The sequence below is a fragment of the Colossoma macropomum genome, unplaced genomic scaffold (assembly GCF_904425465.1).
Source record: "Colossoma macropomum unplaced genomic scaffold, Colossoma_macropomum, whole genome shotgun sequence".
In the NCBI taxonomy this organism is placed as follows: Eukaryota; Metazoa; Chordata; class Actinopteri; order Characiformes; family Serrasalmidae; genus Colossoma; species Colossoma macropomum.
In genome coordinates this window covers 4,733,177-4,805,265 of record NW_023494786.1, presented here as the reverse complement: position 1 = coordinate 4,805,265, position 72,089 = coordinate 4,733,177, and the positions used below count along the sequence as shown (strand labels likewise).

Genomic DNA, 72,089 nt, shown 5'->3' with positions numbered 1-72,089 from the left:
TAATAATAATAATAATAATAATAATATATATATATATATATATATATATATATATATATATATATATATATATATATATATATAGCCTGAAGCAAATCCCATTAATACGCTGAATCTACAGTGTACGATTTGTTGAGTTGTCAGAACCCGTTAGCCCACTTTGTCTTTCCCTCAGCCGTTACAAGCGTAAGCGGGTGTAGCTGTGGGACTTATGCGCCGCGCGGTCTCCGTAGTAACCGTCGATGAGTCATTGACTCGCGGCAGCAATTTGGAAACTAATGAGTTTTTTTAGCTCGCCTGCATGGCTGCGACCCGCGTGCTCCGTAAACACTCATCCAATAAGGTTTTCAACCGACTACAATCTAACGTATTTGGTTGGCTGTATAACATTGGATTCGAAATATAAATAAACACAAATACAAATAAAACTGCGTTGTTTGGAAATTGTTATTTATTATGTAGGTGAGATGAATACAGTTAAAAGATCGCAGATTTGGTTCCTGACTTCTTGCTGTACTCGTGGATTTTTTTCATTTCCATCAGCAGCGCCTGGTTTAAAGTAATGAAGAACTGCTTATTAAACTAGGTTTTGGGTGGTAACTGTAAAAATTGGACTTCCTCCAGGAGAGCTTTATAAAGTGGTTCAACTACTACATATTAAATCACAATGGATTCTTTAGTTGTTTATTTGTATTTATTCTAATGTTAATGTTTTTGGAACAAATAAACACTGACTACCTAAATAAACAGCTTCACATATCATTTTCAAAATGCTTGTTATTGTTTGTTTACAATATGAAGTGATTCCAGACTTTAAAATTGTATATCTTGTGACACTAAATATCCTTCATCCTTAATACCTATCCATGACGTACAACACTAGCATAATCAGCTCATTCACTTAAACAATAGTTCAAGTGTAAATAAATTAACAACTCCAGTGTAAATAAAGCTTCATTCTTTACAATATTTTAAATACTTGAACACTTGGAGTTAAAGCTCAGTGTTGCCTTCCATCCTTTAAATGTAGCTGTATTTTTGTTTTGTTCTGTAATTACTCTATAATGTTATTAAAATAAAAAACTTAAATCGGCCTTAGCTTAAACTACAAATGTCAGAAAGGTAAAATAAAAAAAAAAAATGTGTAAAATCAGTTGTAAGATGAATACACTAGGAAGCAGACCAGGACTATTTTTGTAAGCGAAGACTGAACTTGGAGAACATCCCGGTTGGTGGTGGATTAATGTGGTATTTCCTGATGGAGGGAAACAGTCTACAGCAGAAGCAGCTAGAAGAGGCTGAGTCCGACCTGCTGCTCTCTTGCTGAATTAATTATTCTAAGGAAGCTCTCTCGTTCCCTCTCAGCTCCACCTTTATCTCCTCCTCTTGTTCATTTTGCGAAGATGTGAACACGAACTGTGATGCTATAGTCTAGTTTACTGGCTAAGCTAACTAGCCAGCTAGTTGTACTTCACATCTCTGATTTAATTCCCTTTCCTGTGCGTAGACTGTGTATGTGCTTTCTTTCACATATTCATGAATGTGGCTGCGCTGTGCTCTAGTTTACCTTTGACAGGTCAAAATCAATTGACAGGTCAGGCTACCAATCAGAGAATCTTCTGACACTCCATATGGCTTTCTGAGCCTGGAAGGGCCAGTTAAAAAAATATTCTGGGCCCCTGCACTCCCTTTCAATTACACCACTGTTCTTAATAGTTTACAGGTACACCAATCAGGCATAACATTAAAATCTACACTCATTATCCATTTTATTAGCTCTGCTTACCATATAGGTGCACTTTGCAGTTCTACAATTGCAGAGTTTTTAAACACCTCAGTGTCACTGCTGGACTGAGCATAGTCCACCAACCACAAATATCCAGACTATGGGCAGCATCCTGTGACCACTGATGAAGGACTAGAGGGTGACTAACACACATTGTGCGGAAACAGTAGGTGTGTCTAATAGAGTGGACAGTGAGTGGACCCAATGTTTAATAACTCCAGCAGCACTGCTTTCTCTGGTCCACTCATACCAGCACAACACAAACTAACACACCACCACCACATCAGTGTCACTGCAGTGCTGAGAATGATCTACCACCCAAATAAATCTGTGGACCATTAAAGGACAGGGTGAAAGGGGACTAACAAAGTATGCAGAGAAACAGATGGATTACAGTATGTTATTGTAGAACTACAAGTGGAGGTGACAAAATGGACATTAAGTGTTGAAACAAGCAGCTGATTTTAATGTTATGACTGATCGGTGCATGTGTGTATAAGACAGAAAAAGGTGTAGGAAAACTATATCCATCAATTTACCTGTATAAACAACTCATATAAAGATCAAAACAGGACACTTCACAAGCACAATAGATGACTATAAAACAGTATTTCTGGAATGTTATATAAATTTGAAATTATTATAGAAGTATTCTACAGCACCGTAGAAATTGTAACATTTCATTTAGTAATACAAAACTTTAATTCACTCCTCTCAATCCCTCCTCTCTCTGTTTCACAGGTGAAACAATGCAGTCATTGCCACAACTGTGTGCTCCAGGCCTGTCTTTTGTTTTGTCACACTCCTTCCTCTTCCTGTTCCTATCTTTGAACACTGGGGTTCAGGGGGCAACACTGAGGGAGCCCCACCTGTGGGGCAATGAACTTGACACTTTCCGCCCCAGCTCTCAAGCCCCACCACCACCAAATGCTGCAATGCTACAAGCCTTGCAGTACATCCAGAGCCTTAATCAGCGAACACCTCATGACCCTGTCACCAACAATGATCTGAATGATGTACGCACCATGCTACAGCTAGCCATACCTGCAAAGACATCAACAGGAATGCACAATGGCAGAGGAGAGGAAGAGGAGAGGGATGGATTGGAGGAAAAAGAGGAAGATAAAGGTCAACAGTGGATCCAGGCAGTTCTCAGTACCCTACCACAGACTAATGACCAAAGGACCTCTCTGAAAACACCCTACAGAGCTACCAGCAATTTTTTAACACCCACTGATCCACTTTTTCCACTCTCACCTGCTTTTGAATCAAAACAACAGCAAGACAGGCAGAGTGATGTAATGAATTATGGGAGGAGCCTGTGGGCCAATCAAGGCATCCGCAGACGCCACAGAAAGTTTCCACTGATGTTCAAGGATGAGCAAGGCCAGGATCAGCCCCTTAAATGGAGCAACGAGAATGCAGAAGAACAGTACACACCTCAAAAACTGGCCACCCTCCAATCAGTGTTTGAGGAGCTCAGTCGAATCGTAAACTCTAAAGCTGACAGCAAACAGCAGGATAGTGAGGATGGTGAAGGTGACAACAGTAATGAAGATGATGATGAGTACAGGGAGAAAAAAATGGTGTTTGAGGATGTAGCAGGGGAAGAGGAAGAATTGATGCCAATAGAGCAAAAAACAGAACAAGAGAAAGAAGAAGCACAGAGACACGAGTTTAATGGTGGATTTGGTAATGAAGTTGAAGAAGAGCAGGATAAGGAGGGCAGTGATGCGGAAGGAGATGATGAGGACAAAAGATCAAACCAACCAGACTTGATTGAGATGGAAAAAGTGAAGGACCCAGATGACATTAACAGGTTGGTGAACTACTACTTGATGAAAGTTCTAGAAAACACAGGGCCAGAGAAGCAGAGGAGAGATCAAGAAAAGGAGAAAGAACAAGTAGAGGTGGAGGAAGAGAGTGACAGAGAGGAGGATAAAGGGGAACAAGAAGAGGAGGAAGATGAAAAGAGAGATAAGAATAGGGCAGCTCAGCTGCAATACAGCGTAGATCCCCAGTCTGTGTATCAGCTTATTCAGATCTCCAAAAAACGTCAGGTTCCATCAGAAGACATTCTAGACTTGTTAGAAGATGAAGAGACTAAGAAACCTGACAAGTCCTGGCAACACACACAAGCACAGTCAAAGACACCCTCAGTCAGTTACACTAGCTCATACAACACATACAAAAATCCAGCCACTACAATCTACCAACAGCCACTCAAAACACCAGAGAAAACCAGAGTTACTCAAAACATCCTAAGGATCCTTGGACTGGCAAATGCAGCACAGCCTAACAACAAATCCCTCCTGAGGCCAAATCAGTACAAGTCCGCACTAAATTATTATATGGCAAAGAGAGAGCTTCCCGATTACACATTCTCTGAGAGCAGCAGAGATCAGCATGAGGCTGACTATGATGACATGGTGGGTGAAGATGAGCTTGCCAGTTACCTTGCAGCAGAGATGCTTGCAGAAAGACAGAGGCGTGCTCCACTGGTCCTCGAGCACACTGTCCAGGATTACTTTGTACAAGATGGGAAAAGTATGCCAGAAGAAACACATGCAGAACATGAAGAAACTGCTGAGAATTCTGATGAGGAGACACTGCTGAGAATTATGGACTACCTGAATCCAGAGAGTGAAGACACAGATAAAATGCACATTAACGGGAAAAAAGGACCAGGAATGTAGATCTTTACACTTATACTATATTGTTTAAAACTGACTATAATTAAGTATAATAAAGTATTTTGACAAAAGGAGAACATGCAATCAAGTTTAGTCAATGTAATGTTTTAGTTTTTTTTCTCAGATGATGTTTTAGCAGGGCCACTAGCATCATAATCTTGGTAGCCTATGTGTTTCAGAGTCAGTTTATTGTTATCCTTACAATACTGTATTGGTTTAAACACTTTAAAAAGTCAAAGCCTCTGTCAATGTTTTAAACCTTCCCATTCACACTCACTTTCTCAGTAAAATATTGTCTACCTGTTGTTTCCATTAGTCACATCTGAAGCATTTGGCAATGTGTGAAGTGATAGAAGTAAATAAAGGCTTTGCTTGCATCTTGTTCATTTTAATTGTATAATGTCTTTAATTGCTGTGAAAACTCATAAATGGTTACAACAATCATGTCTCTAGAGATGAAGAAGTAGTTTTTGAAGCATCAAATTTATTGTAAAGGAATCCAAAGTCTTCAAGAAACCCAATTTAACAGACAATGAAGTAAGCAATATGATTTCATTACAGTGCTCTCAACAATACTGTTCTCAATATAGTGTATTGGTGGTGTAAGATCTAGTAATTAAAAAAGACCAAACATTAGTTTTTACATAATGTTGTCAACATGATCAGAACCAGTCCTATTATGCAAATCCACAATTCAACAAAAATGACCATTTATTCATTTTTAATGATCGGTCACTGACAGTAACCTCAATAGTTAGACGATAAGTATCAACAGAAAAGCAACTACTTTAATGTGAAACCACTGAAAATGACATTCACTCTCCTTCAAAATGCAGGCCAGAGTAAATATGATTTACCATATATTGTCAGGATGAGTAGCCTTGTGGTCAGAGCTGAATCAATAACAATGCACATTGTCTGTTGATATGTACAGAGCCAAGTCAAAGAACTCAGAAATCAATGGAAATGAGTTGAAAATGCTCAAAACAAATGGGAGGAAACTGGAGGAGCAGGTACAGTCATATGCAAAAGTTTGACACCTTGGGTCAAATGACATGCTTTGTTAATTTTCAAAGTGAAAATAAGCACACATCCTTTATAGAGAATAAATTTAAATGTGACATTTTTGTCCTGTAAATTTTAGTACACAATTTCTATTGCAGAAGTGTAAGAATTTACTCTGTCATATTATTGTTTATTAAATGGAGGAACATTTCCATTTCACACATACAAAGTTTCAAACATGCTTCATGCTGAAGCCAGAAAACACTGGAAACAAACAACAAATTACACTTCAATAGATGGGCTAGTACACCAGCACGGTGGAGCTAAAGGTGTTTCCAATAAAGTGTCCAGTGAGGGTTTACACAAAGCTTGGCACTCAGTGTCATATGAAAACAACATAACAAACCCTTTTTGCACACAATTTTGAAAACAATTATTATAATTAAAATATTGTTACATTAATGTGTATTGAATTGAAGAATTTCCATTTCAGAGATACAAAGTTTGATACATGTTTCAGGCTGAAGCCAGAAAACATCTTAATGAAGGGTTAAACTCACCAATGATGACATAACATTGTGCTTCAACAGATGGGCTAGTCTCTAACTGTACACTAGCAGTGTGGTAGGTGTTTCCAGCAAACTATCCAATGAGCCTATATACAAAGAGCTAGGTTCATGCACACATATGTATATATATATATATATATATATATATATATATATATATATATATATATATATATATATATATATATATATTTGTGGCCTTTACATTGTGTGAACATTTCATGAGTGGACCAATAGAAATGGTCTAAAATTATTATTAATAAAATCCTGTTACATTAATGTGTATTAAAGAACTTTTCTATTTTGGAGATACAAAGTTTGATACAACCTTAAAAAAAATTCACATGAACTTCACGCCAATAAACCATGTTTTTTGTGGAAAAAATGTATGACCACATGTGAAAACAAGTTAATATCAAAGAACGTGTGATTGGTGAAGCATCAGTTGAAGCAGTGTCTACAATTAAATAGTTCAAGTCTGTCCATTTGCAGCAGTATCATCAGAAGGGTCAATGGTATGCACGTGAGACTTTGTGCACAGCGTTGGATAGCAAGAAGCTCCATGGTGGTCAACTGGTGGTCAGCCAGACACAGCCCCAATGTCATCATCAAATTTGCTGATGACACCATGATTGTGGGCCTGATCTCCAATGACAACGAGGAGGCCTAGGGAGAGGAGGTCAGCTTCCTGACACACTGGTGCCAGGAGAACAACCTCTCTCTCAATGTTGACAAGACCAAAGAGCTCATAGTGGCCATGACATGGACCAAACACACCACATGGGTGGTAAAGAAGGCACAACAGCACCTCTTCTACCTCAGGTGGCTAAGGAGGCTTGGCATGAACCTCCACATCCTCAGAACATTTTGCACATGTACTGTGGAGAGCTTCTAAACAGGCTCCATCACCACCTGGTATGGGAACTGCATTGCCATTGAGTAGAAAGCTCTGCAGAGGGGTGTGTGGACAGCCCAGCAAATCACCAGGGTCCAGCTCCCAAACCTCCCGGATTTATACACCAGCCACTGCCTGAGGAAGACCAGGATGATTCTAAAGGATTCCACCCACCCAAGTCACTGTTTGTTTACACAGCTGCAGAGTGGGAGAAGATATAGAAGTTCAGAACCAGTTGGTTCCGATACAGTTTCATCCCCTGGGCCATCAGGCTGCTGGACAGCCAGTAGTGCTGGTGTTTCGGTCTATGAGACCGTCACTACACTTCTGAATCATCATCATGATGATCTTTATGGACAATCCACACTGCAACCACACCCCAAACAGACTCACTGTGATCTCACTGTAACTTCAGTCCAGCAAATCTATGCTTGCACATATAGATGGTCATCTTGCACATCTTTTATTCATATACTACATAAAGTGTATTCTATCCACTGTGTACACTGCATCTCATTTATCTACCTCAGACTCACAAACGGCAGACATTGATAATGTGTAAAACAGTAACAGGAGACAATGCGGTGGTGCCTGTCCCTCCAGTGAATGAAGTACTAGCTATGGACTGTAGTAATAAATGTTAACGGTTATACAGTTTACCTTTAACAATTTGACATTTATGGATGCATAAACAAAGTGACAGTGCAATGTGCAGTATCAGTTGACAAATAAACAAAATAAACAAAGTGACAGCGCAATATGAAATATGATACACAAAATAAACCAAGTGGCATTGCAATATGAGTGGCTCAGTGTACAATAATGTCCTGGCACAGTGACGAGGAGTTGTACAGTGCAATCGCTGTTGGTACAAACAATCTCCTATAATGTTCCTTGCTACAGCGGAGCTGAATGAGTCTGTTGCTGAAGGTGCTCCGCTGTCAAGTCAGGCTTTATTGTCATTTCATCTATATACAAGTACACAGTGAAATGAAACAACATTCCTCCAGGACCATGGTGCCACACAGGAACACAAGTGTGAGACAATACAATAAACACAGTGCCGACAATACAGTACAATAAATAAATATGAAGACTTACAATAAATACAAAACAAAACACAGGCAGTACACAGTACTGAGAGTATGAGAAACCAGAGCAGCAATATACAGTATACAATATTTGGCTGATACAGTAATTCTACCAGCTAACATTGTTAAAGTGAAGTAAACTGTGCAAAAATGCAAAGTCAGATAATGTTGTGGAAATAAAATATGCAAAATTGGAAGTATTCAGATCAAGGCAGTCATATCAAATGAAGTGTTTCAGTGAAATGCAGTAACTATATCTATACAGTGTTCCACAATTTGGAACTGCAGAAGTGAGGAGTGTGTTAGTCCCATATGGTTATGTATGTGTTATATGTGTGTGTGTGTGTGTGGGTCCATGTGGGTGTTATGTACATGTGTGTGGGTCCGTGCGGGTGTCCTTCAATTCAGTCCATGGGAATTGAGGAATCTGAAGGTTTGTGGAAAGAAACTGTTGCACACTCTGGCTGTGAGGGCTCGAATGCTGCGATACGTTCTTCCAAATGGCAGAAGAGAGAAATTTCGTGTGAGGGGTATGTGGGGTCAGTCACAATTTTAGTGGCTTTTCAGATGCAGCGTGTGGTGTAAATGTCCATGATGGAGGGAAGAGAGACCCACGATGATCTTTTCAGCTGTCTTCTGTAATCACTGTAGAGGCGGTGCAATTCCCAAACCATGCAGTAATGCAGCTGCTCAGGATGCTCTCTATAGTGCCTCTGTAGAAGGATGATGGGTAGGCGATGAGCTTTCCTTAGCTTCTGCAGGAAATAGAGACGCTGCTGGGCTTTCTTGGTTATGAAGCTGGTGTTCAGGGTGCAGGTGAAGTTCTCTGCTAGGTGAACACCAAGGAACTTGGTACTCGCAACAATCTCCACAGGGGAGTTGTTGATGGTGAGCAGAGAGTGGTCACTCTGTACTCTCCTGAAGTCAACAACCATCTGCTTTATTTTGTCCACATTCAGATATAGGTTGTTGACTTTACACCAGTCTGTCAGTCGCCGCAGTTCCTCTCTGTATGCTGACTCATTGTTCTTTCTGGTGAGACCAACCATAGTAGTGTCATCAGCAAACTTTATGATGTGGTTGGAACAGTGAGCTGCTGCACAGTCATGATTCAGCAAAGTGAACAGCAGTGGACTGAGCACACTGCCCTGGGGGGCTCCAGCGCTCATTGTGATGTCTGACCAGTAGGTCATGGAGGGGGTGTGATGTATTGTTCAGGATAGCGGTGAGTTTATTGAGTGATCTCCTTTCAACTACCACCTCAAAACCATCCAGTGTGCATCCCAAGACAGAACCAGTCTTCTTGATCAGTTTGTCGAGCCTTTTTGCATCTCCCCCTCTAATGCTGCCTCCCTAGCAGACTGCTGCAAAAAAAGACAGCACCCACAACAACAGACTGGTACAAGATCGCCAACATCTTGGTGCACACATTAAAGGACCTGAGCCTTCTCAGAAAATAGAGATTGCTCATCCCCTTCCTGTGCACATGATGGTAACGGGACTGATTGTAGTCCTCTTCCTCTTGAAGTCCACCACCATCACCTTGGTCTTGGTCACATTAAGGATCAGGTGGTTCCTTGTACATCACTCAACAAAGCCTTCCACAAGGTTCCTATGCTCTCCTTCCTGCCAATCTGTAATGCACCCAACCACCACAGAGTCATCAGAAAATTTCTGAAGGTGGCAGTGGTCTGACCTGTACTGGAAGTCAATTGTGTACAGCGTGAAGAGGAAGGGGGAGAGCACAGTTCCCTGAGGTGCTCCAATGCTGCTGACCAGGTGGTCTGACAGGCAGGTTCCCAACTGCACATACTGAAGTCTTCCAGAAAGGTAGTCCAAGACCCATGCAGTCATGTGCTTGTCCACCTGCATTTTCTCCATCTTCTCCCCCAGTATGAGTGGCTGGATGGTATTGAATGCACTTGAGAAGACAAAGAAAGTCATTCCTACTATGGTGTTGTTCTGGTCCAAATAATAATAATAATAATTTTATTTATATAGCACTTTTCGTGCCGGTGGCAGCTCAAAGTGCTTTACAGACAGGTGATAAAACATTTTTTATAGAAGAGATCATTAGTATTTAATTAGAATCAGAAGAAAATGAAGAAGATTTAATTACAAGATAAACACCACGAGACATTCAGTTCTAGTTAAATGCTAATTTAAAAAGATACGTTTTTAGGTGCTTCTTAAAAGTGAGCACTGAGCTTGACTGTCTAATGAAAGGTGGAATTGAGTTCCACAGTTTTGAAGCATAATAACAAAAGAGGCCTCTCCATGTTTTCTGTATTTTACAGAGGGGATCCTCTGGGGACTATCTGCAGATCTTAGATTATGTGCTGGAACATAAACAGACAGACACACTGTGATGTAAGCAGGTGCTAGGTTGTTTTGAGCTTTAAAGACTAGTAGCAGAACCTTGAAATCTATCCTGAATGATACAGGCAGCCAGTGCAGTTCTTTCAAAACGGGAGTGATGTGATCTCTCTTTTTTGTTTTTGTTCGGATGCGCACTGCTGCATTTTGTACGAGGCTGCAGTAAGATCTAATAAAACCAAAACAGAAGGATTTTGTGCATCAGCGCTGAGCCTGAGGTCATGTCTCTGTACTATGGTTAGAACGAAAAACCTGACTGAAACTTCTCATATAAATTGTTTGATATTAGATACGTATTTATTTGTTTGAAAACAATTTTTCTAGGGTTTTACTTAGAAAAGGTAGATTTGAAATTGGTCTAAAATTATTTAGTATGGAAGGATCCATGCTACTCTTTTTTAGCAGAGGCTTCACCAGGGCAGTTTTGAAAGCATCTGGAAAAACACCTGTTGACAGAGAACAATTTACAATAGTTAAAACATCATTGTGCACACAATCAAATAACCATCTTAAGGAACGAAGCAGGAACAGGGTCAAGATCACATGTGGATGAACTTAGTTTGTTTAAAATAGTTGTGAGCTCCTCATAGTTGATAACAGAAAAAGATGTCATTACTCATGTAGGTGGCTTATTTGGAACATTATAGGAGCTTGTTTGAGTCTGCTGAGCTACACCCTGTTGTATCAGGTCTATTTTATTTTGGAAATGAATTGCGAACTCTTCACAGATTTTAGAAGATAAATCATCATGAACGCACTAGCAGACAAGTTAGGGTTAATTAGTTGGTCTATGGTGGAAAAATTTTGGTATTATTTTTGTGTCTATTGATTACACTAGAGAGGTATGACTGTCTGGATATTTTCATAGCATTATTATAGACTGAGATCTGCTCTTTGAGAATATCATAGTGTACCTGCAGTTTAGTTTTCCTCCATAAGCGCTCTGATTTACGACAATTTCTCTTAAGCTGGCGTATTTCCACATTCAACCATGGAATTTTAAGAGTGCGCAAGCTTTTCTTCCATTTTATTGGGGCGAGAAGGTCAAGGCTTTCCCGTAATCTAGCACTTAGATCGGAGACTAGATCATTACAGGATGGAGTCGTATCTGTATTCGCTGTTATAAATAGTTTTAAACTTCTCAACTGTTTCTGAGTCAATGTAAAGTTTTTTAAAGCACCTTTCAGGTACTTTCTTCTTTACTTCTAAATTGATTTGAAAGAAAATACAGAAGTGATCTGAAAAGAAAACATCGGAGATTTGAGACACCTTTGTGTTTAAACCTTTAGTGATGACCAGATCCAGGATGTTACCACGCTTGTGGGTAGAGCTGCCCACATGCTGCTTCAAATCAAATGTCTCTAGAAGTCTAATTAATTCTAATGAATTACTATCTGAAGGACTATCGATATGTAAGTTAAAGTCCCCAGACAGAAGAACCTTATCGTAGTTTGTGGACGCTACTGAAAATAATTCAGCAATTTCTGACATAAGTTTAATATTTTGCTTTGGAGGTCTGTATATTACAATTATTAACACAGGCATATCATTAAAAAGGTTGATTGCAACATACTCAAAACACATGAATTCACCAATAGAGGTACTTTTGCAGATAAAGTCACTATTATAAATGCAGGCCACTCCTCCTCCTCGTCTGCCCTGTCTTACTACATGCATAAATCTGTACTTTTCAGGAGCAGCTTCAAGTAGAGTTGCTGTGCCATTATCACTGAGCCATGTTTCTGACAGAAACATAAAATCTAGCTTATGCTCCTTAATAAGATCTCGATTCAGCAGGGTTTTGTTATTTAGTGACCTTACATTGAGTAGAGCAAGTTTAATTTTCTGCTAGTTACTCTATGTGTTTGTCTTTTTAAGGTCTACGCAAATTAAATTATCAGGGTTTTGACCGCGCACGTTTTTCCAGGATTTTTTAAATTACACGGGGTTTGATGACTCTAATAACGTTTTTGGAGCAAAATCTCCCTACACAACTAGCTTTAGTGTTAAGACAGCAGAAACAGAGAAGAATGGTAGCAATAAGGAGACATTGTCTGTATCATTAAAGGCACTTACCTGTCTGCTGATGATACTACTTACCTGTCCGTTGTCAACTACAGTCCAGTCAGGCCTGGTGTAGTACTTTCTCGATATTCCCGGATAAGATAACAGGCCCGCGGCGGCTCGGGTGTAGTCCGTCCCTGCGGTAGAATGCCGCTCGCTCCCAGAAAACACTCCAGTTGCTCACGATGCTGACGCCGTTGTTCTTACACCAGCCTTGGAGCCAGCAGTGCAGCACGTAGAGCCTGCTGAACACCTCGCTTCCTCTCCGGTAAGTGGGCAACGGTCCTCAGATGACGACCCTGGCCTTGGTTCTCTTCTTAACGTTGTCTAGAAGTAATCTGAAATGCTCCTTGAGGACTTTGCTCTGACGGGATGAGATGTCATTCACCCCTGCGTGAATTACTACGGTGCCAACATCCCCGTGTTTGCTCAGAGTCACGGGAAACCACTTGGAAATATCCAAGACCCTGGCACCTGGAAAACAACAGACAGCTGAAATACTTCCAGAGCAAGTTACTTTAAGATGTCTCACTATTGAATCTCCAATTATAATAACACTCCCCTGACTCTTTCTCCGAGGCACTGAAACAGGCAACGAGCTGAGGGCTTCGAACTGGTTACTGGAGGTGAAACTCGGCGGGGGAGGAATTGGTGAAAACCTTCTCTTTCCTCGGCCACGCTGGCACTCCCAGCCCTGCTCCAGCGTGGGTATGAAGATGGGCAATCCTGGTGTTAAACGTGGTAGTAGCGCTCCTTCCGGCGGAGTAGAAGTCGCCACTGGGCTTGGTCTTGAAACAGCCGTGTAGGACGTGTCCCGGGCTGCTTCCAAACGGGGTTTCCGCTCGTGGAGCTTAGTCTGCCACTTCAGGAGAGCCCTGATCTGCTAAACCAACTACAGCAGCTCCCTGCCCAGCGTCCGGAGGTCACGTTCAGTGCCGGCCGCCATTTTGTCAGCGTCCAAACAGAGAAATAAGGGTTAGTTAAACCTGAAAACAAAAAACAACGTTGTAAGGGTAACGCAACAAGACACAAAATAAGTATTTAGTTAAAACAGGTAACCAGAAGCGTTAATAGCAAGATAAAAGAGCAAAAAATAACAACCAGTAAACAAGCAAACCCAAACGTGTGAAACGTGTGACCTGTTCAGTCAAAAATGGCGTCAGCCTTGCACCATGGGAATATGCCTTCTGCAGTAGACAAATAACAGCGTCGTCCACCCCAACCTGCTGTTGGTAAGCAAACTGCAGGGGGTCCAGGAAAGAGCTGACCTGAGTTCTTATATGTGACAACACTATGACTTCCACAGCACTGGCACACGCGCTTGTTTAAGGCTCTGGTCGAAGAGATGCTGAAAAATCCCACATAACTAAGAGGAACAAACCAGTATGTGAGAGTTAGTAGAACCAGATTGTGGTCCGATCTTCCAAGTGGAGGAACGGCAGATGAACTAGACATCCTTAACATTTGTATACAGAAGATCCAGCACTCTATTTTCCCTGGTTGCCCATTTAACAAACGGGTGGAGCTTTGGTAAAGTGGTAGACAGTGAAACATGATAAAAATCCACAGAAACAACAATGAAAGAGTTTGGGTACCAAGTCTAAAGTCTCACGATAGCCGAGAGTATGACGTCACATGCCACGTCCGCATCAGCCTCGCCTTGGTGGTCAGCGAGAACAGCCGGTTGCAGTTGGCAGAGGAGGATAGAAAAGAGCTGTCAAGTCAGTCACCACACGAAACCCACGCGAGCTGTCGGATCTTGCGGCGTTTGCATTCTTCGTAGCTGATGAAGTGGATGCAGTAGAAATCTCTGTTATTGCATGAAATCGAGTATGATGAGCAACGAAGGTGAAACACATTTATTTAACCGTCTGTAGGCCAAATAAAATATTCTTGATCGTTGTTGCAGGTTAAACCCAGCGTTTGCTTTCCAAATCCACAGTCGTGACTATAGGTCACCCCAAAACGTTAAACTAAGTTTCTTAACATCTGTAAACACAAGTGGTTTTATTCATCATTTAACATGTAGATTGATGAAAAAAAGTTTTAACAAACTGTTATCCATGTTTATGAATAGCCTTAATATGTGTCAATAAGAATTTAAATTAATAGACCTAAACTAAGTAGTCTGTTTTTAAGACTGTCTATTGAATCATTTCACATTAAATCGTTTGAATAAATAATTCCATTTTGTTCAAGGTAGAATGAGTGAATATTGATAAAGTGTATATACAAAATTCTAGAAATAATTAAATGGAAATGCTCAAGTGCACTCAGTCAGATCTTAATCATTAAGGTTGCGTTTATGGTAAATAGTCTCCAATTGTATTGTGTCAAAGTGGCTTTAAGTCCAAACTGTCTCAATAAGCATTTTGTCTATGTAAGGACTTAATCACATTTCCCCTTTTTAGGCTTGTATCCAAAAATACAACATTTAGAGGATGTTGTCCCAATCTAATAGCCTCTCAGAATGTAAACGTCATTTCAGACTCTCCTATGGACAAGTAGAGGTGTGTACAGTATGGAAACCACATTACCATCCAAATGGTTTTAATGTTATTATGATAACCTTTTTTTCTCTTGCTTACTATTTAAGATCTGATTAACACCATTGGCCCTGTTTATATGAATCCACAGCAGAAAAAAAAAACTGCCACTGACAAAGAGTGCCCTAGCCTGTCTATGGACACTGTCGAAGCAAGAGTCATACAGGGGTATACATACATACATCATCTAAACCGCTTATCCTTCTGGGTCGCGGTGGGGTGCTGGAGCCCATCCCCAGGCTCTCAAGCCTTCAGCCGCCTTGCACTTGCGAGATTATAACGCCCTATTTCATCGTGACGCGTCGATGGCGCCGACGCAAGTCGGACAAAAAAACTAACCGGCATGCACCGTACCGAGCCAGGCGGCGATCGGTCTGCGCAGCGCCGGGTTAAGTCGAACACGCCTATTGATGGCGACCGGGAGCTCTCTCGGCAGATAGTACGGACGTAAAGCAACAGCTAAAAGTTAAGCGTTTGAGCAGCAGTGACTCTCCTATATAGTAATATGTCCTGGATTTCACCATTTGTTATTCACTAACAGTGCAACCCCTCCGCCTTTCATCTTACTGCTAAGTTTAGCGTCTCTGTCCCACTCAGGATCTGAAAGCCGGTAACTGAAAGGCTAGAGTCCGGGATATTAGCATGAAGCCATGTCCCGGAGAAACACAGCACACTGCACTCCCGATACTCCTGCTGGGTCCCGATCAGCGCATTCAGTTCGTCCACCTTATTACCGAGAGACCTCACGTTCCCCATTATCATGGACGGGATGAAGGGCTTGTAACATCTCCTCTTTTTATTCGCTATAACTCCATCTGCATCTCCTGAACGGTCTCCGTAGTTCTCTAGGAATCTGATTTACAGAGCTCCGGAACCTGCTCACGCGAGTGGGTAAAGCAAGCTGCTTTCTCCCCACTGTTCACCATTCCGAGTCCGAAAGTACTTATAATTAAAAAAACAACGTGTCTGAACAAGATAAAACTAAGTAGACGTGAGAAAATAGAGACTAAGAAAGAAATAAACATAGTAAAAGAACTAAAAGAAAAGTAGTAGACCTAATACAATGATCAGGCATAACATTATGACTCCTTGTTTCTGCGCTCATTGTCCATTTTATCAGCTCCACTTACTATATAGGTGCACTTTATAGTTCTACAATTACAGACTGTTGTCCATCTGTTTCTCTGCATACTTTGTTAGCCCCCTTTTACCCTGTTCTTCAGTGGTCAGGACCCCCATGGACCCTCACAGAGCAGGTACTATTTGGGTGGTGGGTCATTCTCAGCACTGCAGTAACACTGACGTGGTGGTGGTGTGTTAGTGTGTGTTGTGCTGGTACGAATGGATCAGACGCAGCAGTGCTCCTGGGGTTTTTAAACACTGTGTCCGCTCACTGTCCACTCTATTAGACACTCCTACCTTGTCAGTCCACCTTGTAGATGTAAAGCCAGAGACGATAGCTCATCTGCTGCTGCACAGTTTGTGTTGGTCATCCTCTAGTCCTTCATCAGTGGTCACAGGACACTGCCCACAGGATGCTGTTGGCTGAATATTTTTGATTAATGGACTATTCTCAGTCCAGCAGTGACACTGAGGTGTTTAAAAAACTCCAATAGCACTGCTGTGTCTGATCCACTCAGAGCAGTGCAACACACACTAACACACCACCACCACGTCAGTGTTACTGCAGTGCTGAGAATGATCCACCACCCAAATAGTACCTGCTCTGTAAGGGCCCATGGGGGTCCTGACCACTGAAGAACAGGATAAAAGGGGGCTAACAAAGTATGCAGAGAAACAGATGGACTACAGTCTGTAATTGTAAAACTACAAAGTGCACCTATGTAGTAAGTGGAGCTAATAAAATGGACAATGAGCGTAGAAATGAGGTGGTCATAATGTTAAGCCTGATCAGTGTATAGGTTAGAAAAAACATCACTCAGGACGGATCTGCTGCAATCGGCTGCCGCTAGCACGGCGCCATCTTAGACATTATTCCAAGAGTGACCGAAAAAAAATATACAGTATTAACAGTACCGAGTGCAGCAGTGACTCTATTACAGCCTAACTGCAAAGAAGAGCCAGAAGGTAACAAAGACATGAGGGCTCCCTGAGACACTTCGCATGTGAAATACAAGTGTCTTTTCTGTAAGTGAAATCATTACAAATGAAAGCGACTTTACCAATCTTTAAAGAACAAGAGTTCGAATCTAGGATTTTTTATTTCTCTATGAATATGCTAGACAAATCAAAGATAATCTCAGAACAGCAACAGTCATTCAGAGAAAATGCATAGGTTAATGTGATAATTCTGAGCTCTCCACCAATGATAAACTCCAAGACGCATTTACGTTCCTGTTGAACAGACAGCTTGGGTACATAAAGATGAGCTCATATGGCAGTTTTACTAAGAGAGTCATCTACCAACACTGTGGGCCTTGGGGGTGCCAATTTAGCACTTTTATCTAATAAGAACTTCCACACAAAGCTCAAATCCTTCTATTGCTTGGGAGAGATATTGTAAGAGTACACAAAGTGAGGCAACAGGTCAATGGTTCCCACAATGCCCCTTTTGCCCAAAAGCAAAACTAGGCTCAGTTCTAATAGGTGAAGTCAGCCTTGGCAACGCACATAAGCCAAAGATCTAAGCATTTAAGACAAATATGCTAGAAAATGGATGTCTCACATTCTTTTCCCCATGTCAGAATCACATTCAGCTGAGAAAGAGCAGCTAGAAACAAACTATCTGATTTAACACTTAAACTTAATAGTTTTTCAGTTTCATCAGGTACATCTGTAAAAACCCTTGGTGTCACGATAGGTCCTCATCTGTCCTTCGATGCACATATAACAAATATTACAAGAATAGCTTTCCTGCATCTACACAATATTGCTAAATTAAGAAATGCATTGTCTCTACAGGATGCAGAACAATCACGCCTACTTAGATCACAAGGTGCTGGCTTACTATTAGTACCTGGAATTAATAAAGTTACATCAGGGGTAGAGCCTTCTCATGTAATGCCCCAACTTTGTAATAATTTTTCAGTCAGTGTTTGGGACTCAGTCTTGGCTAGTCTAGGCTAAAAACCCACTTGTTTAGTCAAGCATTTGGTAATTAGCTTTTCCTGTTAGATAAAATGTGTAGATCTGGGGGGGTTCATGGACACAGAGTATTATGGTAAACTATGAGTGTTGGTTCTGTTGTCCCGCTGCTCTCACACATTCACTCAGGTTTGCTGACGGTGGAGCAAAGGGGCGCTGACATCTTAGGGAGCCCTCATGTCCCTGTTGCCTTCTGGCTCCCTCTTTTAGTTAGGCTGTAATAGCTAGACCTGCCGGAGTCTCTGCTGCACTCTGTAACCTGTAATCAGTCACTCTTTGCAGAACAAATTCAGTGCGTGTTTTCTTTTTCTTTGCTGAGTCGAACAGCTGCCCATTGTGTGGTCTGTTGCTTCTTCTGCCTTGGTCGGGTGCCACCGTGACGCTTCTCGCTGTACAATGCTCTGCTATATATATATATATATATATATATATATATATATATATATATATATATATATATATATATATATATATCAGAGTCACAAGTTCTATAAAATTCTATAAAAATGTCTGCATAATTCTGTGGTTGTGATGTAAGTCATTCAGAGTGGTTTGATGTGAAATGGTTCATTTGTAGAGATTTCTTTTTTTCTTTAGGGGTGGTGATAAGAACCAGTTGTCTATCCAAAACCACCAGGGCTGTCGGTGTTCAAACAATTTGTCCTACCTATCGAGAGGTCCTACCGAGGCATTCTGCGCCTGCGCATATCACTATTACATCAAGATTCTGGTGCTTGGCAGCATGCCTATAAATTCATCCTACTCCAATTTTGACCTGTTTACAGTACAGTCAGGTAACTTGTTTTTTGTAACGTTTCACTGCTCATTCAATGTAACTAGGTAAACTTGCCTAGGTTTGAGACTTGTTTTAGCCTGATAAATTCATACAGAAGGTAGTTCATTTAAGTTAACCAGACGAGTATGCAGTGGTATGGTTGAAGTACCTAACTTAAACCCATTAAAACACTGTTGTCCATGACACACCTACAGTGATATAAAAAGCAGAGATGTTTGGTCTTAAGGGATAAGGGCTGAGCAATTGAGTGATTTTTAATCTTACCTTATTATTACTTATCTGTTTACCCTTTAAATTAATATATAAATATAGAGTAGCATTATTAGTTGTATTTTAATTATGTTTGCTCTAATTTACTTTTTTTGTTATATTTTTCCTGACAGCTATGGAAAAGAAGTGGAAGACTATATTTTCTTGCTCTTCATCATTTACACACAGCACTACTCCTACAGCCTAAATCAGCTCATTAAATGATACTCCCAGCATTAAAACTATTGGTAGGATAATCTGATAGCCTAAATCACCTCATAAAACCAAACTCATTAAACCATTGGTAGGATGATTTGATAGCTAAATCATCTCATGAAACGATACTCACAGCATTAACACTATTGGTAGGATGATCTGATAGCCTACATCAGCTCATAAAACGATACTCCCAACATTAAAACCATTGGATGGATAATCTGATAGCCTAAATCAGCTCATAAAACGATACTCCAGGCATTAAAACCATGGGTAGGATAATCTGATAGCCTTAATCAGCTCATAAAACAATGCTCTAGTCATTAAAACCAAAGTTAGGCTAATCTGATAGCCTAAATCAGCTCATAAAACAATACTCCAGGCATTAAAACTATTGGTAGGATAATCATCAGTCATTTTTATGGACTGTGTGCTCCTATGTCAGTAAAGATTCTGGCTGATTTTACCTACTATAAAATGAGCTCTAGAAATAACCCCATTATAAATTATTAGTTAATGGTTAATCTGTTTGAAATGTTTCATGTGCTATGGAAAAGGAGTTTTCACAGTTTTTCCTAATTATATACGCACTGAAAGAAGCATGTACTTGTATTCTCTGCTGCTCAAATCAGGTTATTTATTGTCCTCCCTAAAATGTATGACTGTCAATAAAATATGCAAAATGCAAAAAAAAACAAAACAAAAAACAAAACAAACAAAAAAAAACATTGTAATGATATTTACTGTTGACAGTAAATTACCTAGTTAACAACAATGCTAATAACACACTGCATTCAGCTAGATTATTAGTGTAAACTAAAAAAATATAATTAAATTAAATGCTTAGGTTTGTTTTCTACTTGGTGTATGGACCTTTTTTAGTGTGACAGCAAAGTGTAAATTGAGTACCTCCTCCCATCTCTGTAATTTATGAATCATGAAATGAAATCCTGTCCAGATAGCACTTGAGTTAGATCTGTCTGAATATATTCTGTGTAACTGCACCACTGTTAGATATATCCAACTGTTGAATATACACCAGTGGAGGTAAACTTAGGGTACATGTTTCTCTAAATGCCGATTATCTTGCAAACATCTCTTCCAGGTCTCTTTCACTAATCCTCAAGCCTTATTTTTTTAAATACTAAAAAAGAAGAGAAGAGTTATTAAAACCAAAGAGCCCTTTTTCTCCAATCGGTGGGCACTCAAGCATCATAAAAACATGGACAGCCATGTGTTCCAGATTTTTCTGGCATGGCATGTCAGCTGACATTGAAAATTGGGTATGTGGTTTTGTTGCTGCTGTGTTTTTTATTTTGTTTGCTTGTTTATTTCTTTGCAATTACTTTATTTTAAAATAACTGCAAGCTATTTTATCTTAAAGGTCTTGGAATGTGAGAAAATGTCAAATAGTTGGCAAACCTTTGACTACTGCGCAACCACTACAGTGCATTAAGGTAAATACATGCAGTAACATGTTAATGGTAAGCAAATTTGTTAAAAGTATACATTAAATATTCAGACTGCCATACGAATAAAATAATTAATCATGATTAATGACAGTATTTTGTTTAATTTATCAATTGTCTTAATTGACCAAATTTGATTGAGTGGACAAAATAAGCTTCATTTGACTAAGTTTATTACTTTGTGTCATTTAGTGACAATTTTTTTGTCATGTAAGGGCTCCACGATATGGACATGAAATGTGATGTTTGATAAAGCTGTTGGATATCACAGTGACGATATGAGAAGTGATATTGCCTCTGACTGGATGTTACACAATTGCAGACTTTTGTTGCCATATAAACAGAAATCTGAATAAGCTCCACTTTAATCAAATAGCAAAAAAGACATTAATATCTAATAATAAAATATATGACATACTAATAGCTTATTTGAACCTACAAGCACATGTTTTGTGGACTGTAATCTGAACAAGGACACAGTGTCACGGATGGAATCAAAAGCTGTTTGCCTGCTAAGGCCCCCTTGTCGAGAATTTGTAGGCTGCAAAATGTGAGTGAGTTTAATAAAAGACTAATATACATGTATATTTTTATTTCCTATAGAAGTCTGCACAAGCAAACAAATATGTTTAATTTCTTAAAAACCTCTGGAGCTGGAGCTTTCCACTTTGCTATTGCTTTTGTCTGTTTGCTGCTTGTTGATTTATTCTTTGGTCTCCCATGAGTACTGTCCAGTGTAGTGTGTAGAATGTGCCAAAGGTATCACTTTAAAAGCAGTTTAATTATTAAAATGACCTTACTAATTTATTGCAGTAACTATGACATTAATAGGTATGACAGCCTTATAAAATAAAACTGAACGACATGGTAAAAATGTAATGTCACAATATTTTTTTTCCTGACATTTGTTAAGTTGGAAAAAGATAAATAATTGCCTCATTTAAAAAACAAAACGCTGTTGAAACAGGGCTAATTATGCTGCACCTCCGCTCTGTATGCTGACTCATCAACCTAATTAGTTTTATTCAACCTAAATAAATACTTTGAATGAACGATTCTTTAGCTCAAAGTAATTTTTTAAGTTGAGTAAAACTAGTTAAATTGCTTGTTACCACTTGTAGTCATTTTTTTAGGTTAAGCTGACAAGGCATTTTTATACTGTACATTATTGTTTTTCCTTTGTAGGTGTCTAAAGTTTGATGGCTTCCAGTACATTTTGACAGTTACAGATTACTTCTCAAAATGGGTTGAGGCCTTTCCTTTGAGAAGTAGATCTGCAGTGGGAAGATGTATTTGTTCTATCATTTACAGACATGGCTGTCCTAAACGAATCCTTTCAGATCAGGGACAAGAATTTGTCAATGAAGTAAGTGCATTATTTTAAAGTTCATCTTAAAACTGGAAAGCTATTTTGAGCTCTCAGTTTTTTTGGGATTCATAATAGCTTACTTTGCATGTTTTTCCTTATTATTACTGGAGTGCTCATGATTGTTTTTAATGTGCATCCTAATCGAATGTTCTTTTTATAAATATGTTTGGTTACGACCCCATTTTCAAAAAAGTTGGAATGCTGTGCAAAATGTTAATGAAAACAAAATATATTTATTTGAAAATGGTACAAAGACAACATATCAAATGTTGAGACTGAGAAATTTGAACTGAGAAATTGTATTGTTTTTTGAAAAATATATAACCATTTTGAATTTGATGGCAGCAACACCTTCCAAAAAAATTGGGGCAGGGGTATGTTTACCACTGTGTTGCACCACCTCTTCTTTTAACAAAACTCTAAGTATTCGGGAACTGAGGAGACCAATTGCTGTAGTTTTGAAAGTGAAATGTTTTCTCATATTTGCTTGATATAGGATTTCAGCTGCTCAACAGTTCAGGGTTTCTTTTGTTGTACACTAAAAAAAATGTAGCTTGCACAACAAAAAAATAAACTTGGTACAGAATTTCCCCAAATTTCTTTTTGTTCACTCAACTTTTATAAATTACTTGTTATACTGACTGACATTTTTTTGTCAACACTAAAATAAATATTTAGTTGAGCTAAGATGAGAATATTTGTTGTATAAAGAAGTACAACTATTCTTGAGCAAAGCTCTTTGAGTTGTACTGACTTTTATTTTTTTGTTTAACAAACAAAGAAATATGAGTTGTACTCATTTTTATTTCTTTGTTTAACAAACAGAAAATGTAGTATATGTAACCATTATATTCTAGCTCATTGAACAAAGCTTTTTGAAGTTGAGTTAACTAAAAATATCCTTTGGAAATCAGTACTAAGGAATATTAAGTTGTGCCATCAAACTTAAAGAACACAGTTGGTGTTCAGCTCTACAGTAAAACTGTGAATGTGTAAAGAAATAAAAGAGGTAGTACAACACAGGTGAACACAGCTGAGCAATCAATAATCTGCCACAGTTCTAAGAAAATAATGTCAAACATTAAGCCACTATGTACTGCATCATGTCCTCTAACAATTATTAAAGCTCACCTGTGTTCACCAGTATGTGGACATGAACTGATTACACCAAAAAGCATTTTGAAGCAACTACTTTAATCAAAACAACTTATACAGAACTTACAATTCAGACAAAATGAGTGAAATAACAATTACATAAGTAAAGAAACAGTTACAAAGGTGTTTACCAAAAAATTACAAACTAAATTGGTTTTGGTGTACACACTCACTGGCCACTTAATTATGTACGGCTACCTTGTATCTATGCTCATTTCTAATTTAATCAGGTCAATTTAATGTATAAATGCGCTTTGTAGTTCTGCAATTGCAGATTGTAGTTGATCAGTTTCGTTTATCAATGATCAGGACCCCTACCTGGACCACCACTGAGCGGGTATTATTATTATTTCATTCTCAGTACTGCAGTAACACTGGCATAACAGTATGTGTGGTATTGGTACTACTGCATCAGATACAGCAATGCTTTAAACACCTCAGTGTCACTGCTGGAGTGAGAAGAAAAAAAAATACAACAACCAACAAGGTAGGAGTGTCTAATAGAGTGGACAGTGAGTCGCCACAGAGTTTAAAAACTCCAGCAGCACTGCTGTGTCCAATATACTACCCAAATAATACGTGCTCTTTGGTTGTCCTGTGGGGGGGTTCTGAACACTGAGGAACAGAGTGAAAGGGGGCTAAAAGGTATGCAAAGAAACAGACAGACTGCAATCTTTAAGTTAGGAATACCTTAAAAATGGCTGGTGAGTGTATGACAGAGAAACAGCAAGAAAATGAAATCTGAAGCCTACCCTACTGTGCTAAACATACTCGTCCCTTAACAGATGTGGACGTCTCTGGTCAATTTCTTTGTCACTTGCAGCTTGTGAGGGTAGATTCTTCATGGCTGTATCAAAAATGATGAAAAAGTAAGCAAAATTGGTAATAAACAGTCACCAGACGCAACATAAGGATGATAAAAACACCCAAAAAAAGAAAAGACATACAAGAGAATACAAGAAGGAGCATGTTATTGTGAATAACAATGTACAATGTTTTTCACATCACACAATCTTGAAAGCTCTTGCTTTCACGCAACAATTTTGCAAAGTAAAGAAAAAAAGCAAAGCATGTGAGCCATAGTTCTAAGTACATCTAAAAATTAATAACATTGGCAATATTTTGAGCTAAAAGATGTAGTAAAACGTATAATAAAATCTGTACTAATAATGTGAAGAGCAATACTATAAACAGTTCAAGTAAAAGAACGTGGGACAAGCCCAAATACAAACTTAAGTAAAAGCATAAATACTCTTGGTTAAATTTTACTTCTGTAGAGATAATCAGTCAATATTTGAGCTTGAGTACTTGCTTCTAAATTACATAAGTATCACAAGTAACGGTTATTATAGAAAATTTTAAATTTTATGAACACTTTCTGTGAAGAATACATTGCTATAGACACAATCAGTGAACTCCTTAACATAAATAAATATATCAAACTATAAGTCAAAACAATATAACTGCAACTGTTAATGTCCATGATCCTAATAAACACAATTCATTATACATAAAACACTAAATTCTTGTTTCACCATTATCTTCCATCTGCATTGACTTTCACAAAAAAAACATATACAAAATAAAATAAAAAATAACCAATAATAGTTTTATGCTTTATGACATCTGGTTGACACTGACTTTAAAACCAAGAAGCTCTGTAGGTAAAATCATAAGTAGAATACTTTTACTTTAACTCAAATCATATTTTATAAAGATAATTTCTACTTTTACTCTGGTTCAGAAGTCTCCTGGTGAGAAGCTCCTGTAGCTACAATGTGGTGGATGGGAGGGGTCTGGAAGTAATAGAAAAAGAGATACTGAAACAGGACTATAGTAAAATTCATATTTTAAACTTTGGTTGTACAAGACAGGGATCCACTCTGGAAGCAGATATATTAGTCATGAAAACTCGAGAGGAATAAAAAAAAAAAAGGACAAGTTGAGAAAACACAATCCGCTGTAGGCCGGATCAGAGGCATCCTCACCAGTCAGAGTTTTAGTGATTTTAAAATGAAAATGAAAAATTCTGGTGCACATTAGATTAAACTACAGGAAAGAAAAAAGAAACAAGTGGTTCAGTCAAACAAAAAAGTTTTATTACTTAGAAACAAGGCATGGGCACAATCTTTGTGGGCAACACCCCCCTCCCCACCTTAAGAGTATTTTCAAGTTTCAAAGAGGAAAGAAGCCCACCATCTTACAACGTCATCTCAATCCTTAAAAGTTGGCAGACTCTTGTCCACATTGTACTGAAGAATATTAGTTACCAGTTCTGAACAAAGAAGGCCATAGTTCTCTTATTTTTTTTAATTTTCCATTAAATCACCTTAAATCTCAATGTTTTCACAATTTGTGGTGGCACAGAAATATGAATAAAAGTCAACTTCGGCTTCATGCTGTAAAAAATGACTTGTCAGTTCAAGCAAACTTCATGTGGTAGCCAGTAAATTAACTAATTTTATTCAAGCTAAATAAATAATTTGAATGAACAGTTCTTTCAATCAATGTAACTTTTTGAGCTGAATAAAACAATCATTTGCTTGCTACCACATGAAGTAATTGTTTTAGGTTGAACTGACAAACCATTTTTTACAGTGTATGAGTGATGCAATATGTTTATTTTAAATGGTAAGAAACAGAAATACAATCTGTGCTACAGATAGGAGAACTGTTGAGTACTAAGAGAAACAAACCAGCAACATGTTAAAGAAAGAGCTAGCTAGCTAACTGACTGTTAGCAAACGACGCTCATGTTCATTTTAACATAATAAAGAGTTCAACATTAACAAATGATAGTATTAGATTTGAGTAAATCTCTCACTGAAAAACTGCTGGTACGTCAAATAAATCAAGCATTTACTTACCAGACGCGTTTTTCAGGAGTTGGGCTTGGCCAGGCCTTCTTGTCCAACATCAGTGTCTGACCTCACAAATGCGCTTCTGGAAGAATGGTGAAAAATTCCCATAAACACATTCCTAAGCCTTGTGGAACGCCTTCCCAGAAGAGTTGAAGCTGTTATAGCTGCAAAGGGTGGGCCGACATCATATTAAACCCTATGGATTAAGAATGGGATGTCACTCAAGTTCATATGCGTGTGAGGGCAGATGAGCGAATACTTTTGGCAATATAGTGCATGTTGTCTTTCTACTATTTTCAAATAAATATAGGGTTTAAATGATTTGCAATCTTTTACAATTTGCATAGCGTGCCAACTTTTTTTTGGAAATGGGGTTGTACTATAATAATTTCTTTTTGAAGCTTAGCCATAGGCTTTGTGAAATGCTACGCATTGAAAGGAGTGTTACGGCAGCCTATCATCCACAACCACATGGCCTGGATGAAAAAAACAATGATAACATAAAACGATGTGTTTCATTATTTGCCAAACTGACATATACCGCAAACATTTTAAATGTTATCTTTAGAAGTGGTAGATATGTTTTTCCATTAGATGGTATAGAACCCCACAAATCGGAGTACCAGTGAAACAAAGTGTAGGAAACCGGGGGAAAAACGAATTGTTCTCCAACATAAGCATTTTATAATAAAATTGTAAAATACTTAACAAACCATGAATGTGACCGATGAAAGCTTTAAGTGCCGTTCATCTTGTGGTGACGGTTTTGGTTAATAATTAATTTGTTTGCTCAAATTTACTTCTAAATTTTTACAATTTGTACTATTTCTTAACTGTTTTTCAATTTAGCTTTCTACAATCATTCTTCCTGAAGGAGGATCCAGTGAGTTTCGTCCTTCAAAAAAAAAAAAAACAACGGAGGCTATTAAAAAAACAACAAAAGAGAACATATGCAAATCTCAAGAAAAACAGAAAGAAGCCTATGCCAAAAAGGTAAGGAAGAAGTACCAACACAGTTTTTATAATGTTGGAGATGAGGCACGTCTACTAAATATGAGGAACCATGGAAGGAAAGGGGCAGGAATTGAACCTGATTTCTCTGGTCCATACGTCATCCAGTCAGTCTGTGGCAAACTTGTCACATTAAAGAACCCTGAAGGAGCTACCTCACATGAATTTAAGCAGTGCTCAATCATTTGAAAATAATAAAAATAAAATACAAGATTGCTGTTCAAAAGCTATTTTTTATTTTATTTTTTATTTCAGCTTTTTTAATTTAGATAAAGCCAAAGAAATTATCCAAATCATACATCTGGATTCACAATGGCATGGACAGCCATCTTATGGAAACCACTGGGTCAGATTAATACACTGATCATATAATGACTAAGGAATGATGCCATGTTATAGTACCATGTGCACATTGCAGGGTAAACACTGTTTCCTAGTGATGCCTCCACAGTCCAAGATAATGTTCCTAAACACATTTCTTAAATTTTAGATTAACATATTATTTAGGTTACATTGTCCACCCATTTAATTTTTTTCTGTTTCATTGTTGTTTGCATGAGGCCTGCTTGGCATGTTTGCTATAGACTGTTCATTGTATGTTGCCTTTTTGGCCTTGTGTTGTTCGTCAACAGAAAACCGATAAGATGACACTGATGTTTCCATATTTACTTTTCAGTATTGAGTCTCTGGGCTTCAAAGGACCATGGCCAGGTGGAAGCAGTTGTTGGACCATATAAATTGTATGATTCCTCTTTTCGAACACTACAAGGGACTGAATGGCTGGCTGATGAAGTAAGAATCAGAAATTACTAGAGGTGTGCAATTCAGGTCCAGAAAGTAAAAATCTTCCCCAGGATTTTGTTCCAACTGGCTGGATACCACTTTGAGCTAAGCAGAGAAGCCAGGCGGTTGGAACAAAATCCTGAAAGAGATTTTTACTTTCTGGACCTAACCTACCCCCCTCTGGAAATTACAGTGTTTAAAGTACACCAAATTATTTGTTTGTTTATTGACATTTTTATACAGGTATATACAGGTCATTGATGCATACATGCACCATCTGATTGAAAAGCATAAGGCAAGCAGTGTTTACAGATGTAGCTATTTTAAGATTTTTGATCCTTTATGATTATTTTTTTATGTTGCTGATGTTTTTTATTATTTACAGAAGCCTGCATATCTGTTAAAACCTTCATGCAGATGAAGTTTCCAGTTGAGGACACCTGGCTGTGCCCTGTCAATACTGGAGCACATTGGATTCTTGTGGTGTGTGTTTTCAAACTAGATAGCTTTAGTAATCTTTCTTTGCAAATTTCCAGACAATCTGAGTCACTGTTTTGAATACATTGTAAAGACATATATTTTAATGAATGACTAATATTACAGCATATTGTAGTCAGAAAGATTTAAGTTCATGAATTCAAAAGTTTTTTTCAGTTGTGTTTTTAGCCTTTCATTATAGTTCCTAATCCTGGTCCTGGAGTCCCCCTGTCTTGTATATTGTGGTGCTTTCCTGCTCTGTTTCACCATCTAGTGTATTTTAAATGTGTAAACCACTAAAATGTGTATGATTCTTCAGGATAAGGGTTGGGTAAAGGACCATTTCTGGCTTTGGTAAAGAACCTTTTTTGGTACTATTTAGAATCTTTTTTTGCTTAGACTGTAGTAAATAATTATTAAATCAAAGTATCTTAAAGCCTAATATATTTACATTACAATATTTTAGATTGTCGACATGTCAACAAAGACAATCTCCGTCACTGATCCGATGGGAAATGAAGGATTGTATGAGAGAAAAATTCTGCGGAACTGGAGGTAACACTGCTTATGGAGAAACATTCATCCTTGTTACAAAGAAATTTACATGCCAGACTGTAAACTGTACCAATGTCTTCGGCCAAAAATAGGAAATTTTTGAAGATGATGGGACACAAAGACCAGCACTGAGTGGCAAACTAAAGCAAGATTCTAGCAGCTGTGGAGTTTTAGTACTGAAGGTACGATTTTTTCCCCATAAATGTCATGCCAGTGAAATTACAGTTTAAAAGGTTTGTTAATAATTAATATTGTAGTTCACAGAACATTTCTTTTTGACGGGAGACATTGGCAATGTGCAGACAACAAAAGCAGCTGTTAGCTCTGCACGAATGGAGCCTGTTCACTGCTTGAATGTAAAGGTGAGTTGCACATACTGTAATAATATGGTGTCCTTCATCACTGATCACAGGACACTGCACGCAGGACGCTGTTGGCTGGATGTTTCTGGTTCGTGGACTATTCTCAGTTCAGCAGCGACACTGAGGTGTTTAAAAACTCCAGCAGCACTGCTGTGTCTGATCCGTTCGCACCAGCGCAACACACACTAACTCGCCACCACCATGTCAGTGTCACTGCAGTGCTGAGAATGATCCACCACCCAAATAATACCTGGTCTGTTGGGGTCCTGACCATTGAAGAACAGGGTAACAAAGTATGCAGAGAAACAGATGGTCTGTAATTGTAGAACTACATAATGCTCCTACAAGGTAAGTGGAGCTGATAAAATGGACATTGAGTGTAGATACAAGGAGGTAATAAAGTGTCCAGGGTTGTGTATTACTAATTGAGGTAGTGCATCATTGCACTAATTTTTTTCACTCATTTTTCACTCATTCATTTTTTCAAAAAAACAAAGTTTGAACAAGTCAGCCCAAGCTGTGTCAGGTCAGACATTCTTTTAGTATATAGTAGCAGTAACCAGGTATGTAAGGGGGAAAAACGTTTCTCCAAAATTAATTAAAATAGTCTTTATTGCAATAAAAGCAGTAGCAAAGCACATGAAAGGCACACCAGATTCAGCAGAAAAAACTGAACCCCAATTATCTGCTACATATAGTTTTAATGCTGGGAGTATTGTTTTGTGACTATGTTTTCTGAGGTCATTTAGGCTATCAGATTATCCTACCAATATGGTTTTAAGGTTGGGAGTATCGTTTTCGTTTTATTAGGTAATTTGGGCTATCAGATTATCCTACCAATGGTTTTAATGTTGGGAGTATCGTTTTATGAGGTGATTTAGGCTATCAGATTATCCTACCAATAGTTTTAATGCTGTGAGTATCGTTTTATGAGCTGATTTAGGCCATCAGATTATCCTACCAATAGTTTTAATGCTGTGAGTTTGACACATATGCTCTATAGATATGCGCTATGGTAGGACATTTCAACAAGGTAGGACAAATCGTCAGAATATTTCACTATCATATCATAATATATATATGTATAAATATATGTATATATATATAATATCATAATATTTCACTTGTCTTTATGGTGTAAAGAACATGCCATATGACGTCACATGGAGTGTGGTTGTCATTATTTAACATGGTGCCATCAGCTTTTCTATATTTCCTGGACTTTTTTCAAATTTAAATGCAAGTGCTAAATGGTGTTTGTAATTGCATATCTCATAGCAGTGTGCATTATTTAAGACACAATTCGAATTTGAATGCAAACCTATTTGCGTTTTAATTTATTGTATTGTATAATAGCTTGAAACTTTTAATATAGAAAAGCGTTTTTGACCATTCATTTTCATTATCTTAATACGGTCTGACTCTGACATAAAAAAACGCCCATTTTATTGTATTTCGTCATCATGGCCCTTCAGCTCTGCCAAAATGAATATTTGCAATCCTGTTTGCAACTGCATTTCCACTGTCAGCAAGGCAGTCCTGTCATTTAAGCGCTGTGGGTTTGTTGGATGTATCAAGCGGGTTAAAGAAGCCGCGATATCCATCTGAACGGACACCGATCACTGCCCCTATGGAAGGTCCTCGTCTGAGAAAGTCCTCAGCGAGCCGCCGACAGCACACAGCGCTACTGTCCACATTGGTCCAGGTGAGTAAACGTTAGCTGGCCGTTTTAGGTGGACCTTTTGCCATATACGAGTCACTAAGCTTACAAAGATTTTTTTAAACATTAGCTGGTATTATCGTTTGTTTATGAATAGAGGGTACATGTTAGCCAGCTAGCTAGCTAGTTAGTATTTGATACAGCTGCTGAAGCCGTCCTGCTAAGGTCAGCTAGTGCTGAACAGTCGTGCTAACTACGGGAAACATAGCGGTCGGTTGGGCACGTCATTAACGCAGATTTAAAGATTTGTCTGTATTGGCTGAATATAGCGAATTAAAACCTTATTGACGAAGGTAGCGGTCATTTTATTTCCCTTAATTCAGTGTGATTGATGGTGAAGGTCCTGATAAAAGCTAAGATCGCTAGCTAACGCTATTGATTCATCACGACAACACGCGTTTTCTGACATTAGCTGTTTCTGTTGTTGCCCTGTATAAGTATTTGCTAATAACTTCTTAGAAACACCACATAATTATTCTAGTAAAACGCTAACGTGAATAGCAGCTGTATATTGTGAATGCAGCGCTCCATATAGCGTCTACGTCGGCGTTCATCTTGGATTTTTGCGGGCTCTTTTGTAAAAGTTAGCCGTTAGCTATATTGAGCTACATTAGCTATATTTATCTAAGCTTGTAGTCACATACATGAATAGCTCGAGGCTCATTTTAAAACTGCCAGGAGCATATTTTTACTTTGAAATGAACTACCACAATTAATGATTATTTTACACTATTTGAAAGTAGTTAGCTTATGCAGCTAGGTAATTTGAGTAGCTAACGCTAGCTAGCTAGCTAGCATATTTTTTAAACAGCTCCAGAAGCTACAGCTGTGTTTCTAGATGTTGGTGGAGAGTGGAAATGTGGCAGTCATTCTGATGCTTCGTTCATTAGCTTTGGCTACACACGTTGAAATCATTAGTGAGGTTTTATTAGACAATGAAATGTCCTGTCAGAGATAAGTTACTGAATTAACTGACGCTGACTGTCGTCTTTTGCAAACAAATATTTGTTTCAGAAGCTGACTGGATTTAAAGTGTTATCTTTTTTTGAGAGTGTACTAGTGGAAATTAATTTTGGATGACTTTTCAATGCCTTTTAATTTATAATTTATAATTTTTTCCAAGGCCTTAGAACACCTTAAAATGACATTTTTACTGTGACTTTTTGGTCGTCTTTTCAACAGTTAAGCTTGAACGTCTTTTCAACTTTCATTTTCAACCATAAGAAAACATAAATTAAACAGCAGTTATGTACGTGATTTCAACGTTAAATCAACGGCCTTAAAATGACGTCTTTAATGTGACTATTTTGGCCGTTTTTTCAACGGCTAAGTTTAGACGTCTTTTCAACTTTCATTTTGAACCTTAATAAAGCGTAGTTTAAACGGCAGTCAGATACGTGATTTCAACGTTGTTTCAACGGCCAAATGTTTACTGGGTGGTGGTGAGCGGGCATTCGACGCCCCACTACGTTTTGAGCTCAGGAAGCGCACATAAAACCCAACAGGCAGAGTAAAACTGAGCGGCAGAGCCAATCAGAATCTCCATTTCAGCTGGGAGCCGTTTCAGACCTGCCGTGGTTGGTGCGAACCTGTCGAACTTTTTGTTTAGCTCTGTTTTGACATGGAAAACTCCACCCGCATTCTGGCAGCACCAAACAACTGAACCGTGCATTCACGAGGGTGTGCAACACCAGAGCACGCTTATTTCACTGCACATTCTCTCTGAGCTGTCTGCACAACCTGCTACTTTAACATTTCACTATTTACAAACGCCCACACGCGTGTTTGTTTATTGATCAGATGTTTTGCAGGGATGCAAGTGCTCTGCGAGCTGCTGTAAATAACGACAGACAAGCAATGATTAGCGTTTGATTATAGGTTTTGGAGTAATTCTTTGGCCAAGCATCAGCGTCTGATCGGTTAAACTTATTTTGGTATTCACAAAGATGTTAACTCTCTATTTTCTGTTTTTCTGTTTTCATGGCAGTGAGAGTAACAGAACGCTTGCATCCCTGCAAAACTTCAGATCACTAAATAAACACTCACATGTGTAATTTAGTCCACTTTAGCCCTTGCAGTCCACAATCCGAACCAGAGGAAGATAAAGATAAAACATCACAAAAGTACGGAGCCCCGGAGGGGACAGAGGTAAAAAAAAAAATAATAATTCGAGCGAACGTTTTGCAGTTCGTACGGACGTTTTCCTTTATTCGTGGTCACGATTTCTTAAATCGTTCCCTCGGTTTCTTTTAAACATGCGTACGTTTTCGTTACTTCGTGGGTACGTTTTTGTTTATTCGTGATCACGATGTTCTAATTCGTTCTCTCGTTTTCTTTTAATCATTGTCATACTTTATTTTTAACTGAACGCACGTTGTTTATTTTTTTGATTCGTGCGCAAAATCAGTGTAGTAGATACACACTGAGAAATGATACTTTGGACCAACTTAAAAAAATTACTCTAATTTGTTACACCTAAATTTATTAGTTATTCTCAAATTATATTCATGATTTAGTTGAAGTCTTACATTTGATTTAGTATCAATCAAAATACTTCTTTCCCCAAAGACAAAAAATTACTTTCAAACTAAGTAAAAAGATTATTTGTTATAAAGCACATACTGTTTTTTCACTTTGTTACAACTTATATTTTTATTTTGGAAAAACCTAATATTTACTATTACATCCAAGTATAGTTTTTACTTTAGAATAAAGTAATTAAAATACTCTAATTTGTTACAGGTAATTTTATTATTTTTCTCAAGTTAATTTTCTGATTCAGTATAAACTAAAATTTCTAATTATACCTTAAATCAATATTTTTTTTTTTTAGTCACAAGCCTAAAACATACTAAAGGCAGGCCAATAATATTTTTTTCTTTCTTGAGACTTTTTTTTTTTCCACAAACAAAAGCTACATTTGCTTTGATTTGAAAGTAGAATTTTCACTTCAGATAAAACCAAAACAATTTGGCTAGTCAATGTTTGATTTACAACAAATAGACAATAATATTCTCTTCAAAAGACCATAATGTTTAATGATGATGTCTTTTAAAATATGCCTTTTCTGTAGGTACAAAAAAAAAAACACCAAAAAAAAATAAAATAAAATATTAATACCATAATAAAAAATGAATATTTGTTTCATCAACACATAAACAAAACATACTAAATATCAACAAACATCAACAAAACATACTAAATATAAGATGAAGTAAATTATGGCCTTTTCAATATGTTTTTACTTTTAAACTTTTGCAACCTTTCTGTAACCTTAACCATTTACACCAACTGGCCACTTCATTAAAACCACCTCCTTGTTTCTACGCTCATTGTCCATTTTATCAGCTCCACTTACTATATAGGTGCACTTTGTAGTTCTACAATTACAGACTGTAGTCCATCTTTTTCTCTGCATACTTTGTTAGCCCACTCTTACCCTGTTCTTCAGTGGTCAGGACCCCCATGGACCCTCACAGAGCAGGTATTTGGGTGGTGGGTCATTCTCAGCACTGCAGTAACACTGACATGGTGGTGGCGTGTTAGTGTGCGTTGTGCTGGTATGAGTGGATCAGACACAGCAGTGCTGCTGGAGTTTTTAAACACTGTGTCCACTCACTTTCTACTCTATTAGACACTCCTACCTTGTTGGTCTACCTTGTAGATGTAAAGTCAGAAATGATAGTTCATCTGCTGCTGCACAGTTTGTGTTGGTCGTCCTCTAGTCCTTCATCAGTGGTCACAGGACGCTGCCCATAGGACGCTGCCCATAGGACACTGCCCACAGGATACTGTTGGCTGGACATTTGTTTGGTGGACTATTCTCCGTCCAGTAGTGACACTGAGGTGTTTAAAAACTCCAGCAGCTCTGCTGTGTCTGATCCACTCGTACCAGCACAACACACACTAACACACCACCACCACGTCAGTGTCACTGCAGTGCTGAGAATGATCCACCACCCAAATAGTACCTGCTCTATGGGGGTCCTGACCATTGAAGAACAGGGTAACAAAGTATGCAGAGAAACAGATGGACTACAGTCTCTAATTGCAGAACTACAGTGCTCCTATCTGGTATGTGGAGCTGATAAAATGGACAATGAATGTAGATACAAGGGGGTGGTAATAATGACATGGTCGGCCGGTGTTACATGTAAAACTGGTTTGTACATCTGTCCTTCAAAACTTGAGATGTACTCCAACAGCCATTAAGAAGTGCAAAAATAGCGTATACCTGTTAAACTTGGCTATCCTTTGGTGAACAGAAGAGAATGTGTGAATGTCACATTACAAAGTGAAATCAAAAGCATGGAAAAGCAGTTCAATTGCTGAGAGTGCAATCTATGAACAAAGGCTAGTACTACTGAAATGCTGGTTATTGTGAATATAGCATATTCACATTTTCAATGTTATTTTCAGTGCCACAATATTTCTACCACAGAAAGAATTCTGTTAACAATGACACATTCCATGTTTCCTGGAAGGTATTTGAATACATGCAATACAACAGAACAAAACACATGCTGTATCCAAATGTCTTTCTTTGATATATCAAAGATTTAAAGCTTGGCACTAAGACTGCACACTCTGTGTATCATTTTCTTTGGTTCTATCTCCATGAATATTTTCTGCAGTGCATCGAAAGTGTATTTGAGCTCACCTGGATAGCTCAAGTTTACAGCATAGATGAGGCCAAACAACATGGCACATGCATGTGCGACTGACGGCAACTCATTAAGGACTTCCACACCTTCAATTACAATCCCAATTTCATGTGGTGGTTGGAGAGGATTCTCATCCTCCCAGATGACAAACACTGCCATTGTACACCTCTCAAGCTCTGTTTCAGCTTCATTCTTCTGAGAAACCTGATAAAAGAGAAGACATTTACTACAAAGTTATTTTGATGGAGCAGCGGTCTAAGCATTGACCCCATCATCAGGAGATTACGGGTTCAATCCCTGGTGATGCTTCAGCCATCCACGGCTGAAGAGAGAGAGCACAATTGGCCTATCTCAGGGAAGGTGGGATGGGCCCCCATCTCCCCTCATCACACAAGCACGATGCTAGCATCCAGAGCTGGCCCTATGCATATGCGCCCAGGCGACCAAATTGAGGGGGATTTTCTAAATATTACAAAAATCCCACATCATCATAACTTGGAACAATATAAGTCCAAATATTTTGTGTAATGTGTGCACTGTGCGGCATCCCCCCTGTACATTACCCCCCCCCTTCACCCCCTTCATGCTCTACAGTTAGACTTACCTGTCTGTGGGGGAGGGGTGCCACGAGTGAATGCGTGCGTGCAGAATGTGATCAACACTAAACACAAAGATTAACTGCAACCCAGCAGCCACCAGACAATATGATAAAGAGGACGAAAAATGGCAAAAAGACAGAGGTAACGTGATGTGATGAATGCATACAACAGTTGCTTATTCCAGTTTTCCGTTCCACCTTAAACAGAGCACAAGTTCTACCAAAGGGCAAGGTAGAATGGAAAATTAAACTAAGCACTAAATACACCAAAAACACAAATAAAAGCTAACAAACTAATAAGCACTGATATTTATATGTAACCATTTCATTTGGTTTTGTTAAAGCACCGTTGTGAATAGAGGTTGTTGGCTTGGGTTCCACCTTAAACTTTATTACTGATTAGAATGTGTTTTTCACACTCAGAGAGTGAAAACTCCTGTACCTTCCACAACACCAGGTAAAGGAAGTTTTTCTTTCAACTCATAAGAAAATAAACTAACAATTCCACCTTAAACGGCGTTTGAGATATGGCTAAATCCTACATGTCTCCCTTTTCCCTATTTAGTGTATGTTGTAAAGTGATGATTTAATAGATTCTTTTTAATTATGCAAATTTGTTCATATTTAAGTTTGCAAATGGTCATTTTACACTTTATTTTATTACAATTATTTAAAAGAAATTGTGTTTTGAACATTTGATTTGATGTTTCTATGTACTGCCTAAATCAGGCTGTGATTTTGTGCTTCTATTTCAATGAAATGAGATCCAATGAAGTAACTTGCTACTTGAGTAGTCTTTTTACTAGATACTTTCTTACTTTTACTTAAGTAATAATTTAAATGACTACTTCTACTTTAATGTTTATACTTGGTTAATTATTATTTTAAAGTAACAGTACTTCTACCTGAGTGCAGTTTTTGGCTATTCTCCCCAACTCTGATCTGTTGCATAGTAATAGTTACAGTGAAACATTCAGAGCAAAGTTGTCAGCTAGATAATGTTCGCTAATTTAATAAATGGCTAGCAAGAGTTAGTGTCAGTTACTCCTACGCTGAATTCATTATGGAAAGTTGGAAAGACTATTCAGGTGTTTGGGAAATAACCTACATAAAAGTGTATTTGCATTTAATTTATTGATATAGTAATGTTTGTTGTCGGTTTTTTCTACAGCAGGAAAGCAACACCTTTTAAGGCGAGTAGATATTAATTTTTTCAGAGCATTTATACTTGTAACTCCTACTAGAGGTATCATTATTTGTCTCCATAAACCTTTTGAACGTACAATTCTGAAAACTGATTGAAAAACACTGATTTCCTTATTTGGGACGATGACTGCAAACATTATCGTTTAAGTTGAATATTTGATATTTTTATAGACATTTAAAACTGCACTGGCTACTTACCATTTTACTTATTTATTGCAAATTAACTTACATTAATTTGGGAAAAAGTATTGATTTGTTTTCATTTTAAGTTGAGGTTGTGTCAATTCTTGAAATGTGAAAAATTTTAAAATGTAAAAAATATGAAGTAAACCCAACGTTTAATTTTTACATTCACACGTAATATCCACTACATTCCAAATAGGGATGCCCGATTGGAACTGCCCATTTTTTGCTCCAAACACACAATCAGTAAAAAACAGCCAATTTATTATTCTGATCTTGGCAGATGTTTTATTAGCAGTTTAATGATGTGAATAATATGAAACCAGAAAGTGAAGGTGTGCTGCATTTGAATGCTGCTTCTACACCTAAAACTATGTTATTTAAATAGGCAACTAGGGTTTCTTTTATACTTTAAAATGGCAGTTTGGTTAAAGAGCAAATAATGTCAGTTGTGTTACAACTTTGGCTAATACAAAGTACTGAAAATGAGCTAGTGAATTTTATGTCTTCACTTTGTGCATAAATGAGAGTTCAAAGTTTATCATTTCTATTTAAACATACATGCAAATGTTCACAGCTGTTCATTTTGGAACTTACCAAATTCAGCAATACGGCTACAATTGTGACATTTTCAGCAAAGAAGCGCGAACCTGTAAACACAGATAAAGGTGAGATTTCAAATATAGTTTTGTTGTTGTTAGAACAGTTAGCAAAATCCATTATTGTCACTACAGACTCTAATTTATTAACTAGGCCTTAGACACACTGATGGTATTGCACAAATTATACTGACAGAAGTAATACTGTAAATTAAATTCTTCCTTAATCAGTACTCACTGTCTACTACTTCATCCACTCATTATTTTTATTATGCATAAGAATAATATTATTCATGAGTGAGTTCATAATATTTATTCACAAAATATGAAAAGTCTATAAACTAATGGTTAGTTGTCCATCCTGCCACTAAACATAAATGAAAACGCGTTCCCCTTAAACAAAAGATACAATGCATCACTTATGCGAAGCACCGAAGCTCAATTCTCAATTGTAAGTCGGCCCTCAATATCCAGGACGGTTAACGACGCAGGACCTCCACAAAAGTGGAAAAACTCGAATATCTCTAGGCCCCCAAAACCTTAATGTCGTCTCTTCATAATGCTGACCACATGCACTACCCAAAAACATTTTGTAAAACCAAGTCAAAGAGCTGTCTATCCTGCTACTAACCATTTCTGAGCGAAATAATGGCGGACAGCAAAACTCGACCAGGAGTGATCTGATATGACGTCACGAGGTCACGTGACATCAAAAGGTCTGGCTTAAAGAAAAAATATTATATCAATAAAATTATTTCTTTTACGTTTTTTGGGAGGAATGTTATTTGCTTTTGGGCAAACTGAACAAAACAGGTTTGAACTGAAAATCATGATTTTCAATTACACCAATATAAAAATACACTTTAAATAAATTACATGGTTGTTTCACTTTTTTCAGTGCAGGTCGTGTTTTTTGTCTGGTGCAGAAGTAAATAACAGCTCCCTGACACTGTCTGATGGGTTTTGATGAGTTAGATTGATGAGATAATGGACAGAGATGCTCATTAGGTCTGAAAACGAGGGAACGACTTAAGAAATCGTGACCACGAATAAGAGAAAACGTGCGTACGAACTACAAAACGTTCGCTCGAATTAATTTCTTTTACCTCCGTCCCCTCCGGGGCTCCGTACAAAAGCAAACATTTTTTTGAAACAATATGTTTTGCCACACCACTTTTGGAGGTGTGGCGCCACCCCTGGAAACCACCAATGAACTTATGCATGTCTTCTGAGGTTTTATATGTAATGTTGATGATGGTGATAGTGCCTGTGAAAATGTTATCTTTGTTGACTTTTTTGTCTTGTGACCCTCCGCCGTAAATAGATTAAAATAAACTTTAAGGCCAAAACTTCATCGCAAAATTACCGTAAAACATAACCATTACATATAATAACCTTCTGTGAGGGAGCTTTTAGAGGTGGACGTCTGGTTCCTACCACAACCACTGTGAACAAGACTCTCTAGAACAAAACATTTTACGCCAAAGTACTCTGAATTTGTTTACGTCTTAACTGTTTAATAATGCAGTTCCCCTTTAAAGGTGTGTTCTAGCTTCGTGGTCCAAACTGCTTCCCTTCAGCCTCCTGATAAGGCACTGATTCGCACGCTCATATAGATAATTGTACATACCTGGATTTATTTCTTATCTTTTATTTATCTTTTCATTCTGGCACATGACAAATGTATATGGAAAATACAAGTGCATGTTCCTATTTGCCAGAGATTGTCTTTTTTAGGCTGTTATCATCATTTCTTACCACTAGACGGCAGCCGACTGCTACGAGCATCAATGATGTGGCCTTGTATGTCCAGGAGCTCATGTGACTCCAGTGCCCTTTAAAAGAGCAGCGGGCACAGACGGTGACACTGGGTGACAGAACGAGCGTAAACCATGTCTCTGTACCGGAATTCAGCGTGGTTCCTCAAAGGACTCACCGAATTTACCAAGTAAGAACCAAAATTACAGCATATACAACTGTACAGCAAATGAATCGTATAACATCAAATCTTATTTACCTTGTTAGTTTTAAATTGCATGATTTATGGATTGAAACAATCTAATTTTGCTCAGTAATTTGGAATTGTTTAAATACGTTATTGTAGTTAAATATTTTCCTTTGACAAATAATACTATAATATTTTCGGGAAAATTATATACATAAACCCACTTTTTTGCGCTTGTAAAAACATCATGTATCATTAGAATAAATGAATATAAACATAAATACACTGGCAGGCTGTTCAGTGGCTGTTTTCAGAAAAGTAGCTGAAAGTTTGTTTGGTTGTAGACCAACACCCCTAGCCATCGCATAGATGTATTAAATTCTATTACCAGCACACTTGTTTGAGATAATGAAGTACTGACTAGCCAAAGTAGATTCTGGATGATAACTACATATAATTCTGGAATTCTGGGTTGCCTTGGGAAGAGTTTTGGAAATGGTTATATGAATACACTGGATTAATAAAACAGGCTCATTCAAAAATGAGTGCTTTGCTTTTCTGAACTGAATTTGCATATATATATATATATATATATATATATACATAATTCTTGCATACCTAAATTAAAACTTGCTAAAAGAGCTAAGAAGTTTAGAAGTGTTTCCATTTATTGCTAGATGTTTCATATTGTGTAGATATGTACTTGTGACTGATATATGCTGCATGTGTTTAAGCAACAAAATTAATTTATGAATTGACTTATCTGACAAGGAATATGAGGAACCTGTATGTTTTTGTTTGTTTGTTTGTTTTATATTTTACATACATTTTTCACATGGCGTACATTTGCCTGACTTTTGTGAAGGAACATTTTAGCAAGGAAATGTACATTGCAATGCAAAAGTAATGCAAATGCAAAAGTAAGAGCACAAGCATAGACCAATTTGAAGTGGATGTCACAGTTACATCACTGGCATTCAAAATGCGCATTGTGGTGGTGGAGAAACAGCAGAAAAAAAATGGAGAACAACAGGAGAGATCCATAGAATAACAACAAAAATGTCTTCTTGTGCTGTTGGACGCTAGAATAGGAATGGAAAATAGAATACCATCATCATGCCATATGTGTCCTTTCCATTCTGACACACAGCTCAACCTTTAAAATCAGTGTGGCTGCATGGCTGCAGCTAGGCTAGGCTAGGCTACTGAAGCTTGCTTCCAAAACAACCACACTGGCAGTACCTATCCCCTCAGAATAAAGATCTGTGCAAAAAATACATTAGCATTTCTAATAACACAAACACTAATATAAACTAAACGAACAGGAAGTACTCTGACACCACACTGCCGCCCATCTGTTTGAGAGCAGTGACCCCGCTGCTTACCAGTCCCACCAAGTCTCTGAAATGTCTAGGAGTCTGTTGCCTCCACTGTGAGGGCATCTAAATCAAGGGGGCAGCAAGCCTTGCCCCTGGCTTAGCCTTTGAGCCATCCGCTGTGGTCGTTGGTATGATGATGGAGAGGGGGTTGGATCTCTACATGCCGGGCGGAAGTGGTCGCTCTTGTGGCAGTATTAGCAGTCACCATTGATCATCCACTTCGCGACCACTTAAAGGCCACTTTTATTAGCGGTCGCCATTGAGCAGCCACATCGCGGCCACTTTTCTTAGCGGTCACCATTGAGCAGCCACATCGCGGCCACTTTTATTAGCGGACACATCACGGACACTTTTATTAGCGGTCGCCATTGAGCAACCGGATAGAGGCCACTTCGCGGCCACTTTTATTAGCGGTCGCCATTGAGCAGCCACATTGTGGCCACTTTTATTAGCGGTCGCCATTGAGCAGCCACATCGCGGCCACTTTTATTAACGGACGCTATTGAGCAACCACATCGCGGCCACTTTTATTAGCGGTCGCCATTGAGCAACCACATTGCGGCCACTTTTATTAGCGGTTGCCATTGAGCAGCCACATCGCGGCCACTTTTATTAGTGGACGCCATCGGTCACCCACATCGCGGCCACTTCGCAGCCACTTTTATTAGCTTTTTTCTATAACTTTTTAATGAAGTAAATAGGAAAAAAAATGTCTAAGTAAATAGTAACCCATCACACACGAATTTATCTGACTTACTAAAACGCCATGTAAAAATGTTAGCCATGTTATTATGTTAGCCATGTTATTTTGTTATATATAGATTGGTGTTGGGGGGATCAAAGTCAGAAGACTCATTCTCAAAAAGCTGAGACTGAGAATGAAGTGAGAGATTTAAAGGCATGAAAAAACACACAATACATGTAAAAAGACATTGTAAAGAAGTGTTGAATTTGCGTTATAGTTCTTAAACTTTAAATATTAAATGAAATAATAAATATTAACTATATACAAGTGTATTGAGTAATTGGCAAATGAATAAATCCAAAGATTTAAACAAGAAAAAAAGTAAACAGAATAAACATGGGGTGTTCTTTATTTGACACTAACAAACATAATTTAATTTAAGCATTAAATACTTTGTAAACATTACTAATGTCTTAATAATGTTAATGTTCATGGTTTATTAATGTTAATAAATGTAGTAAATAATTTTCACCGAAGAATTACCAAAACAATTACAGCAAAAGAAGAAAGAATGTAGGAAAGGAAATGCAAAAAACTTAAAAGAAGTTAAAGATTAAACATAAACATAAAACAATACAACTGAACTGCTTTCTCTGTTATTTACATACACATTTTAAGTTTGTCCTTTATTATTATTTAAATATAAAATACCTACTGATTTGCAATAAGCCTACAAAACAGAATATCAATGTTTAATTATCCTTGCCTGTCAAGTTTAACAAAATGTGTGGTCTAGTTCAGCATACCTTAAATAGAGTGTGAGTAGTGTTAAACAGAAACAGACATCAGCCTATCAGGGAGTTACAGCAATATTAGTTGTAATAAAATATTAGATTAGTCTCCCATAAGGAGAATATATATATATATATATATATATATATATATATATATATATATATATATATATATATATTTCAAATATACTTCTGAAATATATTTTTGCAATATATGAAAATGGCCAATTCATTTCAAAAGATACAAATTCATTTCAAAAAACGGTCGTTAATAAAAGTGGCCGCAATGTGGCTGCTCAATGGTGGCCACTAATGAAAGTGTGTCTGGGCTTTCCACTGTGGCTGTTGTGGTTCACTGTGCGGCTGAGGGAATCTGACCCCACTCTGGTGCTGCCAGGAACCTGGACAGGGTTCTCTGTGCAGCCTCCAGGAGTCCCGGTTTGTTGTGGTTTTGCTTTCTCCACTGACGCTGGTGATGACAAGTGCACATGGCGCTGGTCATGTGCGCTGGGGCCCTGTGGGACTCTGTGCCTTGGTTCTGCCTCCAGCTGCTGCCAACAGTTTCATTTGCCATCTCCAAGCCCAGTGTTTCCTTCATAAGTTTGAACATGGCCCCGACGCGCCTCTTTTGGTGAGTGGGAGCACACTTGGTCACAGCCTCACCACCTGTATGAACACATCCAGCGCTAAGCTACCAGGGGATCATGTGCTGTCTTCAATGAAGTCTCTCTTTAACAAAATTATACTATTTCAAGAATATTGGGAGAATAAGGGAGCGCAGCGATCCATACTTGTTTGTGTGATGCATATTGTTTGTGTGATGTTTATGTGTAGATATGGCTGTGTGGTTGATGAAGTGCAGAGAACCTGTTGATGTGATCGTTTCCCTCTGTTTTTTTTATTAAGCTTATTTCCTTTAATGGTCAGGGGTTCTTGGTGTAGTAATTTATTTACAATGATGGTTAATGCTTTGTAGCTAGGTAAGTAGCATTCCTGTGTAGATATTCACAATAGATTCACATTAGCACCTTCTTACATGAAGCTGAATAACAAAACAAATTAGGTGAAAATTGCTTAAGTAATAATTAAGTTGTGGCCGACTTAATCCTGAGAACTCAAGCAGATCTTGACCGCTCCAACATGGCAGGCGCGCAGACGTGTCGCTTCAGACAGAAAACAACAGACAATGCGGCCATCTAGGTATGTATGTCTATTATTTCACCTTGCTGCCAAAGCAACCAGCTCAAACTCCTGAGGCTAAGCTACCCAATTCCTCGAGCCATCGTAATTGTTTACCTGATATACATGTATTTGAGCTTTTTGGGTGGCATCGCCATTTGGCGACTCATACACAAGTTTAATGCTGAGGTTCTACAGCTTCTCATCATCTCCTCTGTGCACTGCGACCAAAATTCTGTCCTTGGTTCTTCCGCCAGTTCTACAGAAAGAAAGAAAGGAAGAAAGAAAGAAAGAAAGAAAGAAAGAAAGAAAGAAAGAAAGAAAGTTTAAGACTATAAAACCTGTTGTACAGTTTGAAAAACATTTTGTAGGTTACACAAAGCTTGAGTTTGAGAAGGTGCTGAACAATATACCCTTATCATCAGCATAATAATGAAAATTTGCATTTGGCACATTATGACAAAAGCTATTAACATATACAGTTATATACAGTATTGTGACTGTATTATCTATGGCAAAATAAGTATCGGAGTATATCTGTATATTGAGTATGTTCAGTGTGGACAATGGTGTTCCATGAAGCTGACATGAGGGGAACTTGATAGAAAGCCAGCGTAAACTGAACCAAAGCTGTGCTAAGACATTCTTTTCCAGTTGAGCACATGGGCTGCTGCCTTCTGCCAGCATGTCAGAAATACAACCAGTCAGTAATACAGTAGTCTAATCTAGAAATTATGAAAGCATGAATGAATATCCACATTATGTAGGAATAGCATATTTTTTCTTAACTGATAAAATGCAGTCTTAGATATGTTACTTATATGCGATTTAAATTATAAACCAGCAAAAAGGGTTACACCAAGGCCTTTAACTTTTGCTGTGTATGAACATGCAATCTGCAGCATTATTTTGAGTAGGTTTTGGGTCTGACAGCAATACTTATAGTTTATCATATGCTGCCTTCAAGTTGTGTCGGAAATATCGTATTTACGAGATGAATGCACATGAACGGCACCACAATGTCATATTTACTAGTGGGATACTCCGAGTTTCCGAGTTGGGGGCGTGTCAACACTGATAAACTGGCCGTATTTCAGTTATTCATCAGCCATTAACACTGCAGGCTGAAACCATCCAGACATGGAAATACTCTTTTTACTAACAGAAAAAGAAAAGTAAACCAAAAACATTATTTCCACTTATTTCCAACCAAAACCACTTGAACACAAATCAAGTTGTACTTACGACCGCTGAAGTCGTAAGCAGGAACTTCCAAGGAGGACTTAAAGGCAGGGATATTTAAGCAGGAAGGAATTCAAGCTTTTATATCTTTAATACAGTGTTCCATTTTATACACTGGTGTCGTTGGATCGGGATAAGCTGACATGTAGAACTGTGTCTCATCAGCATAAACGTATTAGCCAATATTGTGAATTATGTGTGTAAGCATATATTGTCCTCTTTTAGGTTCTAAAAACTCCTCATTCACTCTAAGCCATGCTATTTTTTGTGGCAGTCTGTTAAGTAAGATCTCAACTAGAAAAGAATATGCCTGTTTAAAATGACCATGTTTTCAAGGCTGTCCTTGACAATATCATGATTGATAGTATCAAAAGTTGAAGTCATTTCCAACAGTGCTACAAGAAAACATTTTCACAGTCTGAGGCAATAAGTATATCATTGACCACTGTAGCCAACACTGACTCTGTGCTATTGTCAGTATTCAGTCAAGTCGGGGATCATGTTTTTTTAAGGAATGGCTTGGCAATGACTAACTTGAAGAACTTAAGGATATGATCCAGACTTATTGACAAAGTTAATCATATTTAATATAGGTTCCCTTATCACTGATGATAGCCACTGATAAACTGGCTATAGTGATTAGTAGTGTAGTGTATAGAGTATATATACTGTGTAGTATATGTAGTGTATAGTGTATATGTATAGTGTTTAGAAATGTTTACTTGTTTTTACCAACTCCAGTCTACAGTTTTTTCTTTGTTCCTCATCTATTTTTCTCCATTCCTTTTTCATTTCCTCCAGTGTCTCCATCTTCCACTTTTGTCTCTCTGTCCCCATCCAAATCTTTCTTTCTTTGTATTTTACTGTCTTACCCACCAACATGGCCTGCTACAACCCCACACTGCCTCATTATGGGCTGCACAATACTATAAACAGTGCATGCATTTATGGAGTGGAGCTCGCGTCCCCTGTCGATGCCTCGCACCTTTTATCAAAGCCACAAAGCTGCTCATTGATCCTATGAAACAGAACAAAGGGGGTGGTGGTGGTGTGTGTGGTTACCACAATCAGCCAGATCACAGAGACACACTGGCTCACCCTTATTAGCTAAGCAATGACGCCAGGCGCTTTTGTGGACTGTATCACTAGGGTGTGATTTAAAGGAGGCTTTGGTGGGGTTTAAGACTTTAACCCCATAAAGAAAATAAAAACAAAAGGTTGAGAGGCTCTTTCATTTTTTATAACATACATAAATTACAGGTAGTAAATCATTTAAATGTTAAATGCTAAATTATATTTCCTGAGCCAAGTCAGAAAGACACGTTATACAATTTTATACATTATGCAATTTGAACAATTGCCAATTCTGTCTGGTCTGATGCCGTTGCAAGATCTGCCATGCATATTTCTTTGCCAAGCTGAACAACTGCTCAGCTTGTCCAGTCTGCTGTGCTAAAAGCCTCACCTGCATGCTCAAGAGCATAGCTAGAACTTGTACAATGGGATGGTTAGGTCAGACCCAGAGATTTTATTGTGGTGGCACACTACTAAGAAAAAAAATACAGTAGAGTTACTTTATTAAAATGACATAAATTGATGCATTAGTTTTTCTCTGTACATAACCATCCATCATTTTCCATAATCCAACCATAATCCATCATTTTCACATGAGTACAACGTTATATCAATATAACTATTGCCAAAAGTAAAATGAAAGCCAAAATTGTGCTGATGTAACATATTTTAGTAATCTTTGATGTGTTTGAATCAAATAAATTAAATGCAACTTTTTCGGTGCACAACATTTAAGAAAAACATTTCATACATATTTCAATGTTTGTGTTCCAGGGGAGCATTTGATGCAGCATCTAAGCGCTTTGTGGAAAAAGATTTAGAAGTGTCTGTGGCAGGCCAATCCTTCATGATCACTGGAGCTAACAGTGGCATTGGCAAAGCAACAGCCATGGCCATTGCAAAGAAAGGTATTAAAGTGTGTATGTATGAACAGAGCTAGTAAGATATAAGAGCCTATAATACATGCCAAGTAATGGCTAGTTCTATTATCTATGGATCTGTAGCCTATTATTTACATGTTCACCCCTCCTCCCCGCCCCCCAGGTGGTACGATCCACTTGGTCTGCAGAAACAAGGACAAGGCAGAAGAAACTAGAGCTGAAATTGTCAAGGAGTCTGGAAACAAAGTGAGATCACACATTCATACCCCAGAATCATCTGCAGATTGCTTGTCTCAAGTTATGAGACTGTGTGTGTTTACAGAAATCACTTCAAAACAGTTCATAACTACCATGCTTGCTTTGCTGCATGTAAGAGTGGTTGTTGTGATAAAAAAAAGTGCTTCTATTCTTCCTGCGTATTACATCAGGAAATCTACGTGCATATCCTGGACCTGTCCGAGACCAAGAAAGTATGGGAGTTTGCTGAGGCCTTCAAGAAAAAATACAAAACTCTCAATGTTCTGGTGAGAGACCAAAACTGCATCCCATTAATCCAACAGTCAATCATCAGGGATCTAACCGAAGTGCAGATGTGGTTAACTTCACTGTTGTGTACTGCAGATAAATAATGCAGGCTGTATGATGACTAAAAGAGAGGTAAATGCCGAGGGCTTGGAGAAGAGTTTTGCCATCAACTCTCTTGGTGAGGAAGAAAGATAAACACAGACATCTGAAAACTGGATATCAGGTCACACTTAATGCCTGTATTGACCAAACTTTGAGCCAATGATGAAATTTAAGTGACAAAGAAATGCAATGCTCCATTTTCATAGTGATGTCACTATGTTTTCACTTCAATCACTCTAGTGACCTATCCATGCTCTGCCCACAAATGCCCCATATGGAAAAGAAACACACAGGCATGCATTTTTGTAGATGTGAGATCCAGATTTCACATACATTGTTTTATTCCAAAATGTTTTCACAGCGCTAAAGTCCATTAAAACACAATCTGGACATATACCTGCATTTTTTCTTCTGTGAGTTTGGACAAGCTTTACAAAAATCCCAGTTGACCTAATGAATTAAGGTCATAGTTTTATTAAGGTTATAGTTAGAAGTACATAATGTTTAATTTCCCGTTTAAAATGCTACACTTACAAAGCAGACTATGTTGTTGCAGCTAACTGAAACTAGACAGGATGGAAACGACAATCAATTTGCGATGCTAATGCCATGCTAATGTTGGCAGTGTAACACATGCATAAAAAAATATTGAAATCACTCAAAACATTATTCTAGGGGGTTCTTTAAAATTAATTATTTATTGTTATGTGAAGTGTCCCTCCTACAAAAAGTATCCTTTTTGACAAAGTATATAAAATATGTATTGTGACAAAGTTGTACAGTACAATTTCTCATTAGGCTGAATGGAGGTCTGTAAAGCCTGTCCAAACATGCAATACGTGATATTAAAGAATGCACTTGTGGGTGGATAGGTCAATCTCAAGCAATACACAACAACAATAAAAATGGTCTGCCCAATTCTACTCTTCTGTAATATTCTGCTAAATCTCTGTATCTCTGTTAGCTGTGTACATCCTTATTAAGAGTCTCATTCCCCTGCTGGAGAAGAGCCCTGATCCCAGAGTGGTGAGTGTGTGAATAATTGATTGACAACATTCTTGATTTGGCATGCTAATGAGAAAGACAGAAGTGAAAAGTTCTCAAATGTGTATTTGTGTGTGCATGACTCTAAGCTCTGGAAAATAATAAAAAAAAAACCTAATAAAAAGAATACATGAAAGGAAAAGCATAAAATGCACAAACAGCACAATGAACAGTGAAATCAAGAGAATACGAACCTGTCCATCCCAGCAACAATAATAATATCATAATAACAGTAATAAAGCTTGGAATTCACATTACAATGCTGTCACTCAGATCACTTTGATAATAAGAACAATATAAACCTGTCTGTCTCTTAGATCACAGTGACATCAGGTGGGATGCTGGTGCAAAAACTGCGCACAGGAAACCTCCAGTCCCAAAGAGGAAGATATGATGGCACCATGGTATATGCCCAAAACAAGGTAAAAACCCAATATTGCAGTTACAAACAAAATAAGGGTGATAAGGATGATATACCCATAACGTCATCCTTAGATAACACGTCAAACCATGATATACCTACACACATACCTGATTCACATTGACAACGTGCAAAATCACAATAAACCATGCTTTATATATTATGTTTTGTTTTACTGTAGATTCATTTGGTGTTGTGTTTCAGAGGCAGCAAGTGGTCATGACAGAACAGTTTGCTAAAGCTCACACCAACATCCATTTCTCAGTCATGCATCCTGGCTGGGTAGACACACCAAGTAATTTTTGTCTCTCTTTTAACACACACAGTTTGAAATATGTCTGTAGTATTTAGATGTATTAGTAATGAGTAGTAAGATAGATTTGGTAACATAATGCAATGTTAGAACTGTACATTACTGTAATAGTAGTGACTGTGTGATACTTAAAACAACTTGGACATAAATCAGGCACAAAGCAACAAAACTAGGCCAACTTTCTCCTTTCTTATTAGTGATTGCAAATACAATGCCAGACTTCCACCACTCGATGAAGGAACGTTTGAGGACATCAGAGCAGGGGGCAGACACAGTGGTGTGGCTTGCTGTGTCTGAGGCTGCTGTTACCAAGCCCAGTGGCAGATTCTTTCAGGGTGGGAGAACACAAACACACACAAACATACATTTTAACATTTATATATAAGCACTTGTGCTTAAAAGAATTCACACAAAATGTTGATGTATGCTGGTCACACCGATCAGGCATAACATTATGACCACCTCCTTGTTTCTACGTTCAGTGTCCATTTTATCAGCTCCACTTACTATACAGGTGCACTTTGTAGTTCTACAATTGCAGACTAGTCCATCTGTTTCTCTGCATACTTTGCTAGCCCCCTTTTACCTTGTTCTTCAGTGGTCAGGACCCCCATGGACCCTCACAGAGCGTCTCGATGCATCTTTTTTTTCTATATAGCATTTATATTTTCTCACTGTGTGAGCTGAAGTTTCGAGTTCAAGTTTCAAGTTTATTTGTCACTTGCACAACATGTCAGGACATTTATGCATTGAAATGCTTGTGGTGAGGCACAGGAAATCACTCTGCAGAAAGTAAATAAGTAAAAATAAAAATATATACACAAAATATACACAAAATATACACAGAATATAGAGACAATATACATTTTAAAGTGACTAAGTAACTCGGTGTTATTGTTATTTAAAGTGACTTGGTACTTTTAAAGCAAAGTATTTGTAATGATCCATAATGAATTTACTTCCAATATCTTTTTTAATAAAACAAATGGAAGTGATGTGGCAAGTGAACTAGAAGGCTCTCATTCAGTGCTCTTGTTTGGAGCACAAGAAGCTGCTGCTACTCATCTGCGATAAAATACGCAGTTACGGTGAATTAAGATCCAGTGGTAATGGATGTCACGCAGCACGTTATAGCTATTCTACCCGGTTTCTTTAGTGATTTTATAACTTCGGTTTTGGTCTTGTTCTCTGATTGCTGTGTCAGTAAAGTATCTCTGAGACGGGACGTGTGCAACATAGCGCGAAAGCCCTGTTTTGCAACGACTGAGAACCAGCGTGCAGACTGCAGGTCACATAGCAGTGATGCGTTATTCGCATTTATAAGCAGCGCAGTTGGTTTCCTGGTATGTTAAATCTGCAACTAGAGCCCGTCACACACTAAAAAGTGGCGAAGCTGAGGTCAGCTTCTTTTTCGAATTCTCCCGGTCCACCTTAAACGGTGCCGCATTTACATTCGGCGCCTCAGTTAGAATTTAAGGTGGAACGGGTAAATTTGACACAAGAAGCTGGAGAATAAGAAGCGACTTCATCCTCGTAAAACAGTCGAACGTTGAGAGACATTTAACTGATCTACTTCTGAGGAAAAGTTTTCTGGCGGAGATGGGAGGAAAGCGGCTATAGCTAAAGCTAAAAGCAGAGCAGAGTAAATCTGCATTTTCATTTATATTGTTTAGCCTATACTAGAACATTATCACATACTGACACATACTGGACATTAAATGTTGCGGCTCCCAAGGTGGTTCGATTTTTGTTGAAAGGACAAAATGCTAACATTTGGGTTGTGACTCCTGACCTGACCTGTTACGTGCCGCCACAGACTGTCCGGGCGCTGCACTTCCGCACTTCCAAGTTCCGCCTTTTGCGTTCCGTCCACATTACGTTATAAATTAAATATTTAGAAAATCGATTTTTGACATTTGTGAATCGATTCAGAATTGTTCACGTCCGCATCGCGATGCATCTAAGAATCAATTTTTTCCTGCACCCCTACTACCTTGTCAGTCCATCTTGTAGATGTAAAGTCAGAGACAACAGCTCATCTGCTGCTGCAGTTTGTGTTGGTCATCCTCTAGTCCTTCATCAGTGGTCACAGGACGCTGCCCACAGGACACTGTTGGCTGGTTATCTTTGTTTGGTGGACTATTCTCAGTCCAGCAGTGACACTGAGGTGTTTAAAAACTCCAGCAGCACTGCTGTGACTGATCCACTCAGACCAGTGCAACACACACTAACACACCACCACCACATCAGTGTTACTGCAGTGCTGAGAATGATCCACCACCCAAATAGTACCTGCTCTGTGAGGGTCCATGGGTGTCCTTACCACTGAAGAACAGGGTAAAAGGGGGCTAACAAAGTATGCAGAGAAACAGATGGACTACAGTCTGTAATTGTAGAACTACAAAGTGCACCTATATTGTAACTGGAGCTGATAAAATGGACAATGTATGTAGAAACAAGGAGGTAGTCATAATGTTATGCCTGATCGGTGTATATCTTCTGTTAAAAAAAAATAGTGTCTTCAGTAAAGGCAATGGTTATATTAATCCATGACAATTTAGATAATCATGTGAATGCTTAAATAATTCTTTTTTGTGTGGATAACTTGTTCTTTATTGTGTGGATAACTTGTTCTTGTGTATAATCTCAATGATGGAGGGCCTGTTGGATATGTTGCATAAAGTTCTTTATAGAACCTTTACAACTGGTTCTGTTTTAACCAATTGTAGCACTCTTTATACAAAGGGGCTATACATGCGCAGTCACAATAACAGACCTGCCAACTTTGGGAGAAAAAAAAACACTTCTCTTAGCACACAGCCATTTCTCCACTTGCTACCATATCAAGTTTGGTTATTCAACAGGGTCAGTTGCTCTCTCTCTTTCTCTCTCCCTGTCAGTGTCCACCTCATCTGACGTTGTGTTTATTTTAACTGTAAGGCACAAGCACGCATGCACAGACAGACAGACACACATCTACCTCCCAGTAACTTTTTAGGTAATGTATTTTCTAGGCACATGATCTGCTGATCACAATTATGTGTTTGGCTGCAATGATAATTATGAATACAGTACTGTGAAAAGTCATGTTTAACAATCTGCGACAATATGACAACATTGCTTTGCCATCTGAAATGCCTGGTGAACAAGCAAGCAAGCTTGCCAATTACTTAGCGTTAGGCTAACATTATTAATGCTAAATATTTTCCCAAGGTTGGCAGGTCTGTGTTTATTCAAAATTGCAACTTTCCACATCCTCTGCAGTCCGTTTACCATCTACCTGCAAAGGAGTTAAAAGCACCACTCTCCCTGGAACCAGCCAGAGACAGCGAGGAGGGAGAGTGAGAGTGATAAAAACCATTATGTATTGTTTCTGATTTGCAGTCTCTTCAGATGATCTATATTACGCACTTGTCATCCTGGGGAATGAACACAGCGCTAAGATTTGTTTTTCAAAAGACTAGAAGCTGCTGCCTCTTGCAGCGGAGAGAGGAATATGGAGAAACAGATAATAAAACAAAGTGTGAGTGACAAAGAAGAGAGGGAGAGAGAGAGATGTGAAATGAGATGGCAGAAGTCCAGTGCAGCTGTAGGAGTCAGGCCTTCGTACCAGACATGACTAGAGTGACCTCAGAAAGACTTTGTAGCACTTGGTTTGCCACTCGTTACTCACACACACACACACATATGTTATCATTAGGTCATGTGCATGAGCACATTTCACTGACCCATTAGTTCCCTTATCTAATTTCAGGGTTTTTCCCCCCACAACTGCATTAGCTGATCAAGATTGTCTGTCTATGTCTATATGCATGTTTGATAGATCGGAAGATGGTAGCAGCCCATCTGCCACTGGCCTGGACACACAGCTCACAAACGGAAGACCAGAAGTTTATGAGTGTCATGGAGGAGATAGGAAAGAGCTTCCAACCTCATTGAACTCACCAGCTTCCACACAGAAATAGGCCATGAGCTGCCCACTGCTCAAAACACCCACACCAGTAAACATGTTGAAACACATTAAGTTTTAAACACGCAACACACAGAGAACAGTTTCCTGTATATACATACAGGGTGCCGATTGAATAACATGCAAACACTATACAGTTTAGCTAACTGAACAAAAACACTAACACACCCACCCCTGTCCAACACAGATGGATCATTTTAACTGACTGTCTAATATTATTAATCAACCTTAAATTTTATGCTTCCACTGGGACTGTGAGTGTGAAGCTGTTGGTGTCATAAATACGTAAAATTAGTTCAACAAATAAATCGACTGCTTCACTCTCCAACCTCTAACCTCTGTTACTACAGATGCCTGCTGTTCTTGATAGCAAATTGATCCAAATATGACAGGTCACACCTCAGTTACCCACAGTGTACCTTCAACATGCTGTGACAGTGACTTCAGCAAATCAGGTCGACCAGGTGGGAACCTGCTCTGACCAAAGTCATGGCAGCTGTCAATCACTCCCTCATCAGCGTGGCACCTGACTTAGTCTCAGGTGCATTCTGATTAATGAAAGGCTTTGTCTGACCAGTCCCTGGACATATTTCCAGGGTTCCCTTAGGGACCTAACACACCAAGCTGACAAGGATGATCGTCGCCTTCGGTGACCTCTCTGTCTCTTCTTGACTTCTATGAAAAGCAGCACTTGAACACGGAACATGGCACAATGACTACAGCTGATGGCCGAGGCATACAAGTTTTGCGTCTGCATGACAGGAAATAACTCTCCATAGCAGGACGTAAAGTAGTCTGAATTTGTATGCAAAAAGAAAGGAATAATATTTAGTCAGGTACATTGAAACATTTGAAATATGCTTGTAAAACTGCAAGACAACATGAAGGAAATCTTATTGGAATGTTTTACAAACTTTAAATTTGTTTTAAGTAGCACTATACTCATTAGCTTGTACATCTCATATGGGTGATAGCAAAAATTAGAATTATATTTACTTGTGAAGTTATACATTACATGTTGCAATGACTTGTGCAGCTGGCACGTTTATGTTTAAATGACAAAGTATGAAATGACTGGAATATCCCATGTTTTATTTAATGGACAGCTGTTTTTGTGCCTAAGCACCTCCATATGTCTCATGTACCCTTGTTTATTTATAGCAATCTTAGACATTTTCTTGTTGGCATATTCAAAGCAAAAACTTTTTACAAATCACATTCATAGAGCTAAGCCTTTCCTGTTTGCACTGTTGTTGAACAATTACATACGCTGCGTCCTCTTGAGGAAGTCATTTGCTTGCTTTGCTCACTTCTGTTTTTTTTTATCATGCACCAACCGGATAGGCTGGACAGCTAATAAGAGAACACTCTCACCTTGGTGTGTCAGGGCCTGAACAGCCCAGTTCATGTATAGTGATTTTTCAGTTGCCCTCAAAAAGTAACTGTAGATAGGATTGGTGCACTGGAAATAGTTACTGACGATGATATAACTGCTCTGTGTTCTATCATCCTTTATGCAATATTAATAAATTCCTATATAATGTGTTATTTCTGTGTGTGAGAAAAACATGTAAAATACAGTCAGATGACATAAGAAGCATTTTGGAACAAATACAATCCATGCACCCATAACTTTGCCTTAAACTAATTAACAAGCAATCAAACTCAATATTAGGATGGGGACTAATATTTATTTAAGTCTCAGCCACTGGGAGACTCAAGTCACTGTTTGTATTATCAACAGGAGTCAGTCATAGTATAAATACATGTTAAAGCTGTACAACAGAGAAACTCATTTTTCTTTTGCTACTGTCACTACTGAAACTAATCCAAGTAATAAAATGAAAGACATTAGAAAATAAGAAATAAAGAAAAATTGCAATGGTTTTCTGTCCAAGATTACACTTTGTCCTAAAATACCCTGTTCATGATAATTCTGCATTGAAAATTTAACATCAGCAGAAACCACTGAATTTGTTCAGATAACCAGCCCTTAATATTTCATATGGCCTCAATTCAGGGCTGAAATATTACAATTTGTGAGGGAGTAGTTCTCATTTTTTTACTACATGTGGAGCATTACAACATACAACAATGCAACTGCAACATCCCACATGTGGCAGTGTGTTTAAAAAAATATATATATTAAAACGTTAAAAAGTTGATTTTCTTTGCAGCAACACAATCAGATTTCTCACTGAAGAGCTTTTCATCTTGGTGGTTTGGTTTGAAAGAAAATTTTATTAAAGTATAAATTCTGCATCTGTGTAGGTTAGATTTTCCACTTTAGATGGTAGAAATCATTCCATCGAACACACTTCCTAAACTCTGAACGTAAACTATGCCATTTAACAGTACTCCCACTCCTTGCTGACAGATGGATGCAGCAAAAGAGGAATATTATTTTTCTGCTGTTTGTAAACAAATTTAAAATATCTTCACAATATGCCTAAAATGTTTCCTGGCACTTCAATCTTCTCAGTTACACAATAAAAATGTACTGTCATGATGTTCAGCATTTCAGGTCAAGCCATGTACATACATGAGGTCACAACAAGCAGCCAGATATAGTTACATCCGCTGATGAAATTTTGTTGCACATGCTAGATCAGGGTACTCAATAACTAGATCTACATCCAGTTACATAAACTAATGCTACAAATAATGACAGGGAAAAAAAAAATTTACATTAGGTTGCTGGAATGAAGATTGAATTTATATGGAATTTATAAGTGAAATGGCAGTGCCCATTTTAGACCTATTATAAGGCTAGTGCTTAGCTTTCACAGGGATAGTTAGAAATACTTCTCACACACACCCACACAGCACACACTCACATAAGTGCAAAGAAAAGCAGAGGACAATGAAAGAAAAACAAAGTCAAAACAGAGTGACCGATACATACGCAGAAACAAAGGTCTACAAGATATTACAGCAAAAGAGAAAGAAGGCAAGATGTGAGATGTTTAACTGGCAGCTCTTATTAAACAGCTCTAGGCATGTATAGTCATTTCAAAGTGTTCCAAAAGCATTCTCTGCCTTATAATGCCTTCAAAACCAAGGTTTCAGCTTTCCAACCTCTCAAAGAAATGCTCACTCTATGGTATAGGAATAGAGCTTTGCATAGCAATGAATCATTATCATCTTAATTCATAGAACCTTGTGAATAACCAAAATCAAGGTACATATAAAATGGATTTTAGGGATGCACTGATGTTTCTTGCATGCGTTTCTATGCTATACAGGAACATTTTATTGCATTCAATACCAATATGAATAACTAATCATTTTATTTTTTTGTATCAAGTTCACACTACAATCAATATATGAAGTGCAGTAAGCGTCACTTAGCAGTGATGTTCCTGTCAAGAGGGCGAACCGAACTATGCACTACTTACTATATCTGTGCAAGTTTAAACGAAGGGAATTCACCACTAGTAACTATATGTGCACTAAATTATTGGTTGTAATTTTCAATAATTTCAATATTGATTTCATGATGACAATATAATAATAATAAGCCACCAATTTATTGTGGACCCCTCTCTGACATCAAGCATGAAGACCATGTTTGTCTATTACTGAAACATCTTATAGAAAGAAGGGTCTTAAATGTCATGGCAACACAAGTTATCATATGGACTGATTCTTTAAGCACAATTTCGTTATGCTTAATTGTGCTTTCCCTGAGTTGAAGACACGTGTAAGGCAAGAGTTAGAGCGAGCCTTGACAGACAAAATCAATTATATAGAAATATAAAAGTTAGTTATCATGCATGTTACGACAGGCGTCATTGTCAAAAACAAGACACACACAACTGTGCTTAGTAATGCCTTCAGTTCATGTCTGACTACTCAGAGGGAAAGACTTTTCCCAAATTAAGACATTATGAGCTATGGCTGATCAATTATCATAGTTACAAATCATAGTTACAAACAGCCAACCTTATAAGTTGATCTTTGACAGCCTCCTAAAAACACACATACACGTTCAGGAGTAGAACTGTAGAGACAAAGTGGGAGTTGGTAGGGTTTTCCCAGTGGGTAAAATGTGTGGGCGAGGTGTCCTGTCCATTCACTCAGTGTGAGAGGCCTGTTGCTATACTACAGCCAACCAGTTGCATCATGTCCCAGATCTGTGGGGAGAACCAAACAAACAAACACAAACGGTAAGAATTCTTTTGTGTGTGTGTGTGTATATATATATATATATATATATATATATATATATATATATATATATATATATATATATATATGTGTGCGCGTGTGTGTGTGTGTGTGTGTGTGTGTGTATATAAGTATGACCTTAACAACACGGTCACTTCCACAGGTGACCATGAGGCCTCTGGCTGGGTCCATGTCCATGTGAGATATGTTGTGCTTCCCTTCATGGAATGTTGCCAAGGGTGTCCGACTAACAACAACAAAAAATACTTTTTTTTTGTTAAAGCCTCAGGGAACTTACATTGTTGCTTCTTTTCTACGCAGGTTAATCTTGCACTCAATACACATGTACAAAGTACATCCCATGAATAACTGTCCAATGCCCATTAAATAATAACAGTCCTAATATTAATATTAATAGCACTCCTAATATTAGGTCACGTACACATAAGCAGTATCCTCTCCAATCACAAGGCTGATGTGGGTTGTCCTGCCAAAAAAAAAAAAATTGTGCTCCCCTACAGTCTTTTTTCCCTCTGTTTGAGTCAGAGAAACTTACAAAAAGAATGACTGAGCAAAAACTAACCTAGCAAGCATTACTGAGCTAGCAAAAATGTCCCCTCGTCTGTTTGTTCGTTCAACTGGTCACACTATCTGGTCATAAAATGTCTGGTAGGTGTGTGTGTAAAGTTGAGCGCAATAGTTTAACCTGAAAAAAAAGACTGATTTTCAGTAAACTAACAAAACACTATTATCAGTATTATCAATAAACCAATAAGTGCAAAACAGGAAACAATAATACTAACAATTTCTGCACATGGCATGCCAGTACAAAAGTGGACGCATTTATTTTACATGCATGCTGGTATGAACAAATGCTGCAACAACTCCATGTTCCATTTAAAGACATATTACACTGTGCTTTTGTTTTATACCACTTACACCGCCCAAAATACACAATACACAGCAATGCAGAAACCATTATATACACTGCAATAAAACAGCATGTAAATATGTTATTTCAGGAACATAATCACACTACAAGCATCATTCTACTGTTTAAATAAAACTGAATAAAACTAAGATGTCGTTTATTTCACATTTTATTCTTTAGAGTAATAATTTTACCACTATAAAGTTTGGTCAGTAGGGGGAGCAGGGCACTCATTGCTGGACGTTAATCTCCACCTATGGCACAGCTATTGGCTCACCAGCTGCTGAGTGCTGCTGTTTTGTTGGCTCCCTATCAAAGCATCTTCATAAAATTAGGGCATGTTTCGTGTAAAAGTTATACAAATGAGGTACTGGTGGGCTGGTGATTGATTTTACACACTGATGCTTATTCATGGTTTGCTCTTAAATCTCCACTTTCCATGCTTTAACAAAAGTTTCACAAATCAGACAGTACATCACTAAAGGCAGTCAAATCTGCGCTTTTTTTAAGCAACTCTGATGATTGAGGGCCAATGTCTTCAGACTGACCAATATGATCAAAAAAGTATGTATTTATAAGTATAAACAAAGATACATTTAAGAGCTGAATAAAAAAGGACTGAAACACCACAAATTAATTAGTACTATGTTACAAACTGGCAATTACAGCTTTGAGAAGTCTAAGGTAAGAAATGCGCTTAGTTTTCTGTAGCATTGTGGTTGCAGACTAGGGGTGGGGGGAAAAAATTGATGCTTAAATGCATTGCAATGCGGACATGGATGATTGTGAATCGATTCACAAATGTCAAAAATCGATTTCTAAATTTTAATTGATAACGTAATGTTGATGAACGCAAAAGCGGAACTTTGCAAAATGCGTAAGTGCAGCGCCCAGACAGTCTGTCGCGTGCACACTCCATTAAAAGCTAGTGCAGGTGTTGGCAATCCAAATGTTAATAAGGGTAATTTTGTCTTTTCAACAAAAATCAAACCACCTTGGGAGCCACAACATTTTGAGTCCATTTTACCATCTTGGCTGTACATGTGTCTCAGTACATGCTAATGTTCTAGTGTAGGCTAAAATTATAATACAAACAAAAACACAGACTTACTTTGCTCTGCTTTAAGCTTTAGTTTTGCTGTCCCTTTGAGCTAGCGTATAGAAGCACTTTGGCTTGGAGAAAACCATATTTACTTTCCACCCATTTTCGCCCGGTTATAGTTGGTGCCAAGCAGAGGACCATCAATCAAGTGATGTCAAAGCTTCCACCCAACTCAGAAAGGACGAAGCAAACTTTTATTTATCGCAACTTTTATTGCCAAGGATTTGCATCCGTACTCAGTTGTTGAGAACCAGGGCTTTTGCGCTGTTGCACACTTTGGAGCAGAGATACAGGGACCCCCCACTCTCTACAATGAGACCAAACTGGAGTTATGGAATCACTGAAGAAAACGAGTAGAATAGCTGTAATCTGCTGTGTGGACATCCACTGCCACAGGATTTCACCGTAACTGCACATTTTATTGCAGATGAGTGACAGCCTGCGTCTCATGTGCTCCAAACAAGAGCAGTGAATGAGAGCCTTCCAGTTGACTTGCCACATTGCTTCCATTTGATTTATTAATAAAGATACTGAAAGTAAATTCATTATGGATCATTACAAATACTTTGCTTTAAAAGTTCCAAGTTGTCACATAGTGAGAAACAACGAAATCCTGTATAGAAAAAAAGATGCATCAAGATGCATCGATAATCATTTTATAATTGCATCGCAGCCCTCTGAATCATAATCGAATCAAATCATGAGGTGCCTAGAGATTCCCACCCCTATTGCAGACTGATGGAGAATGAGCTGTAGACTGTTCTATATAGAAACATTTTGAAAAAGGTTCTATAAATAGCACCAGAAAGGGTTCTTCTATTGTTACAAGCTTGACGTTGTAACAGAAGAACCCTTTTCGGTGCTATATAGAACATTTTGAAAAAGGTTGTCTATATACAACCATATACACATTCTCCATCAATCTGAAGACCGATTTCTCGACGTGAAGAACTCTTTAATCATGTAAAGGATTCTTTGAGGGTTTATAGTTCTATATAGAACCATTTTCTTTACTTAAGAGCCCTTGAAGCACCAACCTTTTTTCAAGAGTGATGATACTGTTCATACGGCTACATGACACCTACATAAGCTTGTCATGACAACTGACAACCCTATTTATATGTTTATAAATGCTTACTCCAACAGGTGTCATTCATAAAGGTTATATCTGCCAATTTTGATCTAAGTTGGCTAAGGTAGCCTTAACAACAGATAATGCCTTTTTGAATAACCATTTCTAAAAATTTTTGTAGGGTAATGTCAGTTCTTATAACAATCTTTAGTAGGCATCAAGTAGCCTTATGAACAGTACCCTACAATAAATTGTTACCGAATAAATAAAAGAAATCAAAAGATATCAACTTTTCTTAAGATGATATATTCTTGTCACTTTTTACTGTATTTATAATTATTTGCATTTATTATATTATTTGGTGTTTATATAAGCAAAAACACACATTGTTGACAAATAGCTTTGAACAATTTGCTTATGTGTCTAGGACACTGTACTGTAAGCACAGGAAGCATTTTGAATAAACACTCTGAATACTTGTTTCTCCTCACTGTATGCGGAGTCTGCTTACTTATTTTCTCGCTGTTGTGTTTAGTTCTGCTTCAGTGGCGCAACAGGTGGGACGACTGGACTGAGGGATGTCAATCATGCATGTTCACCATATAGAACCATCAGGGCCAGACTGGGACAATTATTCAAACTGGAAAGGGACACTGCACACATAATTATTCAGTCCATGCTGAAACTATAAGGATTTACACATTCAAGCTTTCATGAAGATATTTAACTGTGTATCAGCTGAGTGACCTATTCAAATAAGTAGTGAAAATTAATCATAAATTACTTCTGAGTAAAATTATATTTTCTCAGTATTGCCATTCAACACTGCAGAGTCAAACTCTGTTTTCTGAGGGTTGAAGCTTGGACTGAAGTAAAAAATGCATAAATTAATGAGTAAAGTAACGCCAAGAATCTACTGAAGAGCAAAATATGTAGGAAGCAATCTAAATGGAACTAATCTGGTTGAGAGCCGTCCGAAAAGGAAAAAAACAGCGCGCAGGTTTGAAAAAAAAAAAAAGAAAGAAAGAAAAAAGAGAACAGCGTGCAGCTTCGATGAAACAGACAAGGCTGTAGCCACAATCGCCGTGCTATCAGGAAATACTGCCGAAATTACTTCTACCAGTGTCGTGGTTTGCTGTAGCGCTGTACAGGACTGATATATATCTGCAAAGTGGAGAGGCAGCCAGTAAGATGCAGCATTATAACAACCGTTTCTCAGATGAAGCTTAGCACCGCTGCTAAGCTAGTTTGCAGCTACACTGGCCTGTTTGCCGGTGCCTTGTTTAGGTTAGCTTTCAGCTTCATGCAAGTTAGCTGGACTGTTGAAGAGTCTGCGTAGTTTGATATCACTTTAAATGACTGTTTACAAAGCATCCTGTGTTAAAACGCAGTAGGCTGCACACGTTAAATGTTAAGTCACAACAGCGGTATACACTAATTTTGCTCATGTTTATGAGGAGATGTATAAGAGCATGTGTTAATACACTGAAAAGTGAAAGACACTGAAGCTTGATAGTTTCTTGATATATTTACAAATGCTGTGTTTGTTTTTTATTATTCTGTTTTTCTGTGTGAACTCTAAAAGACCTTGGCTCAGAAGGCTCATAGCTAAGAATTATTATTCAATGAAACAGTGAAGCTACCGTGTCAAGCTACTGAACCTGCCAAATAAAGAAAAAAGAGGAAGAAAGGAAGAAAACCTGTTTAGTCATTGAGTGAAACCTAGTTAAAAAATTCCATAAAGATAAATCAATAGCTTTCAATAGTGGGGAAACTGTGCAGATTCAAGAAAATAATGACAGTGAAAAACCAGTGAAACCAGGTTGGAACAAAAAGGAGCAGTAAACCAAAATTCTGAAAAAAAAAGGGTTAAAAAAATCATGTTTACCTCCTAATCTGCAAACATCTCACAGGTGAAAGCAAATCATTGCTAAGCAAGCTATTGGGAAGTCAGTTTAACGGCTCGAGGTGGAATGAATGACAGCAAAAAGATTGTTCTCTCATTTAGCTGGCAGTATTACCAGGACCTACAAAGACATGTCTGAAGAGGAACTAAGAGACAGTTTCAATAAGCTCACACTAGGGTGCCCTGTAGTCCAACTTTGGGATTGGTGAATTATCCACTACACTACAGGTGGCAGAAGCCAAATCTGAGCGTGTTGCTGCAGTAGAACCCAGTAGCAACCTAGAGGCGTATGACTTCATGCTCAACCACCTACAAGGACTGGCAAAGACAGCAAAAGAGGTGCACAGCAGGTGGAAATGATGGATCCCTGCAGAAGATCAGAAAAACATTCAGAAAGTCGATCAAAAGAGCTTGAACTCTACATCCTCATGTTGGTTTCCAGAAAGGCCGAGTTCATACAGGCAAAAATAAAAGCAGTTATCTTTGATTATCCCATGCCAACCTTTAAACTGAAACCGACGGCCCTTTCCAAGTTCACTGGTAACGAACGCAATTTCCATAGGTGAAGGAAGGACCGGGAAGCTCTCCAGATCCAGGAAGAAACAACTGGTTCCAGAGAGGTGAAAAAGGTTCAATTACTCGAAAGTCTTGATGCCAAAATGTAAAAGCTCTACGCCTTACTAGTTACAACACTGTAGATGACATCTTCCGTGTCCTAGAAAACCGCTATGGCAGTCAAAACATCCATTGCCATTGAGATAGTAGTGGAACTGCTGAAAACGGCAGCTGTGAGAAGTCATCAGCCATGGAATATAGTAGAATTAATTCAAGCTGTGGAGAATGTGCTTCAAGACCTAAGTGACCTTGAAGACACGGGAGCTATCAAAAACCCACTGGTAACAAAATCAATTGAAAGTATGCTTCCAGAACCCCTTGAGAAAGAATGGCTTGTTTATGTTAAGAGAAATAATAAGGCATTCCTTAAAAAGAAAGAAAATATAGACAAGCGGCTCGAGCAACTGAGAGACGAAGAACCAAGATAGTAGGCACAAGAAAAAAAGCTCTTCATCTGCAAACAGTAAAGCTTGCAGAGAAAAGGGCGACAACGACAAAGTTAGGCGCATGTAAAAGATGCCCTGAAGTTCATGATGACAGTTCACATCGCAAACCTGTTTATCTGTGCAAGAACCTGTACTGCAAGAACGAGCATACTCCTGAGCATCATTAATATCTGTGCGCCAACACAGAGTTAAAGAAGGGCAGGAGCAGTGAAGTTCCAAAAAAGAACAGACCTGATCCAGAGGAAAATAAGAGCAGAAAGAGATATACAAAAGAAGAAGAGTTCTTTAGTAAACCTGGCAGATCAATATCAAGATGTGTTCTCGAGCGCTGCATGAATGGCCTTCAACACCGTAAAAGATCAGCCGAACCTTCTCGTAAAAAGTGGATTGCAAGAACTGCCAGTGATCATGATGCTCTATGAGGTCACAGCCAATGCTGGACAAAAGATTGGAGCATTAATTGACTTAGCTTCAGACACTAACTAACCCAAAGGCTTCAAACAAACTGAACCTCAGAAGTGAAAAGATCACTCTTGTTGTCCATGGGGTTGGAGGTATGAAAGCCCATGTAAAAACAAAGCAATACCTTCTATAGATCAGAGTGAAAACCCCAAATGGCGCTCTTAAAGCATACCAATTGTCACAACCCCTGTGAGACTCGTGTGGAACAGTGGCCAGAGGTTTAAAGGTGTGAGCTTAAATGACCTCCTAATGAAAGGCCCAGATGCCCTAAACCAAATCCATGCTGTCCTCCTCAGATTTAGGGGTGGGGTGCATGCTGCTCTGGGTGACATAAAAAAGATGTATAATTCAGTCTGGTTGGAAGACAGAAGTACACCTGCACAGATTTCTCTGGTTAGAAGAATATGCACTCACACGGGAAACAGACAAGCCAGCAGGGTGTTTCACACAACTGGCAATGCGCAAAACTGCCAACCTTCCCCCCTTCGCTCACCTCCAAGAAGAGCGTTGAGTACTCCAACATGACAGTTATGTTGATAACATTCTCACATCCCATAATGACAACCTGGTCGCATTCAATTTCTCAAAGAGAAGGAAAAAGACGCGACTTGACCAAGACCTCCTTCAGGAACAAATTAGAGCCCAGACACCAAACCCCCTCACACAGAGAAAATTGCTCAGTCAGGTGTCAAAGCTGTATGATCCAGTTGGCCTAGTAACTCCTGCTACAGAAAGGAGCTATTCTGGTGCGCATGGCATTACAGGAGGCAAAAAGCAAGAGCTGCCCAGTTAAAGACACATGGGACATATCACTCTCAAGCAACCTCGGAGAGGATGCAACTGAATGCTTTGAGGAATATACTCAACTTGGAAAAGTTAAATTCACCAGAGCATTAACTCCCAGATGCTTCAGTGAAAAACCCTGGGGAATCATGTTCTTTGATGGGAGTGAGCATGCCTATGGAGCCTATGGAGGATCACATCCCAAGATGGCGCCGAGTATGGCTGCCGTGTTGCGAGTTCCCGCTTACTTTTGCAGTTTTTTGTTGTTTTTGTGTTTGTTTTTAACTCTTTTTGCACTAAATGTTACTGGTTTTATCACCTACGACCGACAAACACTTCTGGAAATCAGATCGTTGATCACTCACCGGAAACCAGACTTTGAGTTCCATAACGCCGATCCTTTGTTTGCTAACACTGGAGAGGCGCCACTCATCTGGGCCGCCCGGCCACGCACCCGTCGAAGACGCCGGAAAAGAGGCAAGAGAGCCGGCGTGCTCGTCAGACTCAGACGACGTGCCCATCGGCCGCCTCTTCCCACCATATTACTGGCTAACGTGCAGTCCTTGGAAAACAAGTTGTGTGAGCTTCATGCACGGGTCGCCTTCCAGCGAGAGATCCGGGACTGCAGCGTTATCTGCCTCACAGAAACGTGGTTATCCGATGAGGTCCCTGATAATGCCATCGAACCCGCCGGGTTCTCTCTGCACCGCGCCGATAGAACCAAGCAGCTCTCCGGGAAAAGCAAAGGAGGAGGTGTATGTTTTCTGATCAATAACGCTTGGTGTGATCGGAGGAATGTACATTTCATCGAGTCTTTCTGCTCGCCGGATTTGGAATATCTCATTGTGTTTTGCCGGCCGGCGTGGCTGCCCCGTGAGATAATGGGACTCTGTCTGGCCGCGGTGTACATCCCCCCGCAGGCGGACTCGGACCTCGCGCTCGGGAAGCTACACGAGGCTATCAGCAAGCAGATGACCGCGCGCCCGGAGGCTGCACTTATTGTTGCGGGGGACTTTAATCGGAATAACCTGCGAACCTACTGTCCGACATTATTCCAGCACGTAACATGTTTCACTCGGAAAGACAGGATTTTAGACCATGTTTACTCCAGCATCCGGAACTGTTACAAATCCCTCCCCCGACCCCCGTTCGGCAAATCAGATCACTCCTCCATCCTGCTCCTGCCCACCTATAGGCAGAAGCTGAAACGGGGGCCGGTCACTACCAGGGAGGTGCGCCGCTGGTCTGACCAATCAGATGCTATGCTGCAGGATTGTTTTGATCATGTGGACTGGGAAATGTTCCGTGATTCGTCGGGCAGCGTGGACGAGTACGCAGACACAGTCACCGCCTTCATACGCAAGTGTGTGGATGACGTAGTGCCCTGCAGACAAGTCCGCGTTCACCCCAATCAGAAGCCCTGGCTGAACTGTGAGGTTCGCTCCGCCCTCAGCGCACGCAGCGCTGCATTCAGAGCGGGAAATACGGAGGAGTACAAGCAATCCAACTACGCTCTCCGTAAATCCATCAGAGCAGCTAAACGTGCGTACAGAATGAAAGTGGAAGCACAGTTCAACACAGCCAACACACGAAGCTTATGGCAGGGGTTAAATACAATCTCTGACTATAAAACTGCCTCTCGCACTCTGCCCAGTACCAGCGCTGATCTGCCGGACGAGCTTAATAACTTCTACGCTCGCTTCGACGGAATTCCCGCAGCACCACTGGAGAGCGCCCCACCCACCGCTGATCCCAACCTCCCCTCTGTCTCCGTAGCTGATGTGTGCAAAGCCTTCAAGAGGGTGAACCCACGCAAGTCAGCAGGACCAGATGGCATTCCCGGGAGAGTGCTTAAAGCCTGCTACAGGGAACTAGCAGGAGTTTTTGCAGACATCTATAACACCTCACTGTCTCTCTCGGTCGTGCCAGCTAGTTTCAAACTAGCCACCATTGTGCCAGTTCCAAAGACAGCTAGTATTACCTGTCTGAACGACTGGCGACCTGTTGCCCTGACCTCCATCGTAAGCAAATGCTTTGAGAGGCTGGTCAGGGATATCATCTGTTCCTCACTGCCTGCCACCCTGGACCCACTGCAATTTGCATATAGGCGGAATAGATCCACCGACGATGCAATCGCCCTGACCCTGCACACTGCCCTCTCCCACCTGGAAAAGAAGGACACGTATGTGAGAATGCTGTTTGTAGACTACAGTTCAGCATTCAACACAATCGTTCCTTCGAGGCTCGACTGCAAGCTCCGGGATCTGGGTCTGAACAGCACACTGTGCAGCTGGATCCTGAACTTCCTGACGGACCGACGGCAGGTGGTAAGGATGGGAAGTATCACATCCTCCTCTTTGACCCTCAACATCGGAGCCCCCCAGGGTTGTGTGCTCAGCCCGCTCCTGTACTCCCTGTACACCCATGACTGCACTGCTAGACACAGCTCCAACGTCATCATAAAGTTTGCTGACGACACAACAGTTGTGGGCCTGATCTCCAACAGCGATGAATCGGCCTACAGAGAGGAGGTTAAAATCCTGGAAAACTGGTGCCAGGAGAATAACCTCTCTCTAAACGTCAGTAAGACCAAGGAGCTGATCGTGGACTTCAGGAAGCAGGAGAGAGTACACCCATCGATTTCCATCAATGGGACTGCGGTAGAGAGGGTCAGCAGCTTTAAGTTTCTCGGTGTTCACATCAGCGAGGACCTGACATGGGCAGTGCACACCTCACAGGTGGTGAAGAAGGCCCACCAGCGCCTCTACTTCCTCAGAAGGCTGAGGAGGTTTGGCCTGAACCCCAGCATCCTTAAGACCTTCTACACCTGCACTGTGGAAAGCATCCTGACGGGCAGCATCACCACCTGGTACGGGAACTGTACTGTTCGTGAGAGGAAATCTCTGCAGAGGGTGGTGCGGACAGCACAGTCCATCACCGGGGTTCAGCTCCCTAACCTATTGGATTTATACACCAGTCGCTGCCTGAGGAAATCCAGAAGGATTATGAAGGACCCCTCCCATCCTAGTCACTGTCTGTTCTCTCAGCTGCCGAGTGGTAGGAGGCTCAGAAGCTTAAAAGCCAGAACCAGTCGGCTCAAAGACAGCTTCTTCCCCAATGCAACCAGGCTATTGAACAGCCAGTAATCACTGCTCTGCCCAGCCCAACCCTTCCCATTACACGTACGTGCACCCACTGTACTCCCGCACTTTACTTGCATAGCTGGACTTTGAATACCTATCCAAAGACAATACTCTCCCCCTGCGCTTCCACTTAACTTCCTGTACCTTGCACTTTACTAAATACTCTGCCACCTACTGTACCATCTTCTACCTCCACACCTAGTGTGATTATTTGCACATCCACATAGCATTGTAATATCCATTACTATATATAGTATATAGTTGATTACACCCACCCTACATTCCCAGTGCAATATTATATGTCTCGGTGCAATATTATTATTTTTAAGTTATTGTGTAAGATTATATGTATATATTTTAGTTAAATTGGTTTTATCTATTCTTCTATCCTATCTATAGTTTTGTTTATCTATGTGTAAATACTGTTCTCTGCATAATTTGTGGAACTCGCACTCAAGTTTTTCACTCACCTGTGTCCCTGTACTCTTGTGATGTGACAATAAATCTGATTTGATTTGATTTGATTTGATTTGATTTGTATTTAAGACGGAGCTTGCCCCAAGGCCCAAAAGTCAGGCTGGTGGAATCCAAAGCCAAATTAACCCCCTTGGATCAAAAAGATGACGCTGTCAAGGCAGAGATATTTAGAAGTATTTCGAGCTGCACAGCTGAATCCAAGTTGAAAGGTGGAACCATCTGGTTGATAGCCAAACAGTCCTTTGTGCCATGCAGAGAGAAACCTACGGCTATCAAATAGGATCGGAGAGATTCAAAGTAGCACAAGGACCCAAGACTGGTGGTGGGTTCCTTGTCCGCAAAAAATTGTTGATATAATCACCAGGGGAGGCAGTCCTCAAGATCCTCCAGTCCTCTAATCAGCCAAAGAAATAGCAGCCTCTGCCAGAGAAAACATCAGCAAACTGCAAAAGAAGGCATTTGTTCCTGCATTAACAAGGGCCAAGGCAAAGATTCAAGAACCAAAACAGGATCAGAATCGAGACCTCAACAGTTCAAAGTGGGAGGCAGTCATGTTAGCTGGAGTTCTCAGTAAGAGAGCGAGAAGATGACCTAAAATACATTTTCCTCACAACACAAGAGCGCATAACTTTCCCAAGCACTAGTACAGACAGGCTGGTGTTTTTCAAAGATCAAGAATCCGGGCTGTTGGTATGTGGCGGTCGAGTAGAGAGCTTTAGAGAAGATCAAATCTGTGTACCCATCTTGCCTTACGATGCCTGGGTGTCCACACTGCTAGCTCAGGATGCTCACAATGAGAATCATGGAGTGGCTGGGACTTTGCTCAAGATGAGAAGGAGGGCATGGGTCAAAAGGGGAAGGAAAATTGCCCAGAAAGGTGTTGATGGCTGCATGGTTTGTAAGAAAGCAAAAGCAAGAAAATGGTTGACCTGCCAGCAGAAAGAACTGAGCCTGCCGCACCGTTTGAATTTGAATTGAATTAAGGGGACAGTTCAAGCTTGGCAGAGTCGTCAGCACAAATTCAGACAGCAATGGCATCATCAGGGATGTTAATATTGGGGTCTTCCCGAGCTACTGTGTTCCTGTGACAAAAACTCTGAAAGCAAAAGCAAGCCACCCTATCCCTGATGGGAAAAGAGAGAAAATTCAAGCTACTATCCTCCACAGAGATGTCAGGTGGTTGGTTGTCTTGATACCCGCCAAGGAACAGAAAGAGTGTCAAGAAAGTCAGTAATATTTCAGTTGCCAATGGCTCCTAAAAGACAAAAAATCAGCACCAATAACTTTTTTTTTTTAAGTGCCAAATAATATGCAGGAAAATAAAGCTTTTCAACACACCTCAGGTCAACTTTGTTAATTAAAGGGGAACTCCACATATTTTTCCAATTTTCCGCATAATTAAATAGTTAACATGCCAACAAATTTATGTAGAGTGGTTTGGTATGAAACGCTTTGTTCTAGAGCAGAGGTCACTAATAGGCGCTCACAGACCAATCATATGCATTGTAACATGATGCTACTCAGCCAATCAGATCTGTGCATTACGATGAGCACCGAGACTCGAATGAGCGACGCACACACAGAGGAGAGACGAGGCGAGAGTAGAAAGTGAGTTAGAGGGAAGTTATTTTACATGGCGTGCTCTAAAAAGAGAAAACTGACAATAAATGTTGCTGAAATATTGCTGAATTGTACTTTATTTGATTTGACATTCAGTCATTGACTATATACAATGTTGATATACCTGCTAGGCTACTTCAGTATACAGTATATGGCACTGAATCATACTGCAAGTCAGACATTATGATGTTCCAGACCTTTGCTTGAGGATATTTTCTCTAACTGGACCTTGCTGAATTTTAATTAAATACCCCTGTTCTAGAGACTTACAGAGTCACAGTTGTTTACAGGGATTATGATAGGAATCAGAAGTAGTTAAATGTCTAAGAGCTTCCTCCCAAAAAGGTATTATGTGCAATGGTTATGAATACACCGCCTCATGTCTGAGACATTGTTTTACAGGAACTTTGTTCTTTTTGGTTTCAACGTATTTTTATCAATTTATTTTGCTCATGGAGGAGGGATACATGAATGATATTTTAAGGCAAAATAGCCCGCAAAAAAAATCAGATTTACCACTATTTTACCTTTTTGTCTTCAGATCTGACAGGTCAAGATAATTTTTTTACAAATTCGTATTACAGAAGCAAATCTTACCTTAATTTAAGAATCTTATCTTACAGCATCTTTTCTTATCTCAAGTTAGGAAATCTTAACTTACTCAATTGAAGTCGACAATCAACTGTCGAGTCTGTTACCTAACAACCGACCATACACGCACAGCTGAATCTCACAAACATGTAATTAAGTTAGTCAGACAGCTAACGTTAGCTGCCGTTACTGGTGTAAAGAAAGTCAAACAAAACTAAAGTGCGATAAACTAAAGTTAAGAATATTGTGTCGCGCTGTTTATCTGAGTTTCGGTTTCGTTTCTCAAACGCTTTAGCCGAGCGCGCTAACGTTATCAGAATCAGAATCAGAATTAAGCTTTATTGACCAGGTATGCTTACACATTCAGAGAATTTGGTTTTGGTTACAGGAGCTCATAATGCACAGTATCAGACAGATATTTACATGTAGTGAATAAAATGAAATAATATAAAATAAAATAGAATACAATAAATTAAAATTAAATACAATACAAAAAATAAAATAAAACATGCATTCCTACCATCACTCACTCATACACACACACAAACACACACACACAGTCATACCTGTAACCTTTACATTGTGCAAAGTATGGGTCTAAAGTTAAAGTGCTGAGTGCAGCAGCAGTTAAAGGGTGTAGAGTGGCAAAGAAAGGGATCAATGAGGAGACAGTCAGATAAGTGGGGTAATATGGCAGGTAAGTAACATGCTAGAATAAACACCGGTCTGAGATGGTAGTTTCAGAGGATGGAGTTGAGTTTGATTCTATATATCACTATATTTAGAAGTGCAGTTTAGAAGCTGGAATATTTAA

At 39.0% G+C, this 72,089-nt stretch overlaps 2 protein-coding genes and 2 long non-coding RNA genes across 6 annotated transcripts in view; 2 read left to right on the top strand and 2 right to left on the bottom strand.

Moving 5' to 3' along the window:
- Window positions 1–4,871, top strand: part of scg2a (secretogranin II a) — a 5,122-nt gene extending 251 nt beyond the window's left edge. The window contains exon 2 of the mRNA XM_036558363.1: window positions 2,528–4,871. Coding sequence (XP_036414256.1) covers window positions 2,536–4,482 — 1,947 coding nt within the window. The 5' untranslated portion in view covers window positions 2,528–2,535 and the 3' untranslated portion in view covers window positions 4,483–4,871. The remainder of the gene's footprint in view (window positions 1–2,527) is intronic.
- Window positions 4,872–23,406: 18,535 nt separating this feature from the next.
- Window positions 23,407–39,089, bottom strand: LOC118798790. Of its 3 annotated transcripts, XR_005006078.1 has the most exons (5): window positions 39,035–39,089; window positions 38,402–38,454; window positions 35,814–36,021; window positions 26,252–26,327; window positions 23,407–24,231 (listed from the first exon to the last, which is right to left on the bottom strand). It is a non-coding gene; the product is annotated as an uncharacterized LOC118798790 (long non-coding RNA). The 3 variants fall into 3 exon arrangements; XR_005006079.1 differs by lacking the exons at window positions 23,407–24,231; window positions 26,252–26,327 and adding an exon at window positions 26,386–26,441; XR_005006077.1 differs by lacking the exons at window positions 23,407–24,231; window positions 26,252–26,327 and having other exon boundaries at window positions 35,241–36,021.
- Window positions 39,090–40,121: 1,032 nt separating this feature from the next.
- On the top strand, window positions 40,122–55,505 carry LOC118798775 (DHRS-12_like_SDR_c-like domain-containing protein). Its single transcript, XM_036558328.1, has 10 exons — window positions 40,122–40,351; window positions 47,476–47,609; window positions 47,746–47,828; window positions 48,011–48,106; window positions 48,204–48,285; window positions 49,174–49,235; window positions 49,571–49,675; window positions 49,879–49,969; window positions 50,185–50,322; window positions 53,811–55,505. The coding sequence occupies exons 1-10, from the start codon at window positions 40,296–40,298 to the stop codon at window positions 53,924–53,926; spliced, it is 963 nt and encodes a 320-aa protein (XP_036414221.1). The 5' UTR covers window positions 40,122–40,295; the 3' UTR covers window positions 53,927–55,505.
- Window positions 55,506–55,628: 123 nt separating this feature from the next.
- Window positions 55,629–59,055, bottom strand: LOC118798784. Its single transcript, XR_005006076.1, has 2 exons — window positions 58,266–59,055; window positions 55,629–58,093 (listed from the first exon to the last, which is right to left on the bottom strand). It is a non-coding gene; the product is annotated as an uncharacterized LOC118798784 (long non-coding RNA).
- Between the last annotated feature and the right edge of the window lie 13,034 nt (window positions 59,056–72,089).

Excerpts from the sequence above, each read along its gene's own strand:
- LOC118798775 (XM_036558328.1), top strand. The coding sequence starts at position 40,296 with ATGTCTCTGTACCGGAATTCAGCGTGGTTCCTCAAAGGACTCACCGAA. Across the intron at positions 48,107-48,203 it reads ACAAAACTCTCAATGTTCTG|ATAAATAATGCAGGCTGTAT; the intron begins GTGAGAGACCAA and ends TGTGTACTGCAG. Across the intron at positions 49,676-49,878 it reads TGGTATATGCCCAAAACAAG|AGGCAGCAAGTGGTCATGAC; the intron begins GTAAAAACCCAA and ends GTTGTGTTTCAG.